This window comes from Primulina eburnea, chromosome 6, assembly GCF_022965805.1.
Source record: "Primulina eburnea isolate SZY01 chromosome 6, ASM2296580v1, whole genome shotgun sequence".
Lineage (NCBI taxonomy): Eukaryota > Viridiplantae > Streptophyta > Magnoliopsida > Lamiales > Gesneriaceae > Primulina > Primulina eburnea.
This window is the reverse complement of record NC_133106.1, coordinates 12,764,249-12,836,337: the sequence shown is the minus strand read 5'-3', so window position 1 is coordinate 12,836,337 and position 72,089 is coordinate 12,764,249. Positions and strand designations below refer to the sequence as shown.

Genomic DNA, 72,089 nt, shown 5'->3' with positions numbered 1-72,089 from the left:
AAGCCTTACCCATCGATGTTGAACCTTAATGGACGGTCGCCAAGAGTTCCCTCAATAATATGAGCCGAAGTCATGGGAGTTCCACGTAGTTCACATCACCATGTCAAATGGATGTCACAGCTTTCCGGTACTAAGGGCCCCCCCAATAATATGAGCCGAGCCCCGAGTACGGGTAGCGATTCGTCATGCACCCATTTGTCGATGGAAGACATGGAAATTATAAACAAATTTATAATTACCCTTTTCGGGCTTGATATTAATTTTGAATCTAATTCAAAACGAGGGTTTTAATTTTGAAAGGTCTCATCATTAATTTTATTTAAAAGCTCGCCATGTTTGATCGTATGTTTGCCGGATTCATGCAATTTTGTTATTATCATAATAATAACGCGCATACTCATTATTTATAACATATCATGCATATATTATAAATAGTAAACAAACAAGGATGATCAATCGCCCTAATACTAACGGACCGTGTGAGCTAAACACGGGCCTAGGTCCAATCCTAGAGAAATGCACGGGATGCAAATGCAACTATTACATAAGCTTCCAATATTTACATATCTTCGATCTTCATAATCATCATGGCCACCATCTTCCAATCTTGATCATCCACTATACTAATATTTACAAATAAATATCCATGGCAAATAGGGATACATCTCATGGGGTGGGAACGGGCCATAAACCAAGCCCACTTTATAAATTGATAATTATTACAATCATTCAACACAAAATATCCTAGCATACACCTAGCAAATTGGGCTTGGGCTTTTGATCATCCTTCATGCATAATATCACATATCATACACCATCAATTAATTATCACAATAATTAATTGATCCAATATTATATATCTTGATCCAATCACTAACCGCCACGATTATAAACTAAATTAAGAAAGTATACAAACACCTTTTTCTACTTTCCAATTAATTTATTTAAAACCGAATTTCTTATAAATCACAATTTACTATAAATAATTAAAGTCCAACTTCAATTATTTATTTTATGAGATAAATTTGCAACTTTTGTAATTTTAAACTTAAGGGCCCAAAAACTCATTTTTCACCAAAAAACATTTTGGCCCATTTAAAATTCACAAATATGTTAGCCATCTAATGACCCAACAACTCAAGGCCCATGACACTTTGATTATCCAAAACACTTTTGGAAACCCTAGTCGTCATCGCCGTCGCCGGAGCTCCGTCGCCGGATTCCGGCAACAAAATTATTATTTTTTTTAAAATGGGGGCTGTTTGGGCAGCCCGAACATGCTGCCCGTTTCGGGCAGCCCCTCGGGCAGCCCAAGTTACCCGAAATGGGCAGCAACTTGCTGCCCCAAACCCGCCCCAATCCGGCCTTGAATTCGTTGCAAAATTTTGTTTTCATGCGGTTAGAAATCAATCTCAACATAATATCTTGTAGTTGCCACACAAAATCGTAACCATAGCTCGGATATCACTTGAAAGGGGATCGATTACGGTGACCGAAAGCGCAACGGAAGTTTAAAAAATCAAAAAATTTCATCAAAAATTTCGGCCACCTCAAAGATATTGTGTAGCAAATACAATAAACACCAAATAATGTCATAAATAGTGTGTTTGAGAGATGTACCTATCAATCATAAGGATTGATGTATGGCTCCAACTAAGGTGTAAACACCTTAGTTCTTCAATGGTAGAATCTATCTTCAAGCTTCCTTTGAGCCCGCCTTGCTCAAATATTAAGCCCACCACCAACTAGCTAGAACCACTCTAATTTTGCACTAGAAAAATTAGGGCATTTTTCTTTGAGAAGTGTACTGTTTTCTCAACAACTGAAGAACAAAAATTGGAGAGAAAGATGAGGGAGATTTCGGCCATATGGTGTATGTAGTGAAGGGGAGACTTTTCTTGGTTGTGGAAAAAGTTATTGTGGTGTCCCAAAACCATGCCATGCCTTGGACATTGAAAAAGTTGTCTCCCAACTCTTCACCTCTCCATGCACATTCTACTTGGGCTTGTAACAATTACAAGGCCCATGGACTTTTATTTAAATGTCTCAAACACATTTGAATCCATTTAAAGTTTACTTGATTTTACTCAAGCCCACTAGTTGAATAATTATTTCAAATTGGGCTCTACAAGGCCAATGTAGTTTAATTAATCCAACACTTGAATTAATTTAATTACTTGGACTCTACTAGGCCCACTAGTGTTTAATTAATTCAACACTTGAATTAATTTAATTTAGTCCATAATAATGTTTATGAAAATAACAATTTTCAAATACATTATTAATTTGGCCAACTTTTAATTTAGGAACACTTCCATAAATCAAAATTTACATTTCTCTCATAGAAGTCATACTTCTATTTTTCTTTACGCTTATAAACTCCTTTATAAGCCGTTCAACACAATGAACTAATTTCTCCTTTATAGAAGTCATACTTCTAATTTTCCTTACGCTTATAAACTCCTTTATAAGCCGTTCAACACATTCAACTATTTTTACTTCTCAACGGGATCTAGAAAGCCAGTACTTGTGTGGCCCTCAATGGTTCATTGATACAACTAGCCGTGGGTTCACATCTCCATGTGATTCGGACTAAACATGTCCTTATACGAGCATACCCCAATTGCTCCATTCTTACTTATCAACCCCTTGATAACAAGAATGTCAGAACTCAAGTCTGATAGTACCCAACCAATCATGTTAAACGCCTAGCAGCATCGCTTACATGATTCCCTAGGTATCAAATGATAGTGCCTGCAAGAACCATTCAATTATGGTTAGCGTACAGTACGGTCCCTTAAACTCATATATCCCGATCGATTCGACAACCATTGGTTTATCGAGAGTTGTCAATGAATCGATACTATGTGTCATGTCGTAGTTGCATCGATGGTGTAATCTATGAAACCCCTTTCATAATTACCACCATACTCTGATCACAGATTTCAACCTACACATACATGAGAACACATAGGATATCCATACCCGAAGGTAAGTGGTGAATCCCCGACTAAAATGCATCGACTCCTATATGTTTCGACAGAACTCCCAACCTTGCCACCTGATGACCCCATGAGAGTCGGTAAACAAGTCAAAGTGTAATTCTAGCACATAGAGTCTCAATGTTGTCCCGGGTCATAAGGACTAATGGTGTACAACCATAAACTAGGACGTTTCCACTCGATAAGTGAGAACCACTTGGAAAGTCCTTAATGGAGGGTTGTTCAGTGCACTCTACCAGGAGCACCTATCTGCATGCTTGGACATCACAATGTCCCCTACCAATGAAACATGGTACTCACATCGCAGATACTAGTCTCAAACTCGAGCGGCCTATATCCTTCTTAGCGGCGGCTGAATCGACTAGGAACTGTTTAGAATATACAGTATTCCAAATATGAGTTTCATGATACTCATCATATGAGCATTTCATATTCTTTCTACTATTTGTATATTCAAGGACTTTATCTATGCAACTAGCATGGGTATACAGATAAAGATGTGCCAAAACAATAATTTCAAATATAATTAAAATAAAGATCGTTTATACATAGAGTTTCATTGTGAACACTCGGCCAACACTTGGCTCGACGGGCACCTACTCTAACAGCTTCATCATGATATCCCTGGAAATGTAATCTCATTTCCATTCAGGAATCGATAAGCTATATAACCAATCTCTTGGTTTCATTATTTCAGTCTTCATCTGTCGGCAATTCAGTCATATCAATACAAATTCTGCCACAACTGGTTTCATCTGTTTCCCTAAAATCTGTCTTTTCAAATTATCATACATTTTTCTATCATCAGAATAAATGTTGAATAAAAAATTATGCATTTCGGATATTACTTATCGTTTCACATCCGAAAAATCTGGCACAACAATTCAGTTATTCATATGCAGTAAATTATTGCCTACCTGATATCTGATTGATACTCTGTTCTAATCATCGAAATCAAGTTCTGAACATTCTGATCAAATTTCTGGACTGTTTTAATTCTCGAAATCAGTTCTGGTTCAACTCGCACTATAAAGAGTCTCAAAAGTATACAATCGGTATCAAGTATTCATTCAGAAAAACAGAAATTTCAAATTAAATTCAAAACACCGGTTATCGATAATAGCCTGCTGAACTCATAGGACTGTAAATCTCTGACACTGGTGTCGATCTCTGCCAACTGATCGCGGTCTCAACTATGCTAGGATCAATCGGTGTACTATCTTCGAATATCAATTACCCTGAATACAATCTGTCTCAGTCAAGATTCACAATTCAACAGTTTTTGTGTACCACTTTCTAGTTCTCAGAATATTCAATACAGTACTCAGATATTTAACAACATCAGTCATATTCTTCGAATATACCAAAATATGATAGATCAACAAAATAGAAAGTCATCAAAATATTTTGAACACAGAGTTTATCAACTCACCAACATAGCTGATACGTCCCTAACGAGAAACACTCAATCAGATGTAACTCTCAGGCCATAAATCCTTTAACTGATCTTTCAATTCCTTCAATTCAGTTAATATCATTCGGCACAAAGTTCTAGAAATCATAACAGTACCTAATATCGAGTCAAGGATAAAATCAATCTTCCTGATTAAGGGCAAACCCGGAAGTTCATTTGGGACGATCTTAGCAACGCTCCTGTCACTGGAAAATCAGTCAATGATACGCTCCATCTCAGTAAATCAACTGAATACATAAGGAATCACTCCGTTCCTTTCAATAATCATCGAGTTGGGAACATCACATATATCAAAGGTATTCTAAATCCAGAATCGTTACCGTACCATGTTCATTCTTCGACCATTTCAGGTCCGAATCTTACCATTTCCTGGAAATAGTTTACGATAGCGCTGTATTTTGCCAACACATCAATATGAATAATGTGGTCAAAATCAGATAACACCAGTACAATACAAGCTAACTCAGCCTCATTCTCATCTCACTGTAGTATATGATATTTCACAGAGTTTGCTGATATCAAAACTCTCCCCAAACGGTAAAGAGATAAAATACTACATAGATATGAATTGAACATATAAAGAATATATCAATGCAATTTATTCAAAAATCATATACATGATGTACTAATATTTCTCAATATATATATACGCAGAATAATTATAAGAGATCAATTACCTGCCACTATATAATCAAGTGCATCCTGGGTCTGCTCCTTGGTTACTACAACCATTCTGGCATCCTGCTGACCCTGGTTGGGACGGAGTAGAGGGTGGTTGGAAAGAGCGAACAACAGAAGATGATCTATCGATCTGAGTCACTGATTCAGATGACTCTGCTCCCTGGAATCTTCGGGAACCTCTCTGTGGACAAACTCTAGCAAAGTGTCCTTACTGTTTGCAAATGTTGCAACTACCATACACTCCTTGGCATTGCTCTGTGAGATGTCTTCCTTCACAGGTTCTACAATAAACCCCGATATAACTCGGGCTAGAACTACTGGAGCTAGATGAACCGCTCCCTAACTTCTTAAACTGCTTTTTTCGAGCTTTCAACTGTTCTTTCTTCCCAATACTGCTACTACCAACCTCCAATTTCAAATTGGATTGCAGTAATTGGACTGGAGATTGTTGTTGTTTCTGAGATTGAATCACATACAGCTTTTCTTGTTGTCGAATAAAACTTGCCTCAGCTCTCTTTTCTCTATTCAAGGCGTCAGAAAAAGTATAGGGTCGTTTCACATTTACCAATGCAAGTATTCCAGGATTCAATCCATGGATAAACTGGTCAGTTACAACTTCATCATTCCCAGCTACGTGAGGTGCAAAACGTAGCAGAGTAGAGAATTGAGCAACATATTCTTCAATGTTTAGTTGACCCTGTTTCAAATCTTCAAATTCTGTCCTCTTATCTTCTCGGTAAGAACTTAAGAAAAATCTTTGATAGAATTCAGCTTTGAAGATCTTCCACGTAATTACTGTACCACGCTGTTCTACGACTTCTTTGGTTGCAATCCACCAGCTCTTTGCGACTTCCTTTAACTGATGCCAAATAAATTTAACTCTACCTTCATCTGAGTACTCAAGTGAATCAAACAATATCTCTATATCATCTATCCAGCTCTCACAATCGACAGTCGTCTCAGTACCCATCAAAATCGGCGGTGTTCATGACTGAAACCTCATCAACTGTGTTTCCATCTGAGTTTCTGACACATCCATCTGATCAGTCACCCTACTTCCTCGTTTTGGAATTCTTCGAGGAGGTATGTCTGATGATCACAATAGTTAGCAATCACATGAGACAAATCTGCCTCAGTCCCTTTCTGATCAGCTTACATCTGATCAAGAATTGGTTCTAATTCATTCTAAAGTAATACACATTACCAAATCAACTCAGATATTCAGGTAACATGTATCTTCAAAAACAGTAAACACATATGCAATATTAGCATATACAATGTAATTCAACATTATAATAAATCACATGCTAGCAATCACATGCAAGGAAAGAAAACTCATTCTATCCCGCTCACTAGCTTCTATATCAGTCTCAAGAACCTACAGTTCTAGACCTATTGCTCTGATACCACCTGCTGTGGGGACCCGGACGGTAATTCATGTCTTAATCATTATTAATGTCAAATATAACAATTAAGAAAAGTGGGACTAAATTTTTTTTCTTTTTAAATTATAAATGCAGAAACGTAACAGTAATCTATCTTATATACATATCAGAATTAAAGTACAAATCATGTACTACATGTCTCTATCTCAACTAGGTTCAATGACTATACATCCAGCGCTGAATCCTATTCTGCTTCTGGGTCCGGATCTCCACGCTAACTACAATCTCTCATCCTCTTCTTGATTATGATCATGTCCCACCTGTTTGTTAGAGTAGGTGCACGTCGAGCCAATTTTTGGCCGAGTGTTCACAATGAAACTCTATGTATAAACAGTCTTTATTTTAATAATATTTGAATTTATCATTTTGGCACTTCTTTATCTGTATACCCATGCAAGTTGCATAGATAAAGTCCTTGAATGTACAAATAGTAGAAAGAATATGAGATGATCATATGATGAGTATCATGAAACTCATATTTGGAATATGTATATTCTAAACATTTCCTAGTCGATTCAGCCGCCGCTAAGAAGGATATAGGCCGCTAGAGTTCGAGACTAGTATCTGCGATGTGAGTACCATGTTTCAGTGGTAGGGGACATTGTGATGTCCGAACATGCAGATAGGTGCTCCTTTTAAAGTGCACTGAACAACCCTCCATAAAGGACTTTCCAAGTGGTTCTCACTTATCGAGTGGAAAAGTCCTAGTTTATGGTTGTACGCCATTAGTCCCTATGACCAGGGACAACATTGAGACTCTATGTGCTAGCAATACACTTTGACTTGTTTACCGACTCTCAAGGGGTCATCAGGTGGCAAGGTTGGGTGTTTTGTCGAAACATATAGGAGTCGATGCATTGTAGTTGGGGATTCACCGCTTACCTTCGGGTATGGATATACTATGTGTATGTAGTATGAAATCTCTGATCAGAGTATGGTGGTAATTATGAAAGAGGTTTCATAGATTACACCATCGATGCAACTACAACATGAGACATAGTATCGATTCATTGACAACTCTCGATAAACAAATGGCTGTCGAAGCGGTCGGGATATATGAGTTGAAGGGACCGTACTGTACGCTAACCATAATTGAATGGTTCTTACAGGCACTATCATTTGATACCTAGGGAATCATGTAAGCGATGCTGCTAGGCGTTTAACATGATTGGTTGGGTACTATCAGACTTGACTTCTGACGTTCTTGTTATCAAGGAGTTGATAAGTAAGAATGGAGCAATTGGGGTATGCTCATATAAGGACATGTTTAGTCCGAATCACATGGAGATGTGAACCCACGGCTAGTTGTATCAATGAACCATTGAGGGCCACACAAGTACTAGCTTTCTAGATCACGTTGAGAAGTAAAATAGTTCAATGTGTTGAACGGCTTATAAAGGAGTTTATAGGTGTAAGGAAAAATAGAAATATGACTTCTATGAGAAAAATGTAATTTTTAATTTATGAATGTGTTCCTAAAATAAAAGTTGGCCAAATAATAAATGTATTTGAAAATTTTGATTTTCATAAACATTATTATGGACTAAATTAAATTAATTCAAGTGTTGAATTAATTAAACACTAGTGGGCCTAGTAGAGTCCAAATAATTCAATTAATTCAAGTTTAGAATTAATTAAATAACAATGGGCCTTGTAGAGCTCAATTGAAAATAATTATTTAACTAGTGGGGTTGAGTAAAATCAAGTAAAGTTTAATTGGGCTCAAATAAGTTTGAGACTATTAAATTAAAGTCCATGAGCCTTGTAATTGTTACAAGCCCACTCAAATTGCATGCTTGGGAGGTGAAGAGTTGGAGAATACTTTTTATTAAAAATTGCATGGCAGGCAACTTTTGCTTTTAGCTTTTTGCAACCCCAAGGCAACTCATCCTCCCTTGTCTAGCAATTGAGGTGGCCGAAACTTTGAACAAGTTTCCTCCTCATTTTGCTCTCAACTTTGTTCTTCTATTGTTGGAGAAACAATCCTCTTCTCGAAGAAAAATCTTCTTATTTTTCTAGTGCAAAGTAAGAAGGGTTCTAGTTAGCAAGTGGTGGGCCTAATTTTGAAGGAAAGGAGGAGAGCTTGTAGAAGGTCATCCCATCAAGAGCTAAGGTGTTTACACCTTAGTTGGAGCCATCATCAATCTCAAGAGGTTGATAGGTATAATTTCTTAACACCCGATGTATGACAAAGGTGTTTAGTATATGTTACACACTAAAACTAAGGTGCTCGATTTTTCTCTTGAGAAAACCGAAAATTTTGTACCTTTCGTTGCGCATTTGAGCACCTAAAATCGATCCCTTTCAAGTGGTATCAAGAGCTAAGGGTACTTGTTTTTGTAGCATATACATGATATTATATTGAGGTCGATTTCTAACCGCATGAGATGAAAATTTGCAACAAAAATCAAGGCATTGCAAGGGGAGTTTCGGACAGCAACTTGCTGCCCATTTCGGGCAGCTAGGGCAGCCCCTCGAACAGCCCCATCTTTAAATTAAAAAAAATTTGTTGGCCAGAATCCGGCGACGTCGGTGACGACTAGGGTTTTCAAAAGGTGTTTTGAAATATCAAAGTGTCATGGGCCCTGAGTTGTTGGGCCATTAGATGGCTAACATATTTGTGAATTTAAATGGGCCAAAATGTTTTTGGTGAAAAATGAATTTTTTGGGCCCTTAACTTTAAATTTACAAAAGTTGCAAACATTTTCTCATGAAATAAATAATTTAAGTTGGACTTTAATTATTTATAGTAAATGGTGATTTACAAGAAATTCAGTTAAAAATAAATTAATTAGAAAGTAGACAAAGGTGTTTGTATACTTTGTTAATTTAGTTTATAATCGTGTCGGTTAGTGATTGGATCAAGATATATAATATTGAATCGATTAATTATTGTGATAATTAATTGATGGTGTATGATATGTGATATTATGCAAGAAGGATGATCAAAAGCCCAAGCTCAATTTGCGAGGTGTATGCTAGGATATTTTGTGTTGATTGATTGTAATAATTATCAAATTTAAAGTGGGCTTGGTTTATGGCCCGTTCCCACCCCCCATGAGATGTATCCTTATTTTCCATGGATATTTATTTGTAAATATTAGTATAGTAGATGATCAAGATTTGAAGATAGTGGCCATGATGATTATGAAGATCGAAGACATGTAAATATTACAAGTTAATGTAATAGTTGCATTTGCATCCCATTCACCTAGTACCGTGTTTAGCTCACACGGGCCATTAGTATTGGAACGATTGATCATTCTTATTTTGTTTACTGTTTATAATATATGCATGATATGTTATAAATAATGAGTATGTGCGTTATTATTATGATAATAACAAAGTTGCATGAATCCGGCAAACATACGATCAAACATGACATTTTTTTAAATAAAATTAATGATGATACCTTTCAAAATTAAAAAAAACCTCATTTTGAATAAGATTCAAAATTAATATCAAGGCTGAAAAGGGGAATTATAAATTTTTTTATAATTTCCATGTCTTCCATCGACAATGGGTGCATGATGAACGCTACCCGTGCTCGAGGCTCGGCTCATATTATTGGGGGGGCCCTGGGTGCTGGAAAGCTGTGACATCCATTGACATGGTGATGTGAACTACGTGGAACTCCCATGATTTCGCATATTATTGAGGGAACTCATGGCGACCGTCCATTAAGGTTCAACATCGATGGGTAAGGCTTGACACGTAAAGATGAATGACGTCGTATTATTGGGTCTTAATCAAACGTGAGACAAAAGTTTACGTAGAGGGTTGCATGGAGATGCAATTGGAAACTACCTTTTAGGAATTGTGATTGGCTGATATTATTCGGGATCATAATACGCTAATTGGACCTTACGTACGTACTGAGGAAAGGAGTTTCCCGTTTTCACTAGAGAGTAGTGAAAGATGTCAAAACAGTGGGAGTAAACATTTATAAAGTAAAAGTCCATATTTATATCTTACTAAATATTTTAAAATAGTCATTAACATTGATCTGTTTACTTTTCAATACTTTTTGACAATGTCTTTGATTCGCAATCCGCTATCTGTAATACTCGACAAACACGAATTAACCGGACCTAATTACGTCAAATGGCTAAGAAATCTGAAAAACGTCTTTAATTCGGAAAGGATAGCATATACACTTATTAAGTCGCCCCCTGTTGAGGCTCCGACTGATTGCACTCTTGAGGAATTGCAGACTTACAAGGAATGGTGTGACCATGACTTGAAAGCCGAGTGTTATATGCAGGCTTCCATGAATGATGAGAAGTCGGTTCTTCATGTGGATTCTTCATCTGGTACGAAGATTGGTCCACGTGGGAAGGGAAAGAACCGTTCTTTCCAATGTTCCAAGAAGAACGTGCCCTTGAAGAGTCAAGCGCCGAATCCCGTTGTGGCAGCCACACCAGTAAAAGCTAACAAGACTGCTGATATTTATCATCACTGCAAAAAGCCTGGACATTGGAGGCGTAACTGCAGAGAATATGTTGCCCAGAAGGGTTCTGGAAACGATATGTTCTACATTGAAGTAAACATTTCAATTAACTCTACTTCTTGGGTATTGGATACCGATTGTGACTCACATCTCTGTAATGAGTTACAGGTGATGGGAAGAAGTAGAAGGCTTAGGGAATGTGAAACCTTCTTGAGGATGGGCAATGGAGCAAGAGTTTCTGCCAAGGCCAAAGGAGATGTTTACTTGCTGTTGAACAATGATTTTAAGTTCTGTCCATCTTGATCGTAATTTTCCTGGGAATATGTGAAGTCGAGAATTATAAAGCAAAACTTTTTTACCAATATCAAAATATTTTCTAAGAATTGTTTTATCATGAAATGATTTGATTTTTGCTTTATAAATCCTTTAATTCTCATACGCGTCATTTCTGAGTTCATCAAGTTCATTAAGTTGCAATTTACGCAATTTTTTGGCATCATCCATGCTTGAATTTAAAGTTTTGATCGCCTAATAAGCTTTATGTTCCAATTCCACAGGCAAGTAACAATGTTTTCCATAAATCAACCTATAGGGAGACATATTCAATGATGTTTTAAAAGCTGTTCGATATGCCCAAAGTGCATCATTAAGTCGCAGAGATCAATCTTTTCTATTTGGGTTAACAGTTTTTTCCAAAATTTGCTTTATCTCCCTATTAGCTAATTCAACTTGTCCATTTGTTTGAGGATGATAAGGAGTAGTTACTTTATGAGTAATACCTTATTTTTTCATTAATGAAGCAAACAGTTTATTAACAAAGTGAGTTCCCCCATCACTTATCATGGCTCGAGGAATTCCAAATCTACTAAAAATATTTTCTTTTAAAAATTTGATGACGATTTTATGATCATTTGTTCGACATGGAATTGCCTCTATCCATTTGGAAACATAATCAACTGCAACTAAAATATACAAATATCCAAACGACGGTGAAAAAGGTCCCATAAAATCAATTCCCCAACAGTCAAAAATTTCAATTTCAATGATAGGATTCAAAGGCATCATGTTTCATTTTGAAATCGCACCCAATTTTTGACAATTTTCACAGATCTTGCAGATTTCGTGGGTGTCTTTAAACAAAGTGGGCCTATAAAATCCACATTGCAAGATTTTTGCAGCCGTTTTCTTTGAAGAAAAATGTCCTCCGCATGTTTCTGAATGACAAAATTTAATGACACTACTTACCTCATTTTCAGGTATGCAACGTCGAAAAATTTGATCCGGACAATACTTGACAGATACGGATCATCCCAATAAAAGTTTTTTACCTCATTCAAAAATTTTCTTTTATCTTGAGAACTCCATTGCGGTGGCATTTTTCCCGTCACAAGAAAATTTACTATGTTAGCAAACCAAGGTGTAGTAGTAACTGAAAATAGATGTTCATCAGGAAAATTATCGTTAATTGGTGTTATTTCACAAGATGATCCTGTTACTAGTCTCGATAAATGATCGGCTACGACATTCTCGGTTCCTTTTTTATCTTTGATCACAATGTCAAATTCTTGGAGCAACAAAATCCATCGTATCAGTCGTGGCTTTGCATTCTGTTTGGTCAACAAATATCTAATAGCAGAATGATCAGTAAACACAATAGTCGTTGATCCAATCAAATAAGAACGAAATTTATCTAATGCAAATATTAAAGCAAGTAGTTCTTTTTCAGTTGTGGAGTAATTCATTTGAGCATTGTTTAAAGTTCTACTTGCATAATATATCACATAAGGATTACCGTTTCTTCTTTGACCCAATACTGCATCGACTGCATAATCACTCGCATCACACATGATTTCAAATGGTAAAGACCAATCAGGAGGTTGCATGATAGGAGCTGATGTTAAATGTCGAATGATTTTATCAAAAGCATTTTGACATTCTTGAGTCCACTCAAATGCAGTGTCTTTTGTTAAGAGGTTACAAATGGGTTTAGATATTAAACTAAAGTCCTTTATAAACCTCCTATAAAATCCAGCATGTCCCAAAAATGAGCGAATTTCTTTAATGGTTTTTGGAGGGGGTAAATTGGCAATGACATCAACTTTTGCTTTATCAAATTCAATTCTATGAGATGACACGACATGTCCCAAAACAATTCCAGAAGTAATCATGCAATGACATTTTTCCCAATTTAAAATAAGACCTTTTTCCTCGCATCTTTTTAAAACTTTTTCCAAATTTTCAAAACAATTATCAAATGTATTCCCAAAGACAGTTAAATCATCCATGAAAATTTCCAAACAATTTTCAACTATGTCGCAAAAAATGCTTAGAATACATCTTTGAAATGTTGCTGGGGCATTGTATAATCCAAATGGCATCCTTCTAAATGCAAATGTTCCAAAAGGACATGTGAATGTAGTTTTATCTTGATCTTCAGTGCAATGGGAATTTGATAATAACCTGAATATCCATCAAGAAAACAATAGTATGGATGACCTGCTACTCTTTCTAAAATTTGGTCCAAAAATGGTAATGGAAAATGATCTTTTCTAGTGGCGTCATTTAATTTTCTATAATCAATACACATCCGCCAACTAGATGGGACTCGACTTGCTAACAATTCACCTTTTTCATTTTTTATCACTGTGATGCCAGATTTTTTCGGAACTACTTGTGTTGGGCTTACCCACTTACTATCAGAAATAGGGTAGATAATCCCAACATCAAGTAATTTGAGAACTTCAGTTTTCACAACATCTTTCATGTGTGGATTTAATCTCCTTTGTGGTTGTTGAGATGTTTTAGCATTTTCTTCTAAATGAATTTTGTGTGTGCAAATTAGTAGATTAATGCCCTTGAGATCTTTTAGTGTCCAACCAATTGCATTTTTATGTCTTTTAAGCATATCAACTAATTTACCTTCTTGATCACTTTCTAGTTTGGAAGAAATTACCACCGGATATGTTTCATCTTCTCCAAGAAATGCATACTTCAATTCTTCTGGCAAGGGTTTTAACTCCAATATGGGTGGTTCGTCTTTGTTCTCATATTTTGCATCAAATTCTTTCTCTGATCCTGGTAACGAGTGATACCTGATAAAATCATCAAGATCAATTTCAATATTTTCTTTAACAGTTTCAATTGAACAAATATCTAATTGATCACGAGTACTCCCTTCTTGAATGTTTTCTTCCACAAGAGTTTCAATAAGATTTTCATCTTCACTTTCATCTCCTTTGTCATGTGGTTGCTTACAAAGATTAAAAACATTGAGCTCCAAGGTCGTGTTACCAAATGACAACTTCATTATTCCATTCCTGCAATTTATAAGAGCATTAGAAGTTGCTAAAAATGGACGACCCAGAATTACAGGAATTGCATTACAAGCTTCGATAGGTTGTGTATCTAAAACTATGAAATCGACAGGGTATACAAAGTTATCAACTTGGACCAACACGTCTTCTACCATACCTCTTGGCACTTTAACAGATCTATCAGCAAGTAAAAGTGTTACCAAAGTAGATTTTAACTCGCCTAGATTGAGTTCTTGATAAACTGAATATGGAAGTAAATTAACAATAGCTCCAAGATCAAGCAAGGCTTTTTTAATCTTTCGTTCTCCAATAATACATGAAATAGTAGGACAACCAGGGTCTTTGTATTTCAAAGTATTATTATTTTGAATGATTGCACTTACTTGTTCGGCTAAAAATGCTTTCTTTTTCACATTCAATTTTCTTTTCACAGTGCACAAGTCTTTCAAAAATTTATCATATGATGGTACCTGTTTTATTGCATCTAATAAAGGAATATTAACTTTTACTTGTTTAAAAATATCATATATATATCAGAATTCAAATTTGATTTTTTTGTATTTTTCAATGCATGAGGGAATGGTGGTGACACTGTCTGTTGAACCTCCTCTTCGGAAGTTATGGGTTCCACTTCCTTACCCTTTGAAGTTGATTTATCATCATCTTCACAAGGTTCAAGAATGGATTTTTTCACAACCTTACCACTTCGAAGGGTAATAACAGATTTTACCTGATCCATCGGTTGAGTTCCAGAAGTTCCAGTTTGTGAATGATGATCCTTGGGATTAGGCAGAGGTTGTGAAGGAAATTTACCTTTCTCAAGAACATTAAGTGCAGATGAAAATTTAGCAAGAGTATCTTTCAAATCTGTCATGGTTTGAGCAGTTTGAGTATTGATAGACTCTTGCTTTGCAATGAAAGAATTCAATGTATCTTCCAAATTTCTTTTAGGTGGAGGAACATAAGGTGCATAATTTTGAAAATTTTGTTGATTTTGGAAATGTGGTTGTGAAAATTGTGCAGCATTATCATTCCTCCAACTAAAATTTGGATGATTTCGCCAACCTGGATTGTAATTTTGAGAAAATGGTTCAAAATTTGGCCTTTTGAAATTGTTCAAAATATTGGCTTGTTCGTGGAGACATTCTTTAAAAGAGGGCAAAGTGGGACAATCTTTTGTAAAATGATCACTTGTATCACAGATGTGACACACAATTTCTTGAACAGATTTTAATTGACCATTCTTTTTCAATTCAAGTGCCTCAACTTTTCTTGCCAAAGAGGTAAATCTAGCTTGAAGATCATGTTCATCTTTCAGAGTGTACATACCTCCACCAGATGTAGGAGATTGAATCTTGTTTGAGGGTTCGATTGTACCTATAGTGTCCCAAATTTGAGCATTTTCAGCTAATGAATCGAGATACTCAATTGCCTCGTTTGGATCTTTATCTTCAAATGTTCCATTACACATAAATTCAACCATTTGCCTATCTTTAGGTGTTAAGCCTTCATAAAATTGAGAAACAACTCTCCAAATTTCAAAACCATGATGTGGACAAAGATTAAGCAATTCTTTGTATCTATCCCAACACTGATAAAAAGTTTCTCCTTGTTTTTGAGTGAAAGTGATGATTTTGCCTTTTGAGAGAATTTGTTCTATGAGATGGAAAAAACTTTTTCAAAAATTGTTGTTGCAATTCATCCCAAGTTTGAATGGATCCCGATCTAAGATTTTGTAGCCAAGTTTTAGCTTTATCTTTTAAAGAAAAAGGAAAAAGCTTAAGTTGAATGGTGTTCATGCTACAATTTAGATCATTATATGTGTTGCACACTTATTCAAACTCTCGTAAATGTATGTATGGATTTTCAGAATCTAAGCCATGAAAATTGGGTAAAAGTTGGATAATACCAGGCTTAAAATTAAAATGAGATGCAGCAGGGGGAAAAACTAGACATGAATGTGCACTAGTACGTGTAGGATTCATGTGATCTCTAAGTGTTCTTCGTCTATCATGATCATGTTGAGATTGAATTTCATCTTCATTTTCTTGGATGGGTTCTTCCGCCATGTTTTTTTAAAAATAAAGGGTTGTTTCGAATGACCAAATGCTCATGCAAATGCAAAAGAAAAAGAAAAAAAAACACACAAAAGCCATAAAAATTCAAATAAAGAAAAATAAACTATAAAAAATATTAAATAGGTTTGAAATTAAATTATACTTCCCCGGCAACGGCGCCAAAAACTTGTTGCGACTTTGATTGTTGCACTCCCAAGAGCAGGTTGTCCACAAGTAATATAATTCGGTGAGTCCGAATATCGTATCCACGGGGAAGCTAAGGTAATTACAAGTCCACTACAATGTCTTTTTGTTTTGTTTTTGTTTTTGTTTCTTTTTAATTTTAATTGTTTGAATATTTAATGGGTAAATTTTAATTGTTAAAATTTTAATTTAAGTAGTTGAGATTAAAGGATCCACTCTTGGTACTTTAATAAAGTTAACATTAACGAACAATATTGAAATTCACTTAATAAAATGGTTTCAATATATTAAATAATCATATTTATATTATGTTATAAATTATTATCTCATAAATATATAATATATACCAAAACTAATAAATGTGGTCAGGTATTTATTGTGCTATATATATATTTGTATACACTAAATCAAGGTTCCCACTTTAAATAGTTGGTAAAACCAAACTAACATTTAAATGGTACCAAGAAAATATTATTATGATATATTTATATATAGTAAATTAAGGAATCCAAGTTAAATAGTTGGTAAAACCAAACTAACATTTAAATGGTTCCAAAAAATTTAATATTATAATATATTTATATTTAATAAATCAAGACATCCACTTTAAATGGTTGGTAATACCAAATTAACATTTAAATGGTTCCAAGAATTTAGTGTAACAAATAGCAACAATAAATCAAAACTCCCACTTATAAGTAGGGTATAAAAATGCTTAAAGAAATAAATATAACATAAACAATAAATAATGATAAAATAATATAAAACATAGATTCTTACCTTTTAATAACCTTATTATCATGCCAAGAGTTTCACCTTATCATCTCAACTTTAGGAAGTTAGCTATTCATTATTCAAAGTGTAAAACTTTGAATATGAAATTAACATGCTAATTGTATTTAAATGAAGAAATAAAGGAAAAATATAGAGAGAAATATTATGAAATCAAAGGTTTGTTCATAGAATGAGGGATATCTCAATACATTACAATGCACCCCTATTTATAGCCAAATTTGGGGAGGCAACCACAAATAAAATATTATTTTTTTACACATAAGTCTTCATTGGTGTTCCAAGAAATTAATATTTTAATACACATCACTTTTGAAAATCTTCTTCTCCGAATTTGCTTCTTCACATAAAAAGAAACATGTGGATAATTGAGTTGTCTAGTTGTGGTAATTTTTTCAAACCATTTGACCAAGTAATTTGAGAGATATGGTCAAAATACTAGAGCATGGTAAAACTGCCACTCCTTTGGTAACTTTATTTGTTGCATAATTTGATCCCACTTGTGAGAAGATTTTTATCTCATGCTTTCCATCAATATTGTAGATATTAACATCAACTTTCTACAGGTCCAAGAATCATCTTAATCCCATTTGCAACGCCAAGTTTATTCGTGTTTTATCGAATCTGTAAAAATAGTAAAAACTTATAATTACACAACAACTTATATTTTATAAATTTATTATAAAACATATAATATTTAAACATTTAATAAAACAAAAACTATATATTTATATAATAAAACATTTAATTAATATACAATATTTTATCTTTATCACAAACCCATAAAGCTGCGAATCTCTGGTACAGATGTCGGTCTCGGCCAAAAAATCATTGCCTCAACCTTACTGGGATCAACAGATATCCCGTCTCCGGATATAATATGCCCCAGAAACACCACCTGTTTCAACCAGAATTCGCATTTCGATAGTTTAGCATATAATTTCTCCGCCCTCAAAATTCTCAACACAGTTCTTAAATGCTCAGCATGCTCCATCACATTCTTTGAATAGATCAAAATATCATCGATGAAAATAATCACAAAATCATCGAGATATTTCTGAAAGACACGGTTCATTAATCCCATAAATAACGCTGGTGCATTTGTCAAACCAAATGGCATGACAATAAATTCATAGTGTCCATACCTGGTTCTGAATGCTGTCTTTGAGATATCAGAATCCCTGACTCTCAGTTGATGGTATCCAGATCTCAGATCGATCTTGGAATACACCGAAGAACCCTGCAACTGATCAAATAAATCATCAATACGAGACAATGGATATTTATTCTTTACCGTTGCCTTATTCAGTTGCCGGTAATCAATACAAAGTCTCATCGACCCATCCTTCTTCCTCACGAATAGTACTGGAGCACCCCAAGGGGATACACTCGGTCTGATATACCCCTTGGCCAGTAGATCTTCTAACTGTTCTTTCAACTCTTTCAACTCGATCGGTGCCATCCTGTACGGAGCCCTCGAAATCGGAACTGTTCCTGGAATCAACTCAATGCTGAAGTCTATTTCTCGAATCGGAGGTAATCCAGGAATCTCATATAGAAAGACATCAGCAAACTCACACACCACTGGCAAATCCGCCAATGATGGGCTCGACTTCAGTAAATCAATTGAATATACCAGGAATCCATCCGCTCCTTTCTGCAATAATCGGGTCATATTTATCGCGGATATCAAAGGAATTCTAGCTCGAGAACCCTTACCGTAAAATTTCCATTCTTCAGCCATTTCAGGTCTGAATCTCACTATCTTGTGAAAACAGTTAACTGTAGCTCGGTACTTGGTTAATATATCGATACCGATAATACAATCAAAATCAGATAAACCAAGCACAATACAATCTAACTCAATCGTATGCCCATCGTACTGCAGTATACAAGATTTCACAGACTTCACCGATATCAAATCTGTCCCTAACAGAAAAGTAACAGACACTACCGCAGACAATGACTCAATAGCTAATGCATGACTCAGTGCAAACCTCTTAGAAATAAAAGTATGCGATGCACCAATATCAATCAATACGTATGCAGGATAACCAGAAATAAAACAGTTACCTGCCACAACATCATCAGGTACATCCTGTGCCTGCTCCTCGGTCAAAGAAAAAACTCGGGCCTGCTGTCTAGGAGGCTGGCTTACTGTCTGGCTTCCTCCTGGCCTCTGCTGTGACTGAGTAGATGGTGCTGGCCGAAAAGAATGAACAGCAGATGGTCGTCTGCCTGTCTGAGCCACTGATCCAGATGACTCAGCTACCTGGGATCCCCGGGCACCTCTCTGGGGACACACTCGGGCAAAGTGTCCTTGTTGTTTGCAGATACGGCAGCTGCCAAACAATCTTTGTGGGGACCCGGGTTCTAATTCGAATCTATCTGGGATTAATCGGATCTTTATAATAAATTACGGGTCAATTTTTTTTTCCGCTTTTACATTAAATCAAACGTAAATTAAACATAACATGATCGGTATTATTCTAACAAACATAAGGTACATACAAGATCTATTTGGTACCAACATACAACTAGTGTTCAAATCCAAGTACAAGTCTAGTACAAGAAGTAGTAGTTTCTTCTACACCCGAGATCTCCACGCTAAAAACTCTCTCTTCATCGTCGTGACCCTATACCTGCCCCACCTGTTGTCAAGCACACATACAGACAAGACAACAGCCGGATAACTCCGGTGAGAACAAATCCCAGTATAAAACATGTATGCATGCAATGTAATAAATCATGTACAAAAGCATAGCATAAATCGAATAACATGAATTAAAATCTAAAACATGCAAAGGAATACAAATCTGTATTCACATCTAGTTCTTGACTCGATTCATTTCTAGTCTAGGGATCCCGGTGTGAATAAGACGGTCTGTCACCTACCCAGCCACTCGGGGTAACGGTACGTCTTATTCCTAGACTTCGGAACTCTGTATCGAGGGTCTACACATAGAGCAAATCTACTATTATGCGACGATACATCGAAACGTCTAGTTTTGGCCGATCTGCCAATATCTCCTATCTCAGGACTCGAATATAAATCAATAAACAAGACATTACATAATCAAATGTAATAATAACAGCCTAGTATGTGATTTATGGAAACTCGTATCAAATCTGAATCGAGTTGTGCAATCCCGTGACCACATGAATTATACCTTTCGTCGCACAATGTCTGTCGAGATCTTGAAATCGGAATGTCGAGTCTGACAATAATAACTCTGAAAGGCAATGTAGACATACATTCTATCAATATACAATTCAAGCAACTCATATACAAATCAATACTCGGTTTTGATATAACTTGACGGCATAACGGCGTAGTCTCGCCATACCGCTAACTCAAACAATAATAATCTCTCATCAAAACCCAATGTAACATGCTCAATTCATACATGCTGGAATTTCGAAATAACCACGTACGGTATCCAAAAATCAAACCGGTAACGAATTTATCAAACTCAACATGTCAAGAACACATCTTTTCAACAAAATCATAATTTCTCCAACACATATATTTCGAAACATGCTGCAAATGAACAATACTTACATCCTTTGCTAGTTCTTGTTGCAAGGATCACAAATCCGGACTCGGAATACAATTCGGATAATTAAATCATTCACAATACTAATTCTATCATGGAAAGCTTGAGGGAATAAGCTTGCTCTCGGTTCTTGTTGTCTGAATGAAGGAAAGTGAAGACAACACATTATATATATTGCATGTAATCTCATACGTGTCTTCTTTAAAATTTTACACATTTCAGGCGGAGCTCGGGCGGTAAGAATGTAGCGCTCGGGCGCGACAGTCTCTGTCCAACACTTTTCGAATGACACTTTGGCGCTCGGGCGGTCAAAATGTAGCGCTCGGGCGCAGAAGGTTCTGTCCAAAGCATAACATTGTTGAACAATGGCGCTCGGGCGGGACTTTTCTACCGTTCGGGCGCCACTGAATCTGTTCCAACATTGTACCCTTCACATTTTTAACATTTCCGGGCATTACACTCCTCGTCACTGCTCAGTGGGATGCTTCCCTCCACAAGTATTGCAAATAGGTCTAGAATAGCTCTGTCTCTGAAGAGGACTCCCAGAGCTTGAAGAACTGCTTCCGGACTTCTTGAACTGCTTCCCTTTAGCCTTCAAGAAATCCTTCTTCTTGCTACTACTGCTGCCACCTTCAAATCGAGGAGGTGGTTCTTGTTGTCCCGGTGCTGGAAGCAAAAACGAAGCTTCTCTCTGTCTCATCAGACCGGCTTCGACTCCCTTGGCTCTGTTCAAGGCGTCGGTAAAATTTTTCGGTCTCCCAGTGTTTACAAACGTAAATATTTCAGGATTTAGGCCATTTATGAACTGGTCCGCAACGGCCTCATCATGTTCAGCCACATGTGGAGCAAATCGCAACAGTGAAGAGAACTTGGCCACATATTCCTCAATGTTAAGCTGGCCCTGTCTCAAATTAGCAAATTCGGCTCCCTTGTCCTTTCTATAAGACACTGGAAAGAACCTCTGATAGAATCCAGTTCTAAACACATTCCAGGTAATAGTCGTACCTCGGTGTTCCAATGTCCGTTTTGTTGTGATCCACCAGTTTTTAGCAACGTCATGTAACTGGTGTCCTATCAGCTTCACCCTTAGCTCGTCAGTATACTCTAGAGACTCGAACATCATCTCGATATCGTCCAACCAACTCTCACACTCCACAGAATTCTCTGTACCCCTCAAAGTCGGTGGATGGAAAGACTGAAACCTTTTTAACAATGTCTCCATTGAAGTAGCCGTAACGTCCATTGGAGGATTGGACGTGCTACCATGTTCTGGTACTCTTCTCGGAGGCATATCTGAATATCAAAAAGGTTAGTAATCATATAATAAATATGTCTCAGTCCCTTTCTGATCATCTTACCTTTGACCACAAATCGGTTCTGATCCATATTCAATAATACACATTACCATATCAAAATCATATAGTTCAGGTAAACAGGTATTAAAGCGGTAAAACATGCTAGCATTCAAAAGCAGAAAAGAAAACCTCAATCTACCCCGCTCACTAGCTCCTATCTCAATCTCAAGGATCTATCGCTCTGATACCACCTGTTGTGGGGACCCGGACGCTAATCAATTCTTAATCGTTATCAGGATCAATTATTAATCAAGTAATTGAGGTCATAATTTTTTTTTTAAATGCGGAACGTAGTGAAATCAAACTAATATACAACTCAGTATAACATAAAGTACAAGTCCTGTACTATATACAGATCGGTACAAACTAAGGTTCAACATCTAATGATCATGTGCCAAAACCCTATATACATCCAAGTTCGAAGTCTCCACTCTATCACGATCTCTCATCATCTCCTGGACCCTGATCTTGTCCCACCTGTTGTCATGTACACATACAAACAAGACAACAGCCGGATAATTCCGGTAAGAATATAATCCCAGTATAAATCAACGAAACATGCCATCATATGATAAACATTAAAGCATGGATAGATAACAACAATACATATCAAAAGCTGAAATATAATCAATATCAAACTGTTGACAATGCTCGTGACTCCACGACTCAAACTAGACTCAATCCTAGTCTAGAGATCCCGATTTCCAGATGAGGTATTCCTATATCGACCAACAGTAATAGAAAAGACTCCAGTTCTATCCACGTCGATATAACCAAACATCCAGTGTCCTGACCTAACCGTCATGGACTGTGATCCTATATCCAATACACTATCTTGTGACATCGTGCAATGTGCCCATGGCTATCCCGCCACTATCAGGTACTTCTGTCACAAGATTACTCGTCTAATGCATGCTTCTATAACTCCATAGAACAGGAATTTAATCAAATCAATAATCACAATCATGAAACATAATAATAAGTATGTGATTTAGGGAAACTCAAGTGCATCCTACTTGAGTCGATGTCCCAATACCACATTGACTTATACCTTTCGTTTGCAGTTTCGGTCTGGAATCCCAATTCTGTCAATCCCTCAATGTCCAGTTGTTGACTGCGTTGATAAGAACACAGTATCAAAGTCGGATTCAAAATCTAACGGACGGATTTCTCGTAAATCGAATTCTAAAATCAAATTGTAAAGTTGGCCTCGGTTTTCTTGATTTCCTTCCTTTTTCTTCTGAAGGACGTTTGTTATATAAAAAAAAAAAAAAAATATATATATATATATATATATATATATATATATATATATATATATATATATATATATATATATATATATACGTAACATGCATCAAGGCAAATGGTGCACCCTTCACGCAACACATCTCGCGCATATGCGCGACCCTCTTCCGCGCATATGCGCGAGGCGATAAACCCTGGCGCGTGTCTACACGGCATCTCGCGCATATGTGCGCCCTTACTCGGCGCATATGCGCGAGACCAATGTTCAGAAATGCCAACTCTCGGGTTGTCTCGCGCATATGCGCGGATACACGTCGCGCATATGCTCGAGGCTCTCTTGACATGGCATGTACAGCTCGCACATATGCACGCACACCCACCGCGCATATGCGCGAGTCCCTCTGTCCATTTCGCGCATGTGAGCATCTCATGTGGAGCAAGTGCGCGAGAGGTATTGTCCTCGCACATCATTCGTTTCACGCCGACTCAAATCGTGTCCCGATTAATCCTTTCATAATCACATTGAAATATAACTCAATAATCGTTAATTAACAGTGATTAATTCTTGGGCATTACACATTTATTTTTTATATCTCTAAAAATTATAATTACAAAATTTAAATGTTAAAAATATTAATTCTATTGCAGAAATAATAATGTATTATTATTATTATTATAAATTACCTTCATTGAATTAGAAAAAACAAAATATATTTTTAAATTAAAAGATAATAATTTATTTCATTTATTTGAAATTACTCAGTATAATAAAAATATATTATTTTAAATTATTTTGTTGAAATATTTGAAGTTTTGGTTATTGAACAAGGTTGCTAATCCAACATATTATTGCGGAACCTAATCAAACTGAATTGAAAGAGGAAAACTAAACTTTCATAAGAAGATATTTTCTAAGAAGCCTAACTGATTATTATAAAGTCAGACTTGTAAAACATAATGATGATAGTAATAACCAAACAGATTCAAAGTTGACCGATGAAGCTTTATGCATCAGTTCTAACACCTGCGAGGGTGCTTGAAACACAATATTGACAATGAGCTGCAATAGCTCGTGTTCTAAGAATGTAAACACTGATGAATTAGATTGAGTTTGGGTTAAAAACAAGCGGAAAATACTCGAAATAATCTTTCGTTTAGAAAGCTGAATAATTTGAAAGCCTACTAACTTGTGTGAACCGAATAAATGAAATGATGAGGATCAATTCTTGCTTGTATCAGTTCAGTTATGGTGATAACTGAACTGATATGATCTCGAACTGATCAAATCAATTTGAAGAAAATAGTTAAACAGTTAAGTATACAAGATATGTTTATGGATGTTCGGAGACTTCAACTGCTCCTACGTCTCCCTTTCTACCACCTCGGGTAGGATCCAATAAAAAAATTTAGTTTTAGACAATACCTTGTACAAACCCACTCAGCTTAGGACTTACGCTACTACCTAACTGAACCTCTAGCTTAGACTGAAGGCAGAACCTTCCAACCAACACTTGTTTAATGTCTATTTGTTAAAGGCTACATGCATAAATTTAACGTCTTTGTGCAAGACTCAATCAGCTATTCAATAAGTTTAACTCTCTGTATATGTGTGTGAGTGTGTGAGAACGGATCTATGAATATAACACGAAAGTGTTCTCACACACAGAGTGAATTGTGCTTCTAATCTAAGCTGACAACACGTTGAACTGTTCCCTCAAATTTGGGCGGATTGCTTCATTAAGCTAGTATATAATGAGCGTGCCCTTCTTTTTTACTCATGATTTTTACACACTTGTTTGTTGATGGTCTTGATCTTGTATTTATATAGGCTTCGTGACCGTTTTCAAGAATCATCATATATATATCCGTTGCAGTTTGAAACTGTTCCTCGATATTTGTGTCTTGTCCTTTCTGACACCCATTCTGGAACGTCTTGATTTTAAGCTCTGCTGCAACGTTCATTATTTTCCTTTTGACTGGACAATTGTTATCCTTAATGTGCATAGCTGGATTCCATTTAGATATGCTTGTCATGTTCTGCAAACTGGTCGGTTCCACTGATCAGTTGAACTTGTATTGAACTAGTGCGGTGAAATCAGTTGACTCGTCAGCTGAACTGATTTCACTCCTTCAGTTTAACTAGTCAGCTGGGCTCTTCATCAATTGAGCTCTTCATCAGCTGGCCGGAATTCTGGAGGTATTCGGCTGAACTATCTATCAGCTGGACAATCAGTTGAACTGGTCTTTGATATATCAGTTAAACTGGTTCAGTTTGGGCAATCATTTGGTGCTTTCAGTTTGCGTCTCAATAGATTCAATTTAGGCTCAGTAGATTCCTACACACTTAGGTAAATTTATTAGAAACAAAATAACAAGTTTTGTTAACATCAAATCAAGATTGCGAACATGAAATGTTCCAACAAAGCTCAACTCACACTTTATCTAGTTGATCAATCAATCCAAAAGCATACATTCCATGAAAAATTAGTATAATAAGTGGTTCACCTAAAATAGCGGATAAAGTTTTCCGTACTTACAGTCGTTGAACATTAACATAATGTCAGGTTTCGGCGCATTATCAAAACATGTTTGAAAGGACAATGACATGGCAACAACGACATCTGATTTTAGAAATTATACATTTTGAAAAGATTACAGCTGCAGATTAAAACTATAAATAGATAAGTTGAACAAGCTCTTAAGGTTACCTAGTTATACCATCTATCTTTAGATTATAAAAAACAAACTGATTTTCTGAAGAAGCTTTCTGTGAGTCAAACTGAAATAGCCATCACACACTGATTAATCATTATCTGATCATTTTGATGATCAAATTTGTTCTTATAATTTCTCTGTGAAATCAGTGTAATTGAGAGTAAGAAGTCATTCTGGTTAAAGTGTTTGGATAGAAGTTTTACAAAGAGTTTCAGTTAGACAATATTAAGTTCTACTGAAGTGGTTGATTTCCAATTACTTGTAATTAACAAAGTCTTTTATTGTAAATCTTCCGTGAGGAAGAAGCGGTGACATTGGTGTATTGAAATCTTTGAATATCTATAAACAATCGTATGTTTATTTACTTTTCAGTCTACCTACCTGTCTACATTTCAGAGACCCCGAATTTATCTTCTTGATAAGCCATTTTTCAACAAATTTCTTTAATTCTACTTCAACACATTTCACACCGATTTATTTATTGATAACTTCACTGACAAGAACAAAATTTCAGTGTTTCTAACACAACAAAATATTTTTGAATTAAATTTATTCACCTCCCTCTCAATTTTAGTTTCGAACATAAAAATTGGTGTAAGAGCGGTTTATTCTTGTCACTGAACACAATATTACAAATGGCATCGTCCAGCAGATCCCGTTGTTCTCTAAAGAAGATTTCGATAACTGGAAGATAATGATGCAGTTTCATCTAGCTGCTCAAGAGATTGATATGTGGTACGTTATTACAGACGGACCAATGAGGATTATGAAAGAAAATACTACTATTGTCATTTCTGATGGTGCTCCTCAGATTATTGAAAAACCAATTATGGAATGGACTAATGAGGACAAGAAGGAAAATATGGACAATGTGGCCAATGACATACTATACAAAACTTTGGACAAGAATACGTTGAGCAAGATCAAAATGTGTCCCATTGACAAAAATATATATGATAAACTGATACAATTAGATGAAATTAATTATTAAACAAAGAAAAATAAATTATCTGTGAAAATCCATAAAATTGATAGTATCAAGATGAAGGATGGATAATCCATGTCGGAATTTGATGAAAGAGTGAAAAGTATTATAATTGAAATGTCTGCTCTTGGGAAGGAATATGAAAATAGAAATAACATTGAAAATTATGAGGGCATTCCCAAGAGATTGAGATGTTAAAACAATAACTATGAGATAATCAAAGGACTTTAACAAGCTTGAACTCCATGATCTTTTTGTAGATCTCAAAGCATATGAATTGAAATTGGGAACAAGAAGTGATGATTAATCTTCAATCAAACTGACAAAGGCTCTGGATGCTGCAACTACTGAAGAAATTGCCTCAATAGAGGAGTCATCTCAGCAATTAAGCAATGATTCAATGTCACTGTTTGTAAAGAAATTTGGGAAATTCTCAAAAAAGAATCAAGGTGCACAAGCTGTAAGGCCCGAGAATTTTATCTTGTTAATTTGAAATTATTTGGGGATAATTGATGTGATTATAGACTGAAAGAATTAGACCGGAAAAAACGGAAGAAAACACGAAATATGTGCGAGGACAGAACACCTCGCGCATATACGCGACAATGAGCCGCGCATATGTGCGACAGTGGCAAAAGACCTCGCGCATATGCGCTATATGTGTGCGTGCATGTGCGCGAGATGTCCAGTAGCTAAATGTGATGTCCAGAGAAGTGGGCGCATATGCGCCAATTGAGGCACGCATATGCACGAGTGGTGGTATGCTGAGACAGTAGGTCTCGTGCATATGCGCGGCGAGGGGGCGTGCATATGCTTGAGTTACAGTGATGCTACGCGATGAGACATAAGGTCTGGCGCATATGCGCCGTGTAGTGTCGCGCATATGCGCGAGACGTGCTGCTCAGATAGATGAGCCACTTGCCCCTTGAACATGCAGTATATATATATATATAAATAAATAAATATATATATATATATATATATATATTTATATATATATATATATATATATATATATATATATATATATATATATATATATATATATATATCAAGCATCTCAAATCTATCAGATGAAAGGGAAGGAACGAGAATTCTTAGAAGCACAAAATTCCTTTGAAGCTTTGAATTTGATTTGGTCAAGATCCGTCCGTCTGATTTTGAATCCGAGTATGACACCGAATTCCTAGCGACGACAGCTATAACAAAACGTAAGTTTTATTGAATTCTGATATCGTTTGAAATTATGATATTGGGAGAATTATGATTTGACTGATATATGGTGTTCTGGGTATACTGATCAGTATATAATTGAAGTCAGATCGAAAAACAGACTGATTATATAATTGTTATGATTTTTTTTTTGAGTTGATATGATCGAGATTATACAAATTTGAGATTGTTATCTGTTATTATTGAAGATTATGATTCGTATTGATATCGGTTATGAGTTGTGATATTATATTGCGATTTTGAGATTGACAGGGTTATTGAGATTGTATGGTTATGCCGTTGAAACATCAGCAGATTGACATTTGATCAGATTTAGTATTGATAGATTGTATCGTTATATCGTTGACATTGATCAGATTATGTCTTGAATTGAGTATTGATCAGAACAGGTCTTGAATGAGTTGTATATTGAAATTGTGTCTATTCGATATTGTCATGTCAGATTGGATATGGACAGATTTGACTTCGTGACTTCGACTTCATCAGACCGAGAAGAGAAAGGTATAAATCAATGTTGATTCGGGATTGCACAACTCGAGTTAGATTTAACTTGAGTTTCCCAAAATCACATACGGAATGATAATTGCATTTGATATTTACAATGCTTGATATTGATATGCTTACTCTATCAATTTATAGCAAAACATAAATTAGAGTTGGGCAGATCCGCCTAGTCTTTGGTAGAACCGCCATGGCAGAACCGCCAAGTCACTGGACTTTTGGATATATATCGTTATACTGAGGAGGAGACCGACTCCTATTGTAGATCTTCGATATAGACAGCCAAAGTCCGGGAATAAGAACGTACCACCATCTAGCTGAGGTAAAGTACATGGGAGAACGTTGCGTTCTTATTCAGATCGGGATCCCTAGATTAGGAATGAGTCTAGTCCGAGTCTAAGTGTTACAGAATGTGATTTACTGGTTGATAACGATTTTATGTTCCTGATTATGGTAAATGTTCAGAGTATGATTTACAGTTTGATATTGATTCATGTTTCTGATTATGTTACATGTTATGAGTATCTGTTTTATGATGTTGTATCTGTTTATATGAAATGCATGCATACTTGGTTTATACTGGGAATATAACTCTCACCGGAGTTATCCGGCTGTTGTCGTGTTTGTATGTGTGCATGACAACAGGTGGGACAGGATCGAGATCAGGAAGAGGAAGAGAGATTCAGAATTTATCGTGGAGATCCGGACATAGAGTAGAGTGGTTTTAGTACTTGATATAGTGATGAAACTTTAGTTGAAATAAATAAATGTTGTACAAGACTTGTACCTTTATTTTGACATGTATATTAGATCGAATACATTACGTTTCCGCACTTGCATTTAAAAAAAAAAATTTATGTCCCACATTTCTTAATTGCTATATTGATTATTAATAATGATTAAGAAGACGAATTAGGTTTGTGTCCCCACAGCAGGGGGTATCAGAGAATTAGGTCTAGAACTGTAGGTTCTTGAGACTGAGATAGAAGCTAGTGAGCGGGATAGAATGAGTTTCTTTCCTTGCATGTGATTGCTAGCATGTGATAGATTATAATGTTGAATTACATTATATATGCTAATGTTGCAGTATGTTTTTACTATTTTTGAAGATACATGTTACCTGAATATCTGAGTTGATTTGGTAATGTGTAATATTGAGACTGAATCAGAACCGATTCTTGATCAGAGGTAATATAGAGATGATGTTTGATTTCCTTGAATGCACAGATGAATGTAGATTTAAATTGATTGGGCACCAGTTACACAAAATTGCAAAGAGTTGGTGGCTCGTAATCAAGGAAGTCTTAGAACAGCGTAGTACGATGATTATGTGGAAAATATTTAAAACTGAATTCTATCAAAGATTTTTCCCAGTATCCTACAAACAAGACAAGGGTGCAGAGTTTACAAATTTGAAACAGGGTCAGTTGAATATTGACGAATATTTGGCCAAGTTCTCCACCTTGCTCCGTTTTGCTCCTCACATGGCTAGGAATGATGAAGCTGTAGTTGATCAGTTTCTCCATGGGTTGAACCCTGAGATCCTTACATTGGTAAATGTGGAACAACCAAATAACTTGGGTGATGCACTGAACAGAGCCAAAAGAGCAGAAGAAATTCTGATGAGACAGAAGGGAGCTTCGTATGGTCTTTCAGCACTGAGACCACAGCAACTGCCTCTGAGATTGAAGATTGGTAGTAGCAGTAGTGGGAAGAGAGAACACTTGAAACCTCGAAAGAAACAGTTTAAGAAAGTAGGAAGCAACTCATCTAGCTCTAGTAGTACTGGCTAGAGTTATACCGGAGTTTATGGTAGAGCCTGTGGAGGAAGACATCCCACAGAGCAATGCCGAGGTGTGTTTGGTAATTTCCACGTTTGTCGACAGCCAGGTCACTTTGGTAAAGTCTGTCCTCAGAGGGTTTTCCGAAGATTTCAGGAAGCAGAATCATCTGGATTTGTGACTCAGACTGATAGACGATCTATTATTCACTATTTCCAGCCTCCTAGACAGTAGACCATAGTATTGCCTTACACCAGAGGATGTAGTTTATGGTAATAATTTTTTTTACGTGAATATCCTGCATAAGTATTGATAAATACTAGTGCACTACAATTGAATGAATTGCATTGATACATGCTTTAATTACTGAGTCAGTATCTGACATAATATTTATCTCTTCACTTTTGAGGAGAGGTTTTATATCAGTAACATCTGTTTGACAGTATATGCTCTAGTGTTACAGATAGTGAGACGGATTTAGATGATATAGTACTTGGGTTGTCTGATTTTGATTATCTTATCGGTATTGAGATGTTGACCCAGTACAAAGCTATTGTAGATTATTTCCAGGAGATGATAAGATTCGGACCTGAAATGGCCGAAGAATGAACAGTGTATGGTAAAGATTCTAGATCTAGAATTCCTTTGATATCCGTATTTTTTTTATGATTCGATGATATTCGAAAGGAACAGAAGAATTCCTTATGCATTCAGTTGATGAACTGAAATCGAACTTATCATTGGCTGATTTGCCAAGTGACAAGAGAGTTTTTAAAGTCTTCCCATATGAGATTCCGGGTTTACCTTATGTCAGAGAGATTGAGTTCAGTCTTGACTCGATGCCAGGTATTGTTCTTATTTCTAGAACTCTGTACAGAATGATACTGATTGAATTGAAAGACTTGTAAGGTCAGTTAGTAGATTTCTGGCCGAGAGTTACATCTGATTGAGTGTTCTCCTTGGGATGTATCATCTATGTTGTGGGTTGATGAATCCTGTGTTTAGAAGTATATTGATGATTGTATGCTTGCTTTGTGAAACGTCCTGTCCTTTTTATCGCTTAAGAGTACTAGAATTTTTTTTTTTAAAACCTCACATAGCATAGGGCCGAACCATAAAATTTCATAAAATATTTTGGAAATCATTTTAAAATAAACAACCAACTAACATTTTTCTAAATCTAAAAATAACATTTGAAAAGTATAGCTCATACTATAACCTCTCAAAAACCACTCATAATCATGATAAAAGTCATAAAATCTTTTAACATAAATCATAACATATATGCGGAAACTAGCGTCGGTCCTCGGGTCATGTGCACCTTCAGTCCAGTTGGATCAACCATCAAGACCTCCATTAGCATTATCATGATAACCTGCATCCATCACACCTAGTGAGTCTAAAGACTCAACACACCATAATCTTTATAACAAATATTACATATAAAACCACATGCAACAGTGAAAAATACTTGTACTTAAAATATCGTTTTCATGAAGATGCATAAACTTTAATTAAAACTTTTTCGTGATATGCATAACATAAAACCTTAACTTTTTCCTTTTCCTCAACATGAGATGACATAAAACCTTTTCATGATCATAAACATTTTTAATTTCCTTTTCCTTTTCCTTTTCCTTTTGTTGAATTTAGATCGTTAATTGTGACTTTCCTGATCATGCTCATGAGGGTCGATGGATCCATCTACATATAACCACAGTACTGGGCGGCGGGGGACACAAGCAACACTCTCACCGGTCAACTGGGCCCTGGCCTATCATTATCGAATAGAAATACGATCGTCGGGGCTCCCTCTGGGGCCTTTTCTCATAAATGGGCTCCTTCTGGGGCCTTTTCCCCTCCCGATATTCCCTTTCTTCCGTTACCACAAAACCGTTACCACATATCCGTTACCACATATTCGCAATGATGGAAACACGATCGTTGGGCTCCCACTGGGACCATAAAACGTCGCCAACATTAACGAATTAGTCACAATCATTTCACATCCTTCAACATTTACATTCTCATCACTTTATAAAAATCATGCATAACATAACATTTTTCATTTTTGAAACCAAGCATGCAACATGTATTTTAAATGTCTTCTTAAATCATGGAAATCCCTTAGACATTTAAAAAAATCATCAATTAATCATGAACAATTCATAAACATTTAAAAATAATCATATTTTCATAAAAATAGCATTTAGGGCACTGCTATGACCTTTACTAATTTCTAGGTGTAAAAAGACCGTTTTACCCTAGACGTAAAATTCCTCGGTTTTGACTTTTTTCTTGAATTCATTGACTCTAACATGTCCCAAATAATTATTTAAGCCTACATGAATTTTCCCATATTTTTATTTAGCATAAAATGAGGACTATTAATTTAATCTTTAAATAAGAAGTATTACTGCGTTTTAATCCCGAATTAAACCAAACCTTAATATAAAATTCCTAAATTAAAAAATTAGACTTATAATAATTATTTAATCTTAAACCTAAATTTTCATAATTTTATAAAGATTAAAACAAGGCGTTTCAATTAACTTGTTAATTAACGTTTCGTGCGGCGATTAAATCCCGAATAAATCCAAAACTTGTTATTTTGATCCCAAATTTTTCACATAACCTTTTTATGATTTATTCTACCCTTTAAAGTCACGAACCACCCCCGTGGACCCATGGTTCCATTTTTCCTTCTTTAATTTTCGAAATTGACACGTTATCGAACCACCCGAGCCATCTCTCGATTAACTCGAGCCACACCCGAGCCACCTCGAGCCAAAACCTAGCCAACCCATCTAGGGACCATATTGACCAAGCCCGGCCCCAAAAACATGACCCTAACCCGCTCAAACACCTGCTGAACCTTGCCCCAAATTCTACCCGTGTATGTGTGTGTGTCTCCTAATCACATAAGGACTCCTAGCCAACCTAGGACACTTCCAGCTGAGCCACCACCGAGCCCACACGACCCTAACCTTCCCTAGACCATGCCCAGCCCAAGCCCAGACTAACCCTGCCCCTGAACCCGTGCAGCGATCTTCCTGAACACAGCAACAGCCTGCGTGCGATCATCCTCCTTGCTGCCATCCTCACGGTCACCACTTCAGTTCAAGCCAGCAGCAAACCACACCGCCCAAGCCCCTGGCCAGACCCTTACTCACCACCTTAGGACCCTGATGGACCAATAACTAGCCCCCAGACCGAGCCATAGCACCTGAAACTCTCGGCCACCCTCAAAGTTACGCGTGAAGAGTCCCTTCTCGCAAGGGCTCTTCCTCACCCTCCTCCTTCGACCCTAGTCACCCTAGGACCCTATCTAGGACCTAGCCACATCCCAACCGAGCCCTCCTCAAGCCTTGGTCGAACCCCTAAACCCCATGCAAGACACGAAACCTTGCACTTTGACAACCCAACCAAAACCATCGGCCCTCTCTGTACGTATTTCCCTTGGATTCCAGCCTTTAACTTTCATGTTTGTGCAGCGTTTTGGGGTGATTAGGACTCTTAAAACTTGTGTAAAACACCCTTAATCCATACCCTAGCCATGGCAGCCCCTTACCACAAATTAAACAAGATTTTTGGATCAAAATTCATGATTTCAATACATGTATGCACAATAATCCGGAAATAATCACAAAAACTTCATGCTTTTCATGCACACGATATTTAAAAAATAATATGATGTGATAGATGAGAAAAGGAGATGTATGGCGTGCCTTTGCGTATTAAACGCACGAATTCTCGTTGACGAATCGAAGAACGACGGCTTGAAGAACCCTTGAAAACCTTGAAGAATTTGATGCTTTTTCCATTCAAAAATTGGTGTGTGCCGTGTAATTGTGGTGGGGGAGAGTTTCAGATTTTTCAAAGTAGATGGCCGATTGTTTTTGAGGTGCAAATTGTAGGGTTTAATATATTTTATATCTAATTAACTCCTAATTAGGCTTTAGGCCTATCGAGCCTTAAAATTTAAACCCATTAGTTTTAATTAGGATTTAATAAAATTTTGTTTAATTAAACATGTGAATTTATTAGTCGGGTTGCCAAAAAAGTTCGTATTTTAGTTGAAAAACCAACATCGATAAAGTATACGTCCCGACGTATAAAATCACCTCAAAACCCTTATTTTCAAAAATACTAAAAAGCATCGACCATATTTTAAATAATTAAAATCAAATATTTAATAAAAAAAATTTCTATTTTTCAGCCGTCGGTCTCCGTTCCTCGATCGCAACTTGAATATCTTTTTTAAAAAAATTACATTTTAATGCAACAATATAGAAATATATTTTTAAACATGTAAATATGCACAACATAATTAATTAATGCAATTAAAACAATTAATTAAAATACATGAGAATTTAATAATTTTTATGCATGTGGTTTGCGTGGAACCTCAAATTTTCGGGACGTTACACTTTGTCTGTGATATTCTGATATATTTGAAGAAGATGACTGATCTTACTGAATATTTGAGAATCATACTGAATGTTTTGAGAATAGAGAAATGGTATATGAAACTATTGAGATGTGAATCTTGACTGAGACAGATTATATTCAGGGCATGTGACATCCGAAGATGGTATATCAGTTGATCTTAGTACAGTGAGGATGTGATCAGTTGGCTGAGATTGACGTCAGTGTCAGATATTTGCAGTTCTATGAGTTTAGCAGGCGATTATTTATGACTGATGTGGTGAATTTAATTTGAAATTTCGGTTGTTCAGAATGAATATTTGAAATAGATAGTAAACCGTTGAGATTGTACATTGTGGCAGTTGAACCAGAACTGATTTTGAGAATTAAAGCAGCTCAGAAAATTGATCAGAATGAGCAGGACTTGATATCGATAGTCAGAGCAATGTATCGATCACAATATCAGGTATGTGATACTGTATTGTATGTGAATAACTAATTTGTTGTGCCAGCTGCTTCCGATTTGAAACGACAGATAGAGTCAGAAGTACACAATAAACGGTTCAACATTCATCTTGATGACAGATAGATGTATGATGAATTGAAAAGACAGATTTTAGGGAAACAGATAGAATCAGTTGTGGCAGAGTTTGTACTGAAATGTCTGAATTGCCGAAAGATAAAGAAAGAAAGAAAGAAAGAAACCAATAAATTGGTTATATAGCTTATAGATTCCTGAATGGACATGAGATCACATTTCCAGGGATACCGTGATGAAGCTATTACAATACTCCTTAGATTGAGTATCGATTTGAGTTGAGAATGACAGACTGATCAATTCTGCATGTGTTATTTCGTACATGTAGACATACAGATATGACTAGATTACCGAGATTCTGTCAGAAAAGAGATTAAATTACACAGAGTGCCGAGAGTTGATTATATCAGACCATGAATTTGATTAGCCTTACACGTTTGGCAGAGTGTGTAGCAGGATTCTACCACATATTATCCACAGATTGATGGAGAATCAGAGCAGACTATCCAGATACTAGAAGATATAGATAGAGCTGTAGTGGTTGATTTTAGCACTAGTGGACAAGATTCGTTGTCATTGTGAGAATTATCGTACAACAACTGTTATTAAACGAGTACTGAAATAACATCGTTTGAAGTATTATACGATAAGAAGTACAGATTTCCTTCTTTATTAGAATAGTATCTCTGAGGTACCTGAGATTAGACCTGATATGATCAGAGATATAACAAAGAAAGTGCCGCTAATTCAGAAGAAAATAAAGACAGCTCAGAATAGACAGACTGAATATGCCAACGTCAGACGACGACTGTTGATATTTGTAACCAGAATTGGAATATTGAATTGATTTAGCTTAAACAGATTTGATGGCAGATGATGATGTTGATTTGTTTTAAGCTGTTGATTGGTATACACGGATATTGTATAGCCAGTATTCTGAGATCGATTCTATCAGAGTTACTTCAAGTTGTATTATGACATTATACTTCATGAATTAATATTCCATATTGGAATCAGAATCAGTAGAAGAAGGATAATTCAGAATGAAGACTATTTTGCTGTTTAAAGTCCAATAGAATTGGTAGAATATCGAAGAAGCTAGTTGAGAGACAGAATCCGAAATGAAACAGCGATTCAAGAATTGTTTCATAAAGGTGAGTTTTCTTTTAGTCTCTGATATATATCTCCTTCTTGTATATGATTCAGTATCTGATATGATTACTTGTGATATACGAGTTGATTGCCTGTGATTTCGAGGACGAAATAGCATCTTAGGGGGGGAGAAATGTAAAGCCCGGGAATTTTTTCCTGTTAATATGAAATGATTTAGGTATAATTGATGTGATTAAATACGGAAAGAATTAGACCGGAAAAGACAGAAGAAAAACACGAAATATGGGCGAGGACAGAACACCTCGCACATATGCGCGGCAGTGGCAGAAGACCTCGCGCATATGCGCGATATGTGTGCGCGCATATGCGCGAGATGTACAGTAGCTAAATGTGATGTCCATATAAGTGGGCGCATAAGCGCCGATTGAGGCGCACATATGTGCGAGTGGTGGTATGTCGAGACAGTAGGTCTCGCGCATATGCGCGGCGAGGGGGCGCGCATATGCGCGAGTTATAGTGATGCTACGCGCTGAGACATAAGGTCTCTCGCATATGCACTGATTAGTGTCGCGCATATGCGGGAGACATGCTGCTCAAAGAGATGAGCCACTTGCCCCTTGAACATGCAATATATATATATATATATATATATATATATATATATATATATATATATATATATATATATATATATATCAAGCATCTCAAATCTATCAGATGGAAGGGAAGGAACGAGAATTCTTAGAAGCACGAAATTCCTTCGAAGTTTTTAATTTGATTTGGTCAAGCTCCTTCCGTCTGATTTTGAATCCGATTATGGCACCGATTTCCTAGCAACGACAGCTATAACAGAACGTAAGTTTTATTGAATTCTGATATCGTTTGAAATTATGATATTGGGAGAATTATGATTTGACTGATATATGGTGTTCTGGGTATACTGATCAGTATATAATTGAAGTCAGATCGAAAAACGGACTGATTATATAATTGTTATGATTTTTTTAGAGTTGATATGATCGATATTATATATATTTGCTATTGTTATCTGTTATTATTGAAGATTATGATTCGTATTGATATCGATTATGAGTTGTGATATTATATATGTGATGTTGAGATTGACGGGGTTACTGAGATTGTATGGTTATGCTGTTGAAACATCAGCAGATTGACAATTGATCAGATTCAGTTTTGATAAATTGTATCGTTATATCGTTGACATTGATCAGATTATGTCTTGAATTGAGTATTGATCAGAACAGGTCTTGAATGAGTTGTATATTGATATTGTGTCTATTCGATATTGTCATGTCAAATTAGATATGGACAGATTTGACTTCGAGACTTCGACTTCGTCAGACCGAGAAGAGAAAGGTGTAAATCAATGTTGATTCGGGATTGCACAACTCGAGTTAGATTTAACTTGAGTTTCCCAAAATTACATACGGAATGATTATTGCATTTGATATTTGCAATGCTTGATATTGATATGCTTACTCTATCGATTTATAGCAAAGCATAAATTAGAGTTGGGCAGATCCGCCTAATCTTTGGTAGAACCGCCATGGCAGAACCGCCAAGTCACTGGACTTTTGGATATATATCGATATACTGAGGAGGAGACCGACTCTTATTGCAGATCTTCAATATAGACAGCCAAAGTCTGGGACTAAGAACGTACCACCATCTAGCTGGGGTAAAGTAGATGGGAGAACGTTGCGTTCTTATTCAGATCGGGATCCCTAGATTAGGAATGAGTCTAGTCCGAGTCTAAGAGTTACAGAATGTGATTTACTGGTTGATACCGATTTATGTTCCTGATTATGGTACATGTTCAGAGTATGATTTACAGTTTGATATTGATTCATTTTTCTGATTATGTTACCTGTTATGAGTATCTTTTTTATGATGTTGCATCTGAAATGGGATCGAATAAGGTGTTCAAATAAGCAACGGAATTTTTGAAATTTGTTTTTTGCTACTACTTAAATAATAATTCACCCAAGTGTAAGTTGTCTGCAAGTAATATATTTCGTAAGTACAAGATCGATCCACAGAGAGGTTATTTTGAGTTTAAATTTATTAATTTATAGATTACCAAATGCAATAATGAAGTTTACAAATTATAAATTTTGTCAAGGCTTGAGGATTTATTCTTGGTTTATATAATATTTTTTATTTAAAAGTAAAACAAAAAAAAAACCACCATAAATAATGGTTCCAAGAAAATTAAACACATACATAATATAAAATAGTTCCCACTATAGAAAATACCGAATTAACCGATATTTTATATATGATACCTATGATTATAATTATAACTATATAAATAATTGCATAAAGTAAATGTTAGATTAAATCATTATATTTCATTTAGAACAACCGGCAGAGCCAAGCTATTGCCTAAATGAAATATATTGATTTAATAAGTTAATTGCAGTAAAGTAAAAGTTAGTTGCGATAAAGTAAATGTTAGTTGCTGAAAAGTAAAAGTTAGTTGCGAGAAAGTAAAAGTTAGATGCGAAAAATAAAAGTTAGTTGCGATAAAGTAAATGTTAGATTGTTAGATGTTAGTATTAAATCATAATATTTCATTTAAAACAACCGGCAGAGCCACGCTATCGTCTAAATGAAATATTATGATATTATTATATACATATATATATATCTATATATATAATAATAAGTGATGAAATATTTATTGTATCAAAATTAAACAACAAATCAAGATAACCACTTTAATGGTATCAAGCATTTGATGTAAATTGATAACAACAAATAATTCATTTTTATACCTACAATAAAAATAAGTTAGCTAAATGAAAAGAAATAAAGAAAGAATATACAAAATATAAACAATCTTACTTCACCAAGAATGCATCCTCTTCACCTTGACATAATAGATTTAGCTTGCCATAAGTTTACTTTTGATCAACACTAAAATATCACTCATAGTTGAGAACATGAAAGAAAATATATTGGAACTTAGAACTTTGATACACACTCACACTATATTTTACAATGAGATAGAATGCTTCTCAAGCTAGCACAAGGCCTCTATTTATAGGCCAAATGAGAGAAAGGGTCAAAAATTTTATTAATGCTATGTAATTGTAATAGTAGTCTTTGTCTCCTCCAACTCCAATTCCATGTCCCTTCTTTCAATGCCTTGTTTCATGACTTTAATCACCGAATTTGACTCTGCTCAAAACGACGAAAATGTGGAGAATTTTCTGTAGATGAATTTGGCCACCTGATTCACCTCATTTGGATAAATATTGAAATAGTTATGAATTTTTTACTATATGCTGGTCATAGTAAAAATATATTTGTCCTCCTTTTGGTATTTGCACAATTTGATTATCTTAATGAACTTTTTAGGCAATCATGTCTTCTGCAAAGTTGTAGATAATTTCTCAAGGATTCCAAACATGTTTGAATCATCTCCATTTGAATTTTCTAGCTTGAGTTATCATTATTTTACCAACACGTAGAAAACCTGAAAATAAAACATATTTAGTAAAACATTTAAATATAAACAAACAATAATAAAATAACTTAATTTTATAATTTTAATGAAACATAAAATTTAAATACAAGTTTTTAACATATAATAAATTATTAATTTTAAGTTTCATCACACCCCCACACTATCTTATTACTAGTCCCTTAGTAATAAAATTTATCGGGAAGTCACAACCTAGATTCTTTATTCCTTTTATATATTCAAATATACAAACATATTCATTTTAAAAACAAAATAATATACCGATTTATATATATATATATATATATATATATATATATATATACTTATTTTTATTTTTTTTTCAATTTCTAATTTTTTTTTATGTTAATATAGTCAAAAAGATAATTCACACCACCCACCATAACATGTATAATATCAAGAATATTATTGTAAAAGCCTCAACTCCATATATTCTTTCAGGTCAAAATATTTAATAAATAGCTAGTTTTCACTCATAGAGTTGGAATGAATATTAACTCTCATCGAAAAAAGCTAAGTATTAAAGCAGACAATTAGAAAACTAATATTGAAAACAAAATAGGAAAATTTACAAAGAATAAAATCCCCCTTTTTTTTCTTTTCTTTTTTTTTTCTTTCTATTTTTTTTTCTCAATAACGTGACTGCAAAGTTTTACAATAACATAAAAAATTTTATCCATACATTCTACCATAAATATCTATGTATATATATATAAACATTCATATAACGGATACATCCGACTACCTTTGAAATTTATCTAGCACAAACAAATCTTTTTGTTTGTTTGTTTTTTTTTTTAACACATTTGATTGATGTTTTTAGAATATATTGATAGTAAATCAATCAAATCAAGAAAAAATTACAATGAATGAAGTACTTTGCAGTCCGTTATTTATTTACTTCTTTTTTTTTTTTTCAATAAATATTTTTTTTAAAAGGTATTTATATTCTTGTAATTAACTATTTTTCAATAATCAATAAAAGTTTATTAATTGTTTTCTCATTCTCACCACTTACTCACAAAAGATGTGTGAGCATATATTATACTTTTACAACAAGATTTCTTTCAATTATACATGTTAACAACCATACAAACCATATCTTTTAACTATATTCTCATAAAAATTTTAGAAATTATTTTATTTGAAAACACACAAAAATATAAATATGTATATATAAATAAATAACCACATCTATTATACATTTTATATTAATTGTCAAAAAAATATATATATATAAATTGGTACATATGAAAAACTAATTTTTCTTGTAATCTGTAATTTGAATATAATGAATATTAAAATCTAGTGTATTGTGATTTTCCGATAATTATTAACTAATGCGTCTCAGGTGCATTTTACTGACACCTTACTCGACATTGAACTAAAAAGTATTATTATTATTACTACATATTTTTATTTTTATATAATAAAAAAAACTAAGAAGAGAAGAAAAAATTATTCATACCTTAAAGAAAAACATTAAAACATACCGTTGAATCACAAGTTTAGCATCACATGAATTTTCTTTTCTTACTCTTGTATGTTGGCCAATTAAGTTGAGATAAGAATGGATCTGGTTCATGACTAAATCCTTGCATTAAATCAATAAGTTCACCTTCACTTGTAGCAGAAACTAACATCCTTCGCGAAGCTAATGAAATAAATCTCTGTTCCACAACATCATCAAGAAACGATAACAGTTTATCATAATAATTGTTAACATTTAACAAACCAATTGGCTTACTGTGGATATTTAATTGTGCCCAACAAACAGTATGAAATATTTCTTCCAAAGTACCGAAACCTCCTGGCAAAGCAATGAAAGCATCTGAATGTTCAATCATTTGAGTAATTCGTTCATACATGTTGTCCACTTTCATTTCTTCTCCTATTGTTGGTCCTGTAAGATTGGCTGAGGTAATCGGAATAATGCCTAAAACTTCACTTCCACCTGCATGCGCAGCTTTTGCAACTTTTCTCATGAGGCCAACTTCACCACCACCATATACCAAATGAATCTTTTTTTTAGCAAGTGTTATTCCAAGATTTTCTGCTACATCTTCATAAATTGAATCTTTTCCTGCACTAGATCCACAAAATACACAAATATTTTTTATTTTACTTACCGTGGACGTTGACATGTTGAGAAATATGTTTTCTGTAACTGTTAGATCACAACATATGAATTTATAAGCGTAACATGCCAAAAGTCAATATTTGAACAGGAAATTATTATTATTAAAAGAAAATATAAATGACAAAATTAAAACAAATATATACAGCGTAGTTGTGATTGTGGCTCACATCTTCCTCTGATTTTACGTTCAGTAACGGCTTCAAGGCCTTCTATGAGTCGAGGATATGCTTCCCATCCAATTTTCTTATAAATTGGCAAACAGGGTCTTTTAACGTCAGATTCCCAAGACGAAATTGTGTATATATATTTACTTATCTAAATAGATATGCGTTACTACAGTAGGATCTTTGTAAGGCTGATTCCACCGTCCATATTGATATTCCTCCTGTTGAAATTGCCACCATAGTTTAAGAAGTTCATTTTGCACGTACTCACTAGAATGCGTATCAAGAACCTCTAGAAAATTATCCAAAGGCTCTTTACTCAGACCATTCTTAATGAATAAAATTTTATCTTCTCTATTCATTGATGTCATTCCAACATTTTTGCATTTCCCATTACAAGTCCACCTTGCACATTTATAACATCCACCTATACGTTTAGCTCTTCGCTTTTTAGCATATGTGCTTTTACCAAATCCTGGCATATGTCTTATTATTAATTCACTTGCTTCCCCAACCAATCGGACTTTTGCTTCAATTATCAAACGGATACATTCGGTATGCCATATGACATCATCAACCTAAGCCGCTCACATCTAGCTTTATAAATTTTTTTCAACGCATTATCAGGTAAACAAGCAAAATATTTACGAAGATTCATAATACACGCATCCATATTAATATTATTATTATATATATTTCAATTATTTTGGGAAAACTGAAGAAACCGACTTAAACACTCACGGAGTACCGTTATCCGCCACTTAATCGGGAAATGAACTAGAATCTGCAAAACAAAATGAAAATATCAAACAACTATTGTGGATCATATAAAGGCATAAACTCATCATTAAGAATTTCATTTTCTATAAAAGGCTTAAGTCTTTGCCCATTAACTTTAAACACGTCATTATTTTTAGGATTTTCAATATCAACAGCACCATGAGGATAAACAAATTTGACTATAAATGGTCCTGACCACCTCGATCTTAGTTTACCTGAAAATAAATGCAAACGAGAATTATAAAGCAAAACTTTTTGTCCAATTTCAAATGACTTTCTCATAATATTTTTATCATGAAAGACTTTAGTTTTATTTTTATAAATCTTTGAATTTTCATATGCATCATTTCTTAATTCTTCAAGTTCATTTATTTGCAATTTTCTTAATTTAGATGCATCATCTAAATTAATATTAAATGCTTTAATTGCCCAATAAGCTTTATGTTCAAGTTCAACCGGTAAATGACAATGCTTACCAAAAACTAACCTATATGGTGACATCCCTAATGATGTTTTGAATGCAGTTCTATATGCCCACAATGCATTAGTTAATCTTAAAGACCAATCTTTTCGATTTGGATTAACTGTTTTTTCTAAAATTTGTTTTATTTCTATATTTGCAATTTCAACTTGACCATTACTTTGAGGATGATATGGGGTAGAAACTTTATGTGTAATGCCATATTTTCTTAACAAAGAAGAAAATGATTTATTTATAAAATGACTTCCCCCATCACTAATTATTGCTCTAGGTATTCCAAATCGGCTAAAAATATTTTCTTTTAAAAATTTTATAACAATTTTATGATCATTAGTTCTACATGCAATTGCTTCAATCCATTTTGAAACATAATCAACACCGACTAAAATGTACATATATCCAAAAGATAATGGAAGTGGATCCATAAAATCTATCCCCCAACTATCAAATATTTCAATAATTATGATTGGATTTAAAGGCATCATGTTTCGTTTTGAAATTGATCCCATCTTCTGACAGTTTTCACAAGATTTGCAAAATAAATGCGTGTCTTTGAATAAAGACGGCCAATAAAATCCACATTGTAAGATTTTTGTAGCTGTTTTATTGGATGAAAAATGACCTCCACATGCTTCAGAATGACAAAATTTAATAACATTACTTACTTCATTGTCGGGTATGCATCGTCGAAAAATTTGGTCAGGACAATACTTAAATAAGTAAGGATCATCCCAATAAAATTTTTTAACTTCTATCAAGAATTTATTCTTATCCTGTGAATTCCAATGAGAAGGCATTTTATTTGTCACAAGAAAATTTACAATGTTAGCAAACCATGGCATAATAGTAGCATAAAACAACTGATCATCTGGAAAATTTTCATTTATTGGTATTTTAATTATGAGATGATTCAGTCATTATTCTAGATAAATGATCGGCTACAACATTTTCTTTTCCTTTTTTATCTTTAATTATAATATCAAATTCTTGTAACAATAAAATCCACCGTATTAATCTTGGCTTAGCATCTTGTTTATTTGATAAATATTTTATGGCAGAATGATCGGTGTAAACAATAGTAGTAAAACCAATTAAATAAGATCGAAACTTATCTAATGCAAACACTACTGAAAGTAATTCTTTTTCAATAGTTGAATAATTTATTTGGGCACTATTTAAGGTTCGACTAGCATAATAGATTGCGTAAGGTTTTCCTTCTTTTCTTTGTCCTAACACAGCTCTTATAGCATAATCACTTGCATCACACATTAATTCAAATGGTAAAGACCAATCTGGAGGTTGTAAAATAGGTGATGTAACTAAAAGATTAATAATTTTCTTAAAAGCATTTTCACATTTTTGAGTCCTTTCAAATTGTGTATCTTTTTTTAAAAGATTAGAAATTGGTTTAGATATTATGCTGAAATTTTTTATAAACCTTCTATAAAATCCTGAATGACCCAAAAATGATCGAACTTCTTTAACCGTTTTTGGTGATGTTAAATTAGCAATAACATCAACTTTGGCTTTATCAACTTCAATTCCTTTTTTAGATATCACATGTCCTAAAACAATCCCAGATTTGACCATATAATGACATTTTTCTCAATTTAAAACAAGATTTTTTCTTCACATCTTTTTAATACTTCTTCTAGATTTTTAAGACAATTTTCAAATGAGTTTCCAAAAACAGTTATATCATCCATAAAAACTTCTACATATTCTTCAATCATATTACTGAAAATACTTAACATGCATCTTTGAAATGTAGCCGGAGCATTACATAAACCAAATGGCATTCTTTTAAATGCAAAAGTTCCGAAAGGACAAGTAAAAGTAGTTTTTTCTTGATCTTCTAATGATATAGGTATTTGATAATACCCCGAATACCCATCAAGAAAACAGTAATAAGAATTTCCTGCTACTTTTTCTAGAATTTGATCTAAAAGTAGTGGAAATGATCTTTTCTAGTTGGATCATTTAATTTTCTATAATCAATACACAGACGCCAACTAGATGGAATCCTAGCTTGTAATAACTCTCCCTTTTCATTTTTTATAACAGTGATGCCTGACTTTTTAGGTACTACTTGTGTTGGACTTACCAATCCATTTTGAAACATAATCAACACCGACTAAAATGTACGTATATCCAAAAGATAATGGAAGTGGACCCATAAAATCTATCCCCCAACTATCAAATATTTCAATAATTATGATTGGATTTAAAGGCATCATGTTTCGTTTTGAAATTGATCCCATCTTCTGACAGTTTTCACAAGATTTGCAAAATAAATGCGTGTCTTTGAATAAAGACGGCCAATAAAATCCACATTGTAAGATTTTTGTAGCTGTTTTATTGGATGAAAAATGACCTCCACATGCTTCAGAATGACAAAATTTAATAACATTACTTACTTCATTGTCGGGTATGCATCGTCGAAAAATTTGGTCAGGACAATACTTAAATAAGTAAGGATCATCCCAATAAAATTTTTTAACTTCTATCAAGAATTTATTCTTATCCTGTGAAGTCCAATGAGAAGGCATTTTATTTGTCACAAGAAAATTTACAATGTTAGCAAACCATGGCATAATAGTAGCATAAAACAACTGATCATCTGGAAAATTTTCATTTATTGGTATTTTAATTATGAGATGATTCAGTCATTATTCTAGATAAATGATCGGATACAACATTTTCTTTTCTTTTTTTATCTTTAATTATAATATCAAATTCTTGTAACAATAAAATCCACCGTATTAATCTTGGCTTAGCATCTTGTTTATTTGATAAATATTTTATGGCAGAATGATCGGTGTAAACAATAGTAGTAAAACCAATTAAATAAGATCGAAACTTATCTAATGCGAACACTACTGAAAGTAATTCTTTTTCAATAGTTGAATAATTTATTTGGGCACTATTTAAGGTTCGACTAGCATAATAGATTGCGTAAGGTTTTCCTTCTTTTCTTTGTCCTAACACAGCTCTTATAGCATAATCACTTGCATCACACATTAATTCAAATGGTAAAGACCAATCTGGAGGTTGTAAAATAGGTGATGTAACTAAAAGATTAATAATTTTCTTAAAAGCATTTTCACATTTTTGAGTCCTTTCAAATTGTGTATCTTTTGTTAAAAGATTAGAAATTGGTTTAGATATTATGCTGAAATTTTTTATAAACCTTCTATAAAATCCTGCATGACCCAAAAATGATCGAACTTCTTTAACCGTTTTTGGTGATGTTAAATTAGCAATAACATCAACTTTGGCTTTATCAACTTCAATTCCTTTTTCAGATATCACATGTCCTAAAACAATCCCAGATTTGACCATATAATGACATTTTTCTCAATTTAAAACAAGATTTTTTCTTCACATCTTTTTAATACTTCTTCTAGATTTTTAAGACAATTTTCAAATGAGTTTCCAAAAACAGTTATATCATCCATAAAAACTTCTACATATTCTTCAATCATATTACTGAAAATACTTAACATGCATCTTTGAAAAGTAGCCGGAGCATTACATAAACCAAATGGCATTCTTTTAAATGCAAAAGTTCCGAAAGGACAAGTAAAAGTAGTTTTTTCTTGATCTTCTAAGATATAGATATTTGATAATACCCCGAATACCCATCAAGAAAACAGTAATAAGAATTTCCTGCTACTTTTTCTAGAATTTGATCTAAAAGTAGTGGAAATGATCTTTTCTAGTTGCATCATTTAATTTTCTATAATCAATACACATACGCCAACTAGATGGAATCCTAGCTTGTAATAACTCTCCCTTTTCATTTTTTATAACAGTGATGCCTGACTTTTTAGGTACTACTTGTGTTGGACTTACCCATTTACTATCTGAAATTGGATAGATAATTCCAGCGTCTAATAGTTTTAATACTTCATTCTTAACAACTTCCTTCATATGTGGATTTAACCTTCTTTGTGGTTGTTAATATGTTTTAGCATTTTCTTCCAAGTGAATTTTATGTGTACAAATTAAAGGATTCATACCTTTTATATCTTTCAAAGTCCATCCAATTGCATTTTTATATTTTTTAAGTAATTCAATCAAATCTTCTTCTTGATTTGGCAAAAGAGTGGAAGAAATTACAACAGGAAATGTTTTATTTTCACCAAGAAATACATATTTCATTTCTGATGGTAAAACTTTTAATTCAAGTTTTGTATTAACATCTTCTTTAAAATTAGTTTTAGACTCGAAACTTTCTATTGAAAAAACTTCAGATTGTTGATTTAAGTTTTTTTCTTGTATATTTTCTTCCACAATTGTTTCAATTTCATTATCATATTCATTTTCATTAATACTTGGTTGTTTACATAAATTGAACACATTAAGTTCTAGAGTCATATTTCCAAAAGACAATTTCATTATTCCATTTCGACAATTAATTAAAGCATTTGAAGTTGCTAGAAATGGTCGTCCCAATATTACTGGAATTTCATTATGTACTTCTATTGGTTGTGTATCCAAAACAATAAAATCTACAAGATATATAAATTTATCAACTTGAACCAACACATCTTCTACAATACCTCTAGGTATTTTGATTGACCTATCCGCCAGTAAAAGAGTAACAGAAGTGGGTTTTAATTCTCCTAAATTAAGTTTTTCATAAACTGAATAAGGAAGTAAATTCACACTTGCTCCCAAATCCAACAAAGCTTTTTTAATTTTATTTTCTCCAATAATACATGAAATTGTTGGACAACCAAGATCTTTATATTTTAAACTAGAATTATTTTGAAGAATAGAACTTACTTGTTCAGCCAGGAATGCTTTTTTCTTCACATGCAATTTTCTCTTCACAGTACATAAATCTTTTAAAAATTTTGCATAAGAAGGTACTTGTTTAATAGCATCTAATAATGGAATATTTATCTTCACTTGTTTAAAAACATCATAGATATCAGAATCATTTTTTTTGTTTTTTATGATTTGTTAATGCATGAGAAAATGGTGGAGGTTTATTTGACTTATTTACTATTTCAAATGATTTATCATTCACCATATTATTCTTAAAATTTAAGGTATCATCATTCTCAAAAGTATCAGGATTATCATCCTTACTCTTTGATTTTAAATGATCCTTGTTTTCATTACTATATGGATCATTAACTATTTTACCACTTCTAAGGGTAATAACAGATTTTATTTGATCAATTTTTTCATTTTTTAATTCTTGATTTTGATTTTTAGGATTAGGTTGAGGTTGAGATGGAAATTTTCCTTTTTCATGAATATTAAGTGCAGATGCAAATTTTGCAAGAGTTTCTTTCAAATCACTCATAGATTGACTGTTTTGAATATTGATAGACTCTTGTTTTTGGATAAATGCATGAATTACATCTTCAAAGTTTTTTCTTGGAGGTGTAACATAAGGAATATAACCTTGATGATTTTGGTTATTTTGAAAATATTGTTGTGACGGTTGTGCATTATTATCATTCCTCCAACTAAAATTAGGATGATTTTTCCATCCAGGATTATATGATGGTGAAAAAGGATCTAGTATTGGTTTTTTGTAATTGTTAACATAATTTGCTTGTTCATGGAGACATTCTTTAAATGAAGGTAATGTTGGACAATCTTTTGTAGCATGATCATATGTATCACATATATGACAAACAATTTCTTGAATACTTTTTAGTTGACCACTCTTTTTCGTTTCTAATGACTCAATTTTTCTTGCTAAAGATGCAAGTTTAGCTTGAATATCTATATCATCTTTAAGATTATAGATACCACCCCCATTTGTTGAATTATTGTTTTTAGTTGTTGGTGGTTCTATTGTGCCTATATTATCCCAATTTTGAGCATTTTTTGCTAATGAATCCAGATATTCCATAGCTTCATTTGGGTTTTTATCTTCAAAAGTTCCATTACACATGAATTCTATCATTTGCCTATCTTTAGGTATTAGACCTTCATAAAAGTGAGAAACTATTCTACATGTTTCAAAACCATGATGTGGGCATGTATTAAGTAATTCTTTATATCTATCCCAATATTGATAAAACGTTTCTCCTTGTTTTTGAGAAAAAGTTGTAATTTGTCTTTTAAAAGAGTTTGTTCTATGGGAAGAGAAAAACTTTTTGAGAAATTGTTGTTGCATTTCTTCCCATGATCTTATTGAACTTGATCTTAAATTTTGTAGCCATGTTTTAGCTTTATCTATTAAAGAAAAATGGAAAAGCTTTAATCGAACTATATCCATGATACAATTTTGATCATTATAAGTGTTACAAACTTCCTCAAATTCTCTTAGATGCAAATATGGATTTTCAGAATCCAAGCCATGAAAATTTGGTAAAAGTTGAATAATTTGAGGTTTAAAGTTCAAATTAGATGCATCCGGAGGAAAAACTAAACAAGATGGGGCACTAGTTCTAATAGGGTTCATATGGTGCGTAAGTGTTCTGAATTGATCATGTTCTTGATTATTATTATTATTATTATTATTATTATTGTTATTATTATTATTATTATTATCATTATCTTGATTATTTTAATTATCATCCATGTTTAAATTATTTTCAGAAACTCGAATAAGTCTACCACTTTTTTTTCGACTCCAAATACTCATACAAAAAAAAAAACAACACAATACTTGTAATGCCCAAGAATTATCGTTGATAAAAAGGAAATTGAAGATTTCTTGAGCATTCAGGACCGCACCCGCGGTCTGGGAAGTCCCGCACCCGCGGTGGCACACGAAATGAGATATTTCTACAGTAGCAGTGGCGCATATGCGCGGAAAGAAGTGGCGCATATGCGCGACACCTACAGTAGCGTCGGCGCATATGCGCGGAAAGAAGCGGCGCATATGCGCGACATATCCAGAAGCTGTGGCGCACATGCGCGAGTTCAGGCGCGCATATGCGCGGCAACTCCAGAACCCTTGGCGCATATGCGCGAGATGAAGCGCGCATATGCGCGAGGAGACATTGCCGAGAGGTTCTGGAATTTCCGCGCATATGCGCGCCTGAACTCGCGCATGTGCGCCACAGCTTCTGGATATGTCGCGCATATGCGCCGCTTCTTTCAGCGCATATGCGCCGACGCTACTGTAGGTGTCGCGCATATGCGCCCCTTCTTTCCGCGCATATGCGCCACTGCTACTGTAGAAATATCTCATTTCTTGTGCCACCTCGGGTGCGGGACTTCCCAGACCGCGGGTGCGGTCCTGCATGCTCAAGAAATCTTCAATTTCCTTTTTATCAACGATAATTCTTGGGCATTACAATACTTATAAATAAAACATATTTAACAAATATAAACTTAATTTATACCTCCGCGGCAACGGCGCCAAAAACTTGCTACTACTTAAATAATAATTCACCCAAGTGTAAGTTGTCTGCAAGTAATATATTTCGTAAGTACGAGATCGATCCACAGAGAGGTTATTTTGAGTTTAAATTTATTAATTTATAGATTACCAAATGCAATAATGAAGTTTACAAATTATAAATTTTGTCAAGGCTTGAGGATTTATTCTTGGTTTATATAATATTGTTTAACTAAAAGTAAAACAAAAAAAAAAAACCACCATAAATAATGGTTCCAAGAAAATTAAACACATACATAATATAAAATAGTTCCCACCATAGAAAATACCGAATTAACCGATATTTTATATATGGTACCTATGATTATAATTATAACTATATAAATAATTGCATAAAGTAAATGTTAGATTAAATCATTATAATTCATTTAGAACAACCGGCAGAGCCACGCTATTGCCTAAATGAAATATATTGATTTAATAAGTTAATTGCAATAAAGTAAAAGTTAGTTACGATAAAGTAAATGTTAGTTGCTGAAAAGTAAAAGTTAGTTGCGAGAAAGTAAAAGTTAGATGCGAAAAATAAAAGTTAGTTGCGATAAAGTAAATGTTAGATTGTTAGATGTTAGTATTAAATCATAATATTTCATTTAAAACAACCGGCAGAGCCACACTATCGTCTAAATGAAATATTATGATATTATTATATACATATATATATCTATATATATAATAATAAGTGATGAAATATGTGGAGACCCGGACGCTGATCTTTTTCTTAATCTTCTCTTGGGATTTAATTATCAATTAAGATAAAACAGGGTCTAAAAATTTTTCTTTTTAAAATGTAAATGCGGAACGTAATGGAATCTAAATAATATACATCTCAGTATAAAATACATTTCAGTATAAAAGTACAATACTGTACAATCTAAGTCTAAGGTTCGGTTACTAAGTTCAAGTAATAAACCAAATCTACAGTAAGTCCGGAATCACCACGCTAAACTCGTCTTCTCTCGTCATCTTCTCGACCCCGATCATGCCCCACCTGTTGTCATGCACACATACAAAACAAGACAACAGCCGGATAACTCCGGTGAGAATAAATCCCAGTATAAAACATGGTAAGAATGTATAGAAACAATCTAAATCTTAAAACATGCTATCATGATCATATTCAAAAGTAATAGATTTCATAATCTATGAAATCAAATCAAAATAAGCATGCAACTCCATTCAGATAAACATGCAATTTAAATCAAATCATATAAACATGCTGTCATAACTGAAAGCAATACACATGGGTTTCATAGTCTATGAAACCATATCCATAAACACATGCAGTTCTAGTCAAATCATGTCTAGACTCGACTCAACTATAACTCTAGGGATCCCGGTGTGAATAAGACGTCAATGGCTGTCACCTACCCTCCCAATCGGGGTGACTGTACGTCTTATTCCTAGACTTCGGTCTGAGCTGTATCGAGTAATCTACAATAGGAGGGTGTCTGCTCCTACGTAACGATACACCGAACGTCTAGAAGTCTGACTATCTGTCAAACTTTCCTATCTCAAATGCAATGTATAACAATGTGTAAACAAAGCATGCTCATTTCCAAAAGATTTGAATATAAAGTCTATAAACAAATCATAATCATATCAGAAGATAAACAATAATCAAGTATGTGATTTTATTGGGAAACTCAAATGAGATCTGATTTAAGTTGTATCTTCCCAGATATCACATGAATTATACCTTTGTCTTCCCTGTCTGACGAAGACGATGACCTGTATTCAAATCTGTCCATATCCGATCTGAAAAGACAATATCGAATACATAGTATCAATGAATAACTCAATTCCCAATCTGTTCTGATCAATACTCAACTCAGTACATAATCTGATCAATATCTGAACAAAATACAATCTGATTTATATCAACGATCTTGTAATACAATCGAAATCAAATCTAAATCTGAACAATCTAATTTAACTGATGTTTCAACGGCATAACGATACTATCTCGATAACCCCGTCAGTCTAAACATCACAGATATAATATCAGACTTCGTAATCAATAACAATACCAGTCATAATCTCAATAACAATACAATTCTGATATGAAATTTCAGTCAAATCGACTCCAAAAATCATAACAAATACATAAACAATCTGTTCTTCAGCCTGACTTCAATTATACGATATCTACGGTAGTAGAAACATCATATCTGATTCATATTCAGTTCTGACAATATCATAATTTCAAATCATGTCTACACGTAACAAAACTTACGTCCAATTGTAGCCTGTGTTGATAGAAACACAGTACCGAAGTCGGATTCAAAATCTAACGGCCAGATTTCACGTAACGTTCAATTTCTCCCTCGAAAGAACCTTAAGCTTCCTTTCTCCAATTCTTTACCTTAAATCTGAAGAAAGGATCGGTTGATTACATATATATATATACACCATGCATGTACAAAACGTGGCACAGTCATTTGTGCCGCACGTCTCGCGCTCGGGCAGACAAGAGTTTCCGCTCGGGCGGAGAACTCTCGGCCCTCATCCATTAAAAAATCGCGCTCGGGCGGATAAAAACTTCTGCCCGGGCGCGAAGTGTTCGACTTCCTTATTCACTCATTGGCGCTCGGGCGGACAAAGACTTCCGCCCTGGCGCAACACTTTCGGCCCACATCTTGGCTTTCCATATTCTTTGCCCAAATCTGAGTTCGGAATGGCCCGGCTATGCTCACCTCAATTCATCATCAATAAATCATATCAAATTACAATAATCAAATTTTCGGGCATTACAAAATATTTTTTGTATCAAAATTAAACAACAAATCAAGATAACCACTTTAATGGTATCAAGCATTTGATGTAAATTGATAACAAAAAATAATTCATTTTTATACCTACAATAAAAATAAGTTAGCTAAATGAAAAGAAATAAAGAAAGAATATACAAAATATAAACAATCTTACTTCACCAAGAATGCATCCTCTTCACCTTGAAATAATAGATTTAGCTTGCCATAAGTTTACTTTTGATCAACACTAAAATATCACTCATAGTTGAGAACATGAAAGAAAATATATTGGAACTTAGAACTTTGATACACACTCACACTATATTTTACAATGAGATAGAATGATTCTCAAGCTAGCACAAGGCCTCTATTTATAGGCCAAATGAGAGAAAGGGTCAAAAATTTTATTAATGCTATGTAATTGTAATAGTAGTCTTTGTCTCCTCCAACTCCAATTCCATGTCCCTTCTTTCAATACCTTATTTCACGACTTTAATCACCGAATTTGACTCTGCTCAAAACGACGAAAATGTGGAGAATTTTCTGTAGATGAATTTCGCCACCTGATTCACCTCATTTGGATAAATATTGAAATAGTTATGAATTTTTTACTATATGCTGGTCATAGTAAAAATATATTTGTCCTCCTTTTGGTATTGCACAATTTGATTATCTTAATGAACTTTTTAGGCAATCATGTCTTCTGCAAAGTTGTAGATAATTTCTCAAGGATTCCAAACATGTTTGAATCATCTCCATTTGAATTTTCTAGCTTGAGTTATCATTATTTTACCAACACGTAGAAAACCTGAAAATAAAACATATTTAGTAAAACATTTAAATATAAACAAACAATAATAAAATAACTTAATTTTAAAATTTTAATGAAACATAAAATTTAAATACAAGTTTTTAACATATAATAAATTATTAATTTTAAGTTTCATCATTTTTCAACAAGAAATTCGAACACCTCATGCCTAGAATGTGTAGCAAATACTAAAACATGAAATATGTCATACATAGGGTGTTTTAGAAAATTACCTATCAATCACAAGGATTGATTTTGACTCCAACTAAGTTGTAAACAACTTAGCTCTTGAAGGTAGACAATCTACAAGCTTCACCTTTCTTTTGGACTCCTTTCTTCAAATTAGGTCCACCACTAACAAGGTAGATCCACTCTAATTTTGCACTAGAAAAATTAGAGCATTTTTCTTTGAGAAGTGTGTGCTTTCATCAACAATTGAAGAAGCAAAAATGGAGGAGAGGGAGCTTCAAATTTCGTCCATGGTGTGTCCTAGGAGAGAAGGGGAGACTTTTCTTGTGTTTGGAAAAAGGTTGTGATGTCTCAAAAGCATGCCATGCCTTGGACATGGAAAAAGTTGTCTCCCAACTCTTCACCTCCTCATGCACATTCTATTTGGGCTTGTATTAATTACAAAGCCCATGGATTTTTATTTAAATGTATCAAACACATTTGAGTCCATTTAAACTTTACTTGATATTACTCAAGTCCACTAGTTTAATAATTATTTCTAATTGGGCTCTACAAGGCCCAATGTTATTTAATTAATTCAAAATTTTTGAATTAATTTAATTATTTGGACTCTACTAGGTCCACTAGTATTTAATTAATTCAACACTTGAATTAATTTAATTAAGTCCTTAATAATGTTTATGAAAATCACAATTTTCAAATACATTACTTATTTGGCCAACTTTTAATTTAGGTACACTTTCTCAAATTAAAAGTTACATTCTCCTTATAGAATTCATACTTCTATTTTTCCTTACACTTATAAACTCCTTTATAAGCCGTGCAACACATTGAACTATTTTACTTCTCAACGGGATCTAGAAAGTTAGCACTTGTGTGACCCTCAATGGTTCATTGATACAACTAGCCGCGGGTTCACATCTCCATGTGATTTGTACTAAACATGTCCTTATTTGAGCATACCCCAATTGCTCCATTCTTACTTATCAACTCCTTGATAATAAGAACGTCATAACTCAAGTCTTATAGTACCCAACCAATTATGTTAAACGCCTAGCAGCATTGCTTACATGATTCCGTAGGTATCAAATGATAGTGCCTGCAATAACCATTCAATTATGGTTAGAGTATAGTACGGTCTCTTCAACTCATATATCCCGACCGATTCGACAACCATTGGTATATTGAGAGTTGTAAATGAATCGATACTATGTGTCATGTTGTAGTTGCATCGATGGTGTAATCTAAGAAACCTCTTTCTTAATTACCACCATACTCTGATCAGAGATTTCATACTACATACACATAAGATATCCATACCCGAAGGTAAGCGGTGAATCCCCGACTACAATGCATCGACTCCTATATGTTTCGACAAAACACCCAACCTTGCCACCTGATGACCCCTTGAGAGTCGGTAAACAAGTTAAAGTATATTGCTAGCACATAGAGCCTCAATGTTGTCCCGGGTCATAAGGACTAATGGTGTACAACCATAAACTAGGACTTTTCAACTCGATAAGTGAGAACCACTTGGAATGTCTTTATGGAGGGTTGTTCAATGCACTCTACAAGGAGCACCTATCTGCATGTTCGGACATCACAATGTCCCCTACCAAGGAAACATGGTACTCACATCGCAGATACTAGTCTCAAACTCTAGCGGCCAATATCCTTCTTAGCGGCGGCTGAATCGACTAGGAACTGTTTAGAATATACAATATTCCAAATATGAGTTTCATGATACTCATCATATGAGCATCTCATATTCTTTCTACTATTTGTACATTCAAGGACTTTATCTATGCAACTACATGTGTATACAGATAAAGAAGTGCCAAAATGATAAATTCAAATATTATTAAAATAAAGACTGTTTATACATAGAGTTTCATTGTGAACACTCGGCCAACACTTGGCTCGACGTGCACCTACTCTAACAATCTCCACTTGCACTAGAGCCAACTACCCATATGCTTCAAACCCATCGATTCGCGATGCATCTCGAATAATGGTCCAGGTAAAGGCTTAGTTAATGAATCAGCAACATTATCTGCGGAGCCGACTATGTCAAAAGACACTTCTCCTCTTTCCACAATCTCTCCAAGGATGTGGTATTTTCTCAATACGTGTTTGGACTTCTGATGAGACCTGGGCTCCTTTGCTTGAGCTATAGCTCCCATGTTTTCACAAAACACCGGGACATGAGCAACTCCATTAGGAATGACGCCCAACTCTTGGACGAAATTCTTTATCCAAACAGCCTCCCTTGCCACATCTGATGCAGCAATGTATTCGGCCTCTGTGCTGGAATCCGCAGTATTGTCTTGCTTGGAACTCTTCCAAGAGACAACAGCACTATTGAGCATGAATACAAACCCAGAGGTTGACTTCGAGTCATCGATATCGCTTTGGAAGCTAGAGTCGGTATAGCCTTCCAATTTCAGTTCTCCATCCTCATAGACCAAGAACAACTTATTGGTCCTTCTCAAATACTTGAGGATGTCTTTCACAGCTTTCCAGTGTGGAAGACCAGGGTTCGATTGATATCTACTCACTACACTTATTGCGAAAGTCACGTCAGGACGTGTAGATATCATCCCATACATGATGCTACCAATCAGAGATGCATAAGGAATGCTTGTCATCGCCGCTATCTCTGCATCAGTCTTGGGAGACATAAACTTGGATAGGGACACGCCATGACACATTGGTAGATGTCCTCTCTTGGACTCATCCATCGAGAACCGCTTCACGATGATATCAATGTATGTGGACTGGGTGAGACCAATCAATCTTTTTTTATCTATCTCTATAGATCTGTATTCCCAATACAAAAGATGTTTCACCCAAGTACTGCATCGAGAACTTACTCGCTAACCATATCTTAGTTGATTGCAACATTCCTACATCATTCCCAATGAGTAGAATGTCATCAACGTAAAGCACCAGGAATGTCACAGCACTCCCACTAACCTTCTTATACACACATGGTTCCTCAGGATTCTTAGTAAAACCAAACTCTTTGATTGTACTATCGAATCTAAGGTTCCAACTCCTAGATGTCTGCCTTAGACTATAAATAGATTTCTGAAGTTTGCATACCATATGCTCACTTCCGACAGATGTAAGCCATTCAGGTTGAGACATGTAAATCTCTTCCTTGATATCCCCATTAAGAAAGGCTGTCTTGAAATCCATATGTCATATCTCATTGTCATACCATGCAGCTATGGCTAGTAATATCCTTATGGACTTGAAAATTGCAACTGGAGAAAAGGTTTCCTCAAAGTCAACTCCTTGTATTTGAGTATATCCTTTTGCTACCAATCGCGCATTGAAGGTCAATACCTTCCCATCCGCCCAAAGTTTCCTCTTGTAAGTCCATTTACACCCTATGGGAACAATTCCCTCAGATGGATCCACGAGATTCCACACTTGGTTCGAATGCATGGAATTCATCTAAGATTCCATCGCTTCAAGCCACTTGGATTAATCGGCATCAGATAACGCTTCCTTGAAGGTCCTTGGATCACATCCATGGTTAGGCTCATCATGGCCCTCTTCAAGAAGCAGACCAAACCTCATAGGTGGTCTTGAGACTCTCTCGGATTATCTAGGAGCTTGTATATCCTCTCTTGGCTCTTCGGGTGTGGGTTCTATAACTGTGGGTGTCTCTCGAACCTCTTCGAGTTCTATTATCTCACATTTTCTATCCAATAGAAATTCCTTTTTCCAAAAAGTTGCATTCCTAGAAACAAACACTTTTGTTTCTTGGGGATGATAGAAGTAGTATCCAAACGAATTCTTTGGATATCCCACAAATTAACATAAAATGGATCGACTATCCAATTTATCTCCCACTACCTGCTTCACATAAGCAAGGCACCCCCATATTCTAAGATAAGAATATTTGGGTGGCTTACCCATCCATATCTCATATGATGTCTTATCAACTGCCTTTGAATGGACATTGTTCAACAACAGTGCCGCTGTCTCAAGCGTATATCGCCAAAAGGATGGCGGCAACTCTGTGAACCCCATCATAGACCGAACCATGTCCATCAAATTCCGGTTACGACGTTCCGAAACACCATTCAACTGCGGTGTACCGGGCGGAGTCCACTGCCAGAGAATCCCATTCTCCCTAAGATACTCTTGGAACTCGGCACTCAAGTACTCACCACCTCGATCCGATCGAAGTGTCTTGATGCTTCGTCCCAACTGTTTCTCTACTTCACATCTGAATTCATTGAACCTTTCAAAGGCTTCATACTTGTATTTCATAAAATACACATACCCATACCTCGAAAAGTCATCGATAAAGGTGATGAAGTAGGCATGTCAATGCTTAGTGGTGATTCTAAGCGGACCGCACACATCGGTATGGATCAAATCCAATAAGCCTTTGGCTCGCTCCATATGGCCCTTAAAGAGAATTTTGGTCATCTTTCTTTTCAGACAGGATTCACATGTCGTGAGAGCATTAATATCAGACATATCAAACATGCATACTCCAAATAGCTTGTTCATCCTTCTTAGGGAAATATGTCCTAATCGAGCATGCCATAACTGTGCCGAATTTAGAGTATCTTGTTTTCACTTGTTTGTTGTTGTTATTGGTTGGACATTGTTTAGTGGAATATCTTTCAATTTTAAGTTATAGAGATCGTTTTCAAGTTTTTCAGTACCAATTAAACATTCATTCCTGTAAATGTTGCAAACACCTTTGCTAAATAAACAAGAATATCCATTTTTATCAAGCATAGAAATGGAAATAATGTTTTTCACCAAATCAGGTACAAACAAAACATCTCTTAAAATCAACTTAAAATCATTGTTCAACAATAAGTAAACATTTCCCACGGCCTTGGCAGCAACTCTTGCTACATTGGCCAACCTCAAGAAGGTCTCACCTTTCCTAAGTTTTCTACTTCATCCCATCATCTATAACTAATTACAGAGAGGTGAGCCACAGCCGGTATCAAATACCCAAGAAGTAGAGTTAATTGAAATGTTTATTTCAATATAGAACATACTGTTTCCAGAACTCTTCTGGGCAATATATTCCCTGCAATTACGCCTCCAATGTCCAGGCTTCTTGCAGTGATGACAAATCTCAACAGTCTTGTCAGCCTTGACTGGTATGGCTGCCACAACAGGACTTGGAGCTAGCCTCTTCAAGGGCACATTCTTCTTGGGACGTTGGAAAGAACACTTCTTTCCCTTCCCACATTGATCAATATTCGTACCAGATGAAGAACCCACATAAAGAACCGACTTCTTATCATTCATAGAAGCCTACATTTAAAACTTGGCTTTCAAGTCATGGTCACACCATTCCTTGTAAGTCTGCAATTCCTCAGGAGTGCAGTCAGTCGGAGCCTCAACAAGGGACGACTTAGTAAGTGCATTCGCTATCCTTTCCAAATTCAAGACGATTTTCAGATTTCTTAGCCAATTGAGGTAATTAGGTCCGGTTAATACGTGTTTGTAGAGTATTACATATAGCGAATTGCGAATCTAAGACATTGTCAAAAAGTATTGAAAAGTAAAACAGATAAATGTTAATGACTATTTTAAAATATTTAGTAAGATATGAAGTATGGACTTTTACTTCATAAATTTTTATTCCCACTGTTTTGACATTTTCACTACCCTCTATTGAAAACGGGAAACTCCTTTCCTCAGTAGGTACGCAAAGTCCAATTAGCGAATTATGATCCCGAATAATATCAGCCAATCACAATTCCTAAAAGGTAGTTTCCAATTGCATCATCATGCAACCCTCTACGTAAACTTTTGTCTCACGTTTGATTAGGACTCAATAATATGACGTCGTTCATCTTTACGTGTCAAGCCTTACCCATCGATGTTGAACCTTAATGGACGGTCGCCATGAGTTCCCTAAATAATATGAGCCGAAATCATGGGAGTTCCACGTAGTTCACATCACCATTTTAATGGATGTCACAGCTTTCCGGCACCCAGGCCCCCCCCAATAATATGAGCCGAGCCCCGAGCACGGGTAGCGTTCATCATACACCCATTGTTGATGGAAGACATGGAAATTATAAACAAATTTATATTTCCCTTTTTCTGGCTTGATATTAATTTTGAATCTTATTCAAAATGAGGGTTTTTAATTTTGAACGGTTTTATCATTAATTTTATTTAAAAGCTCGCCATGTTTGATCGTTTGTTTTCCGAATTCATGAAACTTTGTTATTATCATAATAATAACGCACATACTCATTATTTATAACATATCATGCATATATTATAAACAGTAAACAAAACAAGGATGATCAATCGCCCCAAAACTAATGGCCCGTGTGAGCTAAGCACGGGCCTAGGTCCAATCCTAGGGAAATGCATGGGATGCAAATGCCACTATAACATATGCTTCCAATATTTACATGTCTTCGATCTTCATAATCATCAGGCCACCATCTTCCAATCTTGATCTTCAACTATACTAATATTTACAAATAAATATCCATGGAAAATATGGATACATCTCATGGGGTGGGAACGGGCCATAAACTAAGCCCACTTTAAATTTGATAATTATTACAATCATTCAACACAAAATATCCTAGCATACACCTAGCAAATTGGGCTTGGGCTTTTGATCATCCTTCATGCATAATATCACATACCATATACCATCAATTAATTATCACAATAATTGATCCAATATTATATATCTTGATCCAATCACTAACCGCCACGATTATAAACTAAACTAACAAAGTATACAAACTCCTTTGTGTACTTTCTAATTAATTTATTTATAACCGAATTTCTTGTAAATCACCATTTACTATAAATAATTAAAGTCCAACTTCAATTATTTATTTCATGAGATAATATGTACAACTTTTGTAGATTTAAACTTAAGGGCCCAAAAACTAATTTTTCACCAAAAACATTTTGGCCCATTTAAATTTCACAAATTGTATTAGCCATCTAATGGCCCAACAACCTCAAGGCCCATGACACTTAGATATTCCAAAACACTTTTGGAAACCCTAGACGTCATCGCCGTCGCCGGAGCTTCATCGCCGGATTCCGGTCAACTTAACAAATTTTTTTTTATTTTTGAAGGAGGGGGCTGTTCGGGCAGCCCCTCGGGCGGCCCAAGCTGCCCGAAATGGGTAGAAACTTGCTGCCCAAAATCTGCCCCAATTCGGCCTTGAATTCTTTGCAACAAATCATCTCATGCGGTTAGAAATCGATCTCAATATAATATCATGTATAAGCTACACAAAATAGTATCCTTGGCTCATGATACCACTTGAAAGGGGATCGAATAAGGTGTTCAAATGCACAACGGAATTTTCAAAATTTGTTTTTCAACAAGAAATTCGAACACCTCATGCCTAGAATGTGTAACAAATACTAAAACATGAAATATGTCATACATATGGTGTTTTAGAAAATTACCTATCAATCACAAGGATTGATTTTGGCTCCAACTAAGTTGTAAAAAACTTTGCTCTTGAAGATAGACAATCTACAAGCTTCACCTTTCTTTTGGACTCCTTTCTTCAAATTAGATCCACCACTAACAAGTTAGATCCACTCTAATTTTGCACTAGAAAAATTAGAGAATTTTTCTTTGAGAAGTGTGTTTTCATCAACAATTGAAGAAGCAAAAATGGAGGAGAGGGAGCTTCAAATTTCGTCCATGGTGTGTCCTAGGAGAGAAGGGGAGACTTTTTTTGTGTTTGGAAAAAGGTTGTGGTGTCCCAAAAGCATGTCATGCCTTGGACATGGAAAGAGTTGTCTCCCAACTCTTCACCTTCCCATGCACATTCTATTTGGGCTTGTAACAATTACATGGCCCATGGACTTTTATTTAAATGTCTCAAACACATTTGAGTCCATTTAAACTTTACTTGATATTACTCAAGTCCACTAGTTTAATAATTATTTCTAATTGGGCTCTACAAGGCCCAATGTTATTTAATTAATTCAAAATTTGAATTAATTTAATTATTTGGACTCTACTAGGTCCACTAGTGTTTAATTAATTCAACACTTGAATTAATTTAATTAAGTCCATAATAATGTTTATGAAAATCACAATTTTCAAATACATTATTTATTTGACTAACTTTTAATTTAGGAACACTTTATCAAATTAAAAGTTACATTCTCCTTATAGAAGTCATACTTCTATTTTTCATTACGCTTATAAATTCCTTTATAAGCCGTTCAACACATTGAACTATTTTACTTCTCGACGGGATTTAGAATGTTAGCACTTGTGTGATCCTCAATGGTTCATTGATACAACTAGCCGTGGATTCACATCTCCATGTGATTCGGACTAAACATGTCCTTATTTGAGCATACCGCAATTGCTCCATTCTTACTTATCAACTCCTTGATAATAAAAACGTCAGAACTCAAGTCTGATAGTACCCAACCAATCATGTTAAATGCCTAGCAACATTGCTTACATGATTCCCTAGGTATCAAATGATAGTGCCTGCAAGAACCATTCAATTATGGTTAGCGTACAGTAAGGTCCCTTCAACTCATATATACCGAACGATTTGACAACCATTGGTATATCGAGAGTTGTCAATGAATCGATACTACGTGTCATGTTGTATTTGCATCGATGATGTAACCTAAGAAACCCCTTTCTTAATTTCCACCATACTCTGATCAGAGATTTCATACTACATACACATAGGATATCAATACACGAAGGTAAGCGGTGAATCCCTGACTACAATGCATCGACTCCTATATGTTTCGACAAAACACCCAACCTTGCCACCTGATGACCCCTTGAGAGTCGGTAAACAAGTCAAAGTGTAATGCTAGCACATAGAGTCTCAATGTTGTCCCGGGTCATAAGGACTAATGGTGTACAACCATAAACTAGGACGTTTCCACTCGATAAGTGAGAACCACTTGGAAAGTTCTTTATGGAGGGTTGTTCAGTGCACTCTACCAGGAGCACCTATCTGCATGCTCGGACATCACGATGTCCCCTACTAATGAAACATGGTACTCACATCGCAGATACTAGTCTCGAACTCGAGCGGCCTATATCCTTCTTAGCGGCGGCTGAATCGACTAGGAACTATTTAGAATTTATAGTATTGCAAATATGAGTTTCATGATACTCATCATATGAGAATCTCATATTCTTTCTACTATTTGTATATTCAAGGGCTTTATCTATGCAACTAGCATGGATATACAGATAAAGATGTGCCAAAACAATAATTTCAAATATTATTAAAATAAAGATCGTTTTTACATAGAGTTTCATTGTGAACACTCGGCCAACACTTGGCTCGACGTGCACCTACTCTAACAGTATCTGTTTATAAAGAATGCATGCCACTTGGTTTATACTGAGAATATAATTCTCACCAGAGTTATCCGGCTGTTGTCTTGTTTGTATTTGTGCATGACAACAGGTGGGACATGATCGGGATCAGGAAGAGAAAGAGAGATTCAGAATTTAGCATGGAGATCCGGACTTAGAGTAGAGTGGTTTCAGTACTTGATATAGTGATGAAACTTTAGTGGAAATAAATAAATGTTGTACAAGACTTGTACCTTTAACCTTTATTTTGACATGTATATTAGATCGAATACATTACGTTTCCGCACTTGAATTTTAAAAAAATAATAATTTATGTCCCACATTTCTTAATTGCTATATTGATTCTTAATAATGATTAAGAAGACGAATTAGGTTCGGGTCCCCACACAAGCAGACACAATCATCACAAGAAAGAGTTCATAAGTGAGGACAACACATGTTTCAACTGTGAGAAGGTTTGATATTTCATAGCCGACTGTCCCAAGATAAAAAAGGATGAGAGAGGCCAACTGACAAAGAAGGTTGACTTTAGCAGAAGAAAAAAAAGTCCAAACCTAACTGGGGGTCATTTAGAAAGAAAGGAAATCAAGGTTATGCTCAAAACATAGCAAAGTAAAGAGGGCTGACTTTGATACTGACTCATCAGAGTCAGAGTGCTCCACTAGTGAAAGTGATGAGTGGTAGTACAATGCCTTATGGCTGATATTGTGCTGGAATCAACCTGTCATGTGGTGTTTGGCATTATATCAAATGATTTAAACGAAATGATATCATCATTGCACTCAATGACATGGTAATATAGTATAAGAGACTTTCTCAATCATTTTAGTAAGTGAAAGCACATCAAGCAAGCCAAAATGACAATGATGTTGAGCCTAAAAGAGAATAGTCATGTGAGGTATTAGGTCTAAAGACCGAAATGCAAAGTTGAAATTTGAGAATGAAGGAATATTGAATGATCATTAGCATCATATTTCTAAGAATAAGAAACTAGTTGAACTGATTAACATTTGTGATAAGTCTCCATTAAGTCTTGAGTTAATGCAAGGAATGCACAAGCCCTAAGGAGACAAAACTGGTCTCAGCTTCAGTGGTAATGATAGCAATCTTACTGACGTCAGTAGCCAATCAAAACTAAATATGTTCAAAGAGAAATACATTCACTTCGTAAAGTCCAGTACGATATATGAACAACAGAAGCCAACTGATCAAGTTGAGAAACCTGTTGAACTAATGAACAAAGGTAAAGGTTTGGTATTGGGTAGACACTAGAGAGTTCAATTCTCAAGCCCAATTGCTCTGATCACAGATTCAGTGAGGCAAGACACAACTCAAAATGAATAAACTCTATCAATACGGCAATTTCAAGCCTGTTCAAAAGAGAAACATGCGAACCAATGATGACAGAGAGATTAAACAACATTCCATTTCACATAAATGCCAAGCATTGCATGCACATGTTTCTGCACAACCCTTCCAAAAAAGCGAGGTAAGGCTATGAAATTGATCCCAGTGTGGATTCCCATGTGATTAATCTCGTTTGGACTCAAATATGTTAGGGCTGATTTAATTTGTTTATTTAGAACAATGAACGAGAAGAACTGAAAAATTCAGTTTGGTACCTGGATAATGTATGTTCAAGACACATGACTGTTCAAGCCAAACTCCTATCAAACTTAGTCAACTATGAAGGACCCATGATCACTTATGGAGACAGTGCTAAGGGTAAGCATGGGTAATACTTAGATTACCCTTGAAAATATGATAATTAAAGATTTTTTATTTGTTGAAAATATGTGCAATAATTTGATAAATATTAGTCAATTCTTAATAATTATCAAGTTGAATTTCGTAAAAGCAATTGCTTAATCAAGGATGATAATAATAATGTTGGAACATTTCATGTTCGCAATCTTGATTTTGATGTTAACAAAACTTGTTTTTGTGTTTTAAACATATTTACTCACGTGTGAAGTTGCAAACACAAGAAGGAAACTAAAACTAAATTTAGCCAAACTGAATTTCTAGCGAGCTTCGGTATTTTGATGATATCTCTCAGCTGGATGATACAAACCAATTTGACTGATCCAAAAACTCAATTTGTAACAAAATGTATTTCACGTCAGTTGGGAAAAATAGGATGTTATCTAGGTCTAACTAATCGCTGAATGACTGAATTGATTGCACGAAAACAACAATCAGTTGTGTGTGATCAGTGCAGTATTTTGGTCATATCTCTCAGCTCGGTTATTGGAATGAAGCGATTAAGTATGCGTTGGAAAGATGAGACAATATAAAAATCATCTTCAGAAGTCAAAGTTTGAATCGAAGCTTAAGATGCTGATAAATGATGATGAAGCTACTGGTTATTCACAAATTGAAATCAACAAGGCTAATTTCAGCACACCAGTTAAAACTATACCGTTGAGCAACTGACTTGCTGAAACTGAACCAGCTGATCAGCTGGCACGTTGAATTGAATGAACAGTTGACCTGAACTAGTTGACCAATTGACCAACTGACCAGTTTAGGCTTGGTAAAATATCAAGCAAGGCGAATTCGACCGTTGCAATTTCAGAAACAGTACAGAAACTTTCTAAACAATCATATTCTTGTGTCTAACATATATATCAGTGTTGTGGACTAAAAATACAACATGTTGAAGATGGAACAAGAGAATTTTGAAGAGGATTAAAAGCATGGGTAGTTATCATGAAGAAATCATCTAGTTGAGAGCACAAGTCCTTGTGTGACAATATATTTGAGATGTACACTGTAAAGAAAAAATTTCTCAAACACAATCCCTCACACATGTATAAGAGATTTGAATTTCAAATATTAATTGAGTGAGTCTTGCACAAAAACGTTAAACTTGTGTATGTAGTCTTTGCACAAAGACATTTAACAAGTACTGGCTGAGAGGTGTTGCCTTCAGTCTAGTTGAGTGCTAAGAGTACGGTTAGGCAGTAGTGTAAGTACTAAGCTGAGTGGGTTTGTAAAAAGAGTTGTATAAATCAAAGTCTTCTAGTGGATTCTTCACAAGGGGGAGAAGAGGTGACGTAAGGGCATTTGAAGTCTCCGAACATCCTGATATATTCAAAGAGCAGACAGGAGCATAGTCAGCATTTGAGGACATCACTACAGGTTTTGCAAGACCGTCGATTGAATGCCAAGTTCAGTAAAAGTGAGTTCTGGAAGCGAGATAACTTGCATTTCATGTCAGCAGGTTAAGGACGAGCATCAGAGACCCACAGAGAAGCTGAGACCACTCCCTATTCCCAAGTCGAAATGGGAGAACATTACCATGGATTTCGTGACAGGGCTACCGAGGACAACTGGATGATTTAATGTCATTTGGGTGATAGTTGATCGGCTCACTAAGTCAACATATTTTCTACCGATCAAGAATACTTTCACCATAACTCAGTATACAGAGATGTATATCAGAGAGATAGTCAGACTGCATGGGATTCTAGTGTCCATCGTGTTAGACAAGGATCCGAGATTCATGTCTACTTTCTGGAAGAGTCTGCATCAGGCACTGGGTACTAAGCTGCTATTCAGTACTGCCTTCCATCCTTAGACCGATGGACAATTAGAGAGGGTGATTCAGATATTGGAGGACCTACTCATAGCTTGCTTGATCTAATTCCAGGGCAGTTGGGAGCCGAAGTTACTTGTCGTGGAGTACAAGTACAACAACAAATACCAGACACATTGGTATGGCTCCATATGAGGCACTATACGGGAGGAAGTGTAGGTCACCGGTTTATTGGGATGAGGTAGGGGATAGAGCAGATTTGGGGCCATACATTGTCAGTCAGACTGCAGAGTTAGTGGTCAAGATCCGGGACATGATGAAGACTACTAAGAGCCGACCGAAGAGTTATGCAGATCAGCAGTACAAGGATCTAGAGTTTGCAGTGAGCGATCATATGTTTGTGAAGGTTGCACCGATGAAGTGTGTGATGAGATTTGGGAAAAAGAGCGAACTCAGTCCTAGATTTATAGGACCATTTGAGATCCAAGACAGAGTTGGGACACTAGCTTACAGAGTTCCATAGCCACCGAATCCAAGAGAAAGTTGGGACACTAGCTTACAGAGTTGCATTCCATGTCTCGATGTAGCAGAAGTACTTGTCGAACCCTTCGTATGTGCTGAATTATGAGCCACTGCAGTTGGCGTCTTACCTGTCTTTCAATAAAAGACCTACTCAGATATTGAATAGGCAGTAGTGGAGGCTTCGGAACAGGGTGATCCAGATGGTCAATGTCAAGTGACTGAATCATTCCGAGGAGTGGGTTACTTGGGAGACTGAGACCAAGATGAGGAATCTCTACCCGGAGTTATTCGGTACGTTTTAAATTTTGAGGACGAAATTCTATATAAAGGGGGAGGAATTGTAAGGTCTAGAAAATTTGAACGAAGTAAACTGACTGCATGCAATCTAGGATTTTACTAAAATATGTGTTTAATTATTTTAAAAAATTAAATGCATAATTATTGGAAGTATATGTGTTTTATTTCATGGTTTATTAAAGTTTCTTGCATAAGGGCTTTTAGTAGTATTTCACGTTCAAACGAGAAACGATGATCGGAGACAATTAAGGAAAAATGTTTTTATTAAATAATTATTTTTAATTATTTAATATATGATTTAAATTAGGGTGATTTTCAAAAATGAGCTTTGTTGTAATAGCCGAGCCCGGTGTACGGTATGGTTTAAGTTTTGTATGTTTATTTGGATTATTTAGTTTTGACGTTAGAGTTGTGTTATGGGCCATAGTATTGTTGTTTATTATTGTCTTGAGGTGTAGTTGTTGTTGGTTGTTCGTTTCAGCGTTTCTGATCCATTTTGGTTGCATTGTTTTGTTTCTTGGCCGTGACCAGAGTGCACCCGCGCTCATAGTTGGACCGCCCCTGCGGTCGACTGTTCTGGATTTTTGAGTTGGAGAACCGTAGCATCACCGCACCCGCGGAGAAGACCGCCCCCGCGGTAATAGCAGCGCCGCACCTGCGGTCGTAGTGTTTCAGAATTTGGTGGTTTTGCCGTGAGCATGGCGCACCCGCGGTGCTTGTATGAGCGCACCCGCGGTCATGCTTTATTGAGGTATGGCCGAGATATTTAGTGCCTTTTTGGAGTGGTTGGCCATACTTTACCTTTTTCCTTCTTCTTCATTTCGATTTTCTCTCTACCAAATAGGGTTTTCTTCCATTTCTTTTGCTTCTTATCTTCTATCCAAGCTTCTAGTTGGCGATTCGACTTGAGATCGAGGTTCTTCTTGGTGCTAGGAAGCTAAGGTAAGCTTTTGGTGTGATTATTTCATGGTTTTGGAAGAGTGATGATATGGGTTTGTTGATTTTGTTGGATTTATGGATTAATTGACTTGGGTTCTTGATTATTGAGTTGATGATGGTGATATTTATGGATTATTGTTGTAGGTGGTGTACCAAGAGCTTAGATTGAGGTGTTCTTGTGGTTTGTAAGTGGAATTTCATCCCTTGTGCTCACATGATGTATATGTATTGTATTTCAAAGGTTTTAATGTGTTATTCCCTTCATTGGCTTCATAACTATGTATTGATTCAATTGTATATATATTGGAGACATTGTATGTCTCAATTGTATTTAAAAAGGGAATACAAAGAGTATAGACTTCAAAGTGATTGATTAAATGCCAAGAGAGAGTTTCAAATGTTTTATTGGATTGATAGATACATAGTCAGAGATTGCATGCAATTAGTTGATCAACGACCATAGGCTTATATCCCTCAGAGTTATCGGTTTATATCGATTGGGATACGAGCACCACAGACAGAGTTACTATTGATATCAATCCAACCAGAGTAAAGAGAAATACCATCTCATTGTTATGCTATTGCTATGATATTCATGTTTCAGAGTTGATGGTATTTAATGATTTCAAAGCTATGTTTTACAGAGTATGATATGTTCATTGCTATGTAAGAGTTCCACTTGCTGAGTTTTATACTCATTTCAGTTATTTCATGTGATGCAGCTAAGAGCGACGGACCAGGACAGTGATTGTGGCCCGAAGTCATATGCATACGAAGTTGGAAGGATGATATTTTTGGACATGATCATAGGAATGATATTTTGTATTTTTGTTATGACATTTGAATGATCATGTATTTATTTTGGGTTGCAAATATTTTGTAAATGATTTGATGTTATGAAATTGTAATCCTTCCTACCTTCAAGAAAATTTTAAATTCCGCTGTATTTGAATTGTAACGGGTCAAGGTGTCACACTTGTTAAGGTATTTTTACCCTTTGAGTCATATTTTAAACTGGTACGTAAATTTCAGAAAGTCGAAAGACTTTTTGAAGATTCAGACAATATTTTCAAAAACGTACCCAAACAAAATATTTTCCGGGAGCGTTTTTGGACTTGATGAGACAATTTCATTGTATAATGGGCCTAAAATCCATTTTAATCTCATTAACTTAAATTAAGGGCCATTATACTAATTATATTTACCTAAACCTACATTCAAAACTCAAAACTCCCTACCCCAAGCATTCGGCGTCTCCCTCCATTTCTCCAGCTGCCAACTTCAAAATTTCAGCAGCCTTCTCCTTAGGTTTTCTCAAGTTTCGTTCACGGAATCTCTTCCCCGTCTCTCCGGTGAACGTTCTACGCAATTATCTCAACGGTTTAAAGCATATACACGCAAAGGCACGCCTATATCTCGTTTTTATCATCCTTCGGACCAATATAGGTTTATTTGTATGTTCATGCATGAGAAGTATCAATTCTACCATATTGCATGGTTTTATACGCTTTTGACACGAAAAACAAGCATATACTCATCTTGTTGCTAACGGTTTTGACGGGTTGTGTAAGGGGCTACCGGGATCGAGAATTATAGGCCTCAAACCATGGCTCAAATAGGGACTTTGAGGGTTAAGAGTAGGTCGACGCTGGGTGGATAAAAGCACGATCAAGTCTTGGGGTTCTTGGGGGCACAATCGGGCGTGGATAGTGCAGCCTCATCAAGGCTGCTCAGGACCGTGGATTAGACCCTGGTGGGTCCGAGGCAAGATCTAGAGTGGCCTAGGCATGGCTGGTTGAGGACTAGGAATAGATCGAAGGGTAAAGTCACGGTAGAGCTCGGGTTGTGGTGTTCGGGAGAATTTGCGCGTCCGCGCATGCATTGATGCGACTTTGATTGTGGCACTCCCAAGAGCAGATTGTCCACAAGTAATATAATTCGGTGAGTTCGAATATCATATTCACATGGAAGTTAAGGTAATTACAAGTCCACTAGAATGTCCTTTTGTTTTGTTTTTTTTCTTTTAAATGTTTAAATATTTAATTATAATTTTTAATTGTTCAAATTTTAATTCAAGCATTTGAGATTAGAGGATCCACTCTTTGATATTTTAATAAAGTTAAAATTAATGAACATTATTGAAATCCACTTGTTAAAATAGTTCCAATATATTAAATAATCATATCTATATCATGCTATATATTACTATCTTAAAGTATATAATATATATCAAAACTTATAAATGTTGTCAAGTATTTATTGTGCTATATATATTTTTGTAAACACTAATTCAAGGTTCTCACTTTAAATGGTTGGTAAAACCAAACAAATAATTAAATGGTGCAAATAAATTAA

The 72,089-nt window shown here is 35.1% G+C and overlaps 1 protein-coding gene, 1 non-coding gene and 2 pseudogenes across 2 annotated transcripts; 1 reads left to right on the top strand and 3 right to left on the bottom strand.

Moving 5' to 3' along the window:
- Positions 1 to 11,032: 11,032 nt before the first annotated feature.
- LOC140835324 (uncharacterized) lies at positions 11,033 to 15,849 on the bottom strand (annotated as a pseudogene).
- A 26,049-nt stretch (positions 15,850 to 41,898) lies between these two features.
- On the bottom strand, positions 41,899 to 42,528 carry LOC140835323 (cytokinin riboside 5'-monophosphate phosphoribohydrolase LOG3-like). Its single transcript, XM_073200816.1, has one exon. The coding sequence runs from the start codon at positions 42,526 to 42,528 to the stop codon at positions 41,899 to 41,901; it is 630 nt and encodes a 209-aa protein (XP_073056917.1).
- Positions 42,529 to 42,653: 125 nt separating this feature from the next.
- On the bottom strand, positions 42,654 to 49,881 carry LOC140833339 (uncharacterized; annotated as a pseudogene).
- A 58-nt stretch (positions 49,882 to 49,939) lies between these two features.
- LOC140835567 (small nucleolar RNA R71) lies at positions 49,940 to 50,050 on the top strand. Its single transcript, XR_012118891.1, has one exon. It is a non-coding gene; the product is annotated as a small nucleolar RNA R71 (small nucleolar RNA).
- Positions 50,051 to 72,089: the final 22,039 nt, after the last annotated feature.

Bases quoted from the DNA above. Each gene is read 5' to 3' on its own strand.
- LOC140835323 (XM_073200816.1), bottom strand. From the start codon at position 42,528: ATGTCAACGTCCACGGTAAGTAAAATAAAAAATATTTGTGTATTTTGT.